Source organism: Ochotona curzoniae, unplaced genomic scaffold, assembly GCF_017591425.1.
Source record: "Ochotona curzoniae isolate NIBS_2020 unplaced genomic scaffold, NIBS_Ocur_1.0 scaffold_4701, whole genome shotgun sequence".
Classification (NCBI taxonomy): domain Eukaryota; kingdom Metazoa; phylum Chordata; class Mammalia; order Lagomorpha; family Ochotonidae; genus Ochotona; species Ochotona curzoniae.
This window is the reverse complement of record NW_024467122.1, coordinates 10619080-10691168: the sequence shown is the minus strand read 5'-3', so window position 1 is coordinate 10691168 and position 72089 is coordinate 10619080. Positions and strand designations below refer to the sequence as shown.

The 72089-nt window shown below is 36.7% G+C and overlaps 2 protein-coding genes, 1 long non-coding RNA gene and 1 other non-coding gene across 5 annotated transcripts; all 4 read right to left on the bottom strand.

Moving 5' to 3' along the window:
- Positions 1 to 12898: 12898 nt before the first annotated feature.
- On the bottom strand, positions 12899 to 19187 carry LOC121149087. The gene is made up of 3 exons (XR_005882614.1): positions 19071 to 19187; positions 16095 to 16141; positions 12899 to 13079 (listed from the first exon to the last, which is right to left on the bottom strand). It is a non-coding gene; the product is annotated as an uncharacterized LOC121149087 (long non-coding RNA).
- A 16973-nt stretch (positions 19188 to 36160) lies between these two features.
- Positions 36161 to 36235, bottom strand: LOC121149698. The gene has a single exon (XR_005882832.1). It is a non-coding gene; the product is annotated as a small nucleolar RNA SNORD107 (small nucleolar RNA).
- A 4769-nt stretch (positions 36236 to 41004) lies between these two features.
- On the bottom strand, positions 41005 to 49256 carry SNRPN (small nuclear ribonucleoprotein polypeptide N). Its single transcript, XM_040969465.1, has 8 exons — positions 49238 to 49256; positions 45301 to 45356; positions 44312 to 44463; positions 43113 to 43224; positions 42521 to 42673; positions 41986 to 42124; positions 41285 to 41410; positions 41005 to 41174 (listed from the first exon to the last, which is right to left on the bottom strand). Exons 2-8 carry the CDS (start codon positions 45301 to 45303, stop codon positions 41137 to 41139), a joined length of 723 nt encoding a protein of 240 aa, XP_040825399.1. The 5' UTR covers positions 45304 to 45356; positions 49238 to 49256; the 3' UTR covers positions 41005 to 41136.
- Positions 48585 to 57474, bottom strand: SNURF (SNRPN upstream open reading frame). 2 transcript variants are annotated; one of them, XM_040969466.1, is made up of 4 exons: positions 57342 to 57474; positions 52917 to 53012; positions 49238 to 49389; positions 48585 to 48623 (listed from the first exon to the last, which is right to left on the bottom strand). In XM_040969466.1, exons 1-3 carry the CDS (start codon positions 57353 to 57355, stop codon positions 49284 to 49286), a joined length of 216 nt encoding a protein of 71 aa, XP_040825400.1. In that variant the 5' UTR covers positions 57356 to 57474; the 3' UTR covers positions 48585 to 48623; positions 49238 to 49283. The 2 variants fall into 2 exon arrangements, with proteins under 2 accessions (XP_040825400.1, XP_040825401.1); XM_040969467.1 differs by lacking the exon at positions 48585 to 48623 and having other exon boundaries at positions 48821 to 49389; positions 57342 to 57470.
- Between the last annotated feature and the right edge of the window lie 14615 nt (positions 57475 to 72089).

Sequence of the window (72089 nt, the reverse complement as noted above, 5' to 3'; positions counted from 1 at the left end):
AGAAGAAGTTGGTACCTGTCAGCTATGACGAGACTGGAAAAAAACAACAAACACTATTCAACCCAAGCAGACATAATTGCAAGATTGATTTCAATTTCCCCAAATTATAATGTATGAATAACGTAAGATGCAACTTATTTCAGAATTTCAACAGTTTAAGTCTTGGCTACTCTTCTTCCAATCCAACTTTCTGCTAATGCATCCGGGAAGGCAGAGAACAATGGCCTGAATGCCTGAGTCCCTGCTGCCAGTGTGAGACATCGTAGTCTTTGTCTTGCTTCGTCATGGACCAGACCTTGCTGTATCTGTGTTAGTCTGTGTGTGGGTATGTGCGTGTGTGTATCTGTGTGTTTGGAAGAATAGATGACAATTAAACAGCATAACATAAAATTCTCTAGTTAATAGTTCTTCACAGTTATTCTTTGTTTAATCTATTCAATCCTGCGTGTCAGCCAAAATATATGCTAAAATTACTAACTACACTAATTACTCAAAGAGGTAAATGACTACATTCTATCATTACCCTTTGTAAGTCACATAGACATAGCTTCACTTCAAATATTCAGGACATTATTCGTCTTCGGGAAAGATCAAAGCAGAGCAGAGTTTAAATCACCATCGTGGGACTGGCGTAGTAGCCTAGTGCCTAGAATCCCATATGGGCACCTGTTCTAATCTTTGAGGCCCACCTCCCTACCAGCTCCCTACTTGTGGACTGGGAGGGCAGTTGTGCATGGCACAAAGCCTTGGGACCCTGAAGGAAGGGCCTGATTCCTGATTCGCATGTGTGCATCTCCGGCAACTGGGGTGCTTGGCAAGGGAATTAACAGACAGAAGATCTTCCTCTCTTTCTCTCTTCCTCTCAGTGTATCTGAGCTTTCAATAAAAACAAATATTTAAAAAAATCATAACACACTGGGTACAAGGTGAAAAATCACCTTCCTACAATTTCTGGACTGCAAGGAAACAACTCCAATTATTGAAGTGAAAGTATTTCCCTATCATAACTGAACATTCTCTACTAAGGAATTCGAGTATACTAGAAAAAAAACATCCCATCAGTATAAATACTAAAATTAGACAAAGAGATAATGAGCATGGGAATAACAGTTTTCATAAATTAACTTTCTAATGTTTCTAACAATATTGCGAAGACAAATTTGAACATACTATAGAGTGAATTCTACACCTATTTGAGAAAAATCATACAAATTTATATCAAGGCTATTCTTAGATAAATACAAAATTCTTAGTAGGGAAAACAAAAGCAGGCAAAGCTTGCAGAAACATAATTTCCTTAAAAATGACATTTCACATCTCTTTATGCATAAATTTATCTGAAAGCAAAAATTTTGTGGGAAAAAGTTTCAATTAGATACACAATTCAATTTTGGAATATGTGAGTATTTTAGATTGTATAAAATCAGTGAAACCAGCTGGCGAATCATTGTTTTAAAAACAGTTATTTTCCCAGTTAATTTGAGACTGCTTAGTAACAATGGAGAAGTACCTACTACCTACTGAAGTCCTCAAGCAAATATCAAGCACAATCTATGGATGTAATACCAAAATAGCTACTTAAAAACATTAGAAAATACCCAAAAGCAATTACTGGAGGCGACTCCATGTATACTAGGCAGAAAGGAACTTCCCCTGATGAAGTTTCCATTTTCATGGAATTTGCTGAACAGCCTCAAAGCTCAAGAATAGCAAATCTCACTAAGTACAATGCCAGAAAAGGGGGATCTGAGATTCTGGCTAAATCTTTGACCTCTTAGTGGCCCAATAACACAGGTTACAAATTACACAACTAAAGCAAGAAGATCTGGACAGAGGATTCTGTTGCATCCTGCCAAAAAAGGACATGATACAAAAGCTTAAAACCAGCTACTGTTTTTAACTTAAAAATAGTTCACAACAAGAAAAATATATTGTAGATGTATGAATGCACACCATACACTAGCGGATATAAAGTCCTCATCTTGAACATGCTGGGATCCCATATGGGCGCTGGTTCGAATCCCAGCAGCTCCACTTCTCATCCAGTTCCCTGCTTGTTCCCTGGGAAAGCAGTTGAGAATGCCTCAAAGTCTTGGGACCCTGCACCCATCTGAGAGACCCAGAAGAAGCTCCAGGTTCCTGACTTCAGATCAGCTCAGCTCTGGCTGTTGGGGCAACCTGGGGAGTGAGTCAGCAGAAGGGAGATATTTCTGTCTCTCCTCCTCTCTGTATATCTGACTTTCAACAAAACAACACCCTAGATGAGAAAGAGACATTTGGAATGACTTGATTTTTTTTTTCTTTTTTTGGCTAGTAGTATGTAGCACAAATTCCAACACAGTTACAATGCTGGCATTCAACGCCAATAGGCACGGAGTGATAGGCAGTACTCTACTGAATACTGCCGAGTCTACTGACTGTCTGACTAATCGTCAGACATACTTCACACACACACACACACAAACACACACACACACACACACACAGCAACAGTCCAAACTACTTGAAAAAGCATTATGTAAATTTGCCAAAAGGTATTAAAAATGTTGACATAGCTGTAAAATCCACACTTTAGAGAAAAGCAAAATAGCAATACAAACATTAACAGCAGAGATGTTACAAATTTAAAAATTTATCCTAATTATGAAGAACAAATGATTATAGTAATTAAACAGAAAATATCTGGGCCTGGTGGCGTGGCCTAGTGGCTAAAAGTCCTTGCCTTGAACGTGCTGGGATCCCATATGTCCACCAGTTCTAATCTCAGCAGCTCCACTTCCCATCCAGCTCCTTGCTTGTGGCCTGGGAAAGCAGTCAAGGACAGCCCAAATCCTTGGGACCCTGCACCCGCGTGTGGGATACCTGGAAGAAGTTCCTGGATCCTGGCTTCAGATCGGTATAGCATCGGCCATTGCGCTCACTTGGGGAGTGACTCATCAGACGGAAGATCTTCCTCTCTGTCTCTCCTCTCTGTATATCTGACTTTCCAATAAATAAAAATAAACCTTTAAAAAATAGAAAATATCATCAGATAAGGAATATCTAGAAAAGATCCAAGAAAATGACAGAACTAAAAATTCACGGCATACTGCAAGCAGAGAAAGGAGCAGGGAACTAGATACCTAGAGAAAGAAAAACAAAAATTATGCAAGTCATTTTCAAACATGAGATTTGGTCAGACATACAACTAAAGCTTCAAGAGACATATAAAACATGCCATATGACAAGAAGAATCCACACTAAGTCAAATATGATTAAACAAAAAGATGATGCAATTCCAAATCTGAGAAAAATGACATACTTACTTAGAACAGCAATTCAAGTATTTACTGACATCTCATAGAAATCACTTGAAGCCAAATAATCACTTTAGAGTGTTAGAAAAAAAGGCAAACAATATTTCTAGGATTCAGTAGCAATTTCTTTAAATAGATGACATAGATCACTATCATACTGAAGCAAATATATTAATACAGAAACTATAAACATGTCCTTCAGTTAGATGGATAGTGCTACTGGTATAAAACATGAATCTTAAGGCAAGAATGAAGGATTTGGGGAATGCTTAATATTTGGATGAGTAATTTGTAAATACAATGTTATGAATTAAAGTAAAAGTTTAATCAAGAAGCCAAGACTAAAATGTCAGTCTCCAAATTTTTTAAGGAGTTATTCAAGAAAAAGAGTGCCAGCCAATGCATCAATTAAGGTTTTTTATTTCCATAAGTTGCAAAATATTTCCTAGTGCACTGGACCTTATTTACCTTTCATTGCTACCCCACCGCCCCACCCCACCCCTCCAAAAAAACACAGAAAGATCCTAAGTGTTGTGAGGTAGCATTCTTCATTCCCTTCCTGTACTGGTTTACAAGGATTAGCCAACCCACAGAATCACCAGGACGAGACACAGGAGAAAACCTATCTCTAAGAACAAGATATATTCTAACTGCCCAATTCAAATACTCGTAAGCTACTTTTTACTAAAGTTTAAACAAACGACTTTATTCACAGAGTTAATGTCTCTCAGAAACAAAAATATTAGTAAACTTTGTTTTTTCAACATTGTCAAACACAATTCTCAAATTATTCAGTGTATATCTATCAGAATAGCATTCTCTCTCATATTGCTAACTTCTCTTTATTTTTTTCTCATGCTTTCAGTGAAAAAGTTGTGTTTTCAACAAATTTTAATGCAATTCACACTTTTGACATTGCAGCATAAGACAATAGAAAGAAAAAAATGTCCCTGTCAAATAGGAGCTCATTATATATATATATATATATATATATATGGAAAGAAAAGACTAGTCAGTAAGTAAATTATAACCTTAGAGTTATATAACAAGAATCTGTAAGATTTTGAAGTGGGAAAAATAAAGCAATCAAACTTGCGTGCATATATTTACATTAAGGCATATTGATCAATCTTATGACACGTCATGTCTAACTGCAGTTCAACAATGATTGCATGCAAATTTACCATGTTAGCTCAAATGTATTTCCAATGTCTCTTGCAATCATCACTTCAACAAGATTCAAGGGAGCTAAAGTGGAAATCCCATATATTATTTTCAATTAAGAAAATCTTCAGTCAGTAGCAAAATTCAACAGACTTTAGTGAATAGGATACCATTGTAACTTTTTCCAAAGGTAATAAAGTAAGATGAAAGCTTAAACTTACTCAGAGTAACAGATATCAGAAATAAGACACCATCTTTTTTGTAGCAATCAACACGGACAAGTTGCTTAGGTCTCTGTCAACAGGGCACTTTTCGAAACAAGCTAAACTCATCTTAATCTCTGCAAGGCTGAATATTCCCTCTTCTGGATCTACAAATACAAGAGTAACTGGAAAACTCACAGGAAATTTCTTCTTACTTTGCTGTTGTCTCTAGGGGAATCTGTTTTGAAACACACGTATACTTCCTTTGTCTTTAGCACACCTTTATTTCCTGAGCTAAAAAGCTAACTGGGCTATCAAATATCAGCGAAGATACACATTTTCCTTAGCATACTATGATATATAAAAAAGGAATTAACTTGAACAGTTATTACCTTTAAAAGCAGTAATTCAATGCAATACTAAAGTCCTCACCTTGAATGTATACACTAGGATCTCATGTGAGCGCCAGTTTATATCCCAGTTACTACACTTCCCTTTCATCTCCTGCTTGTGGCCTTGGAAAGCAGTCGAGGATGGCCCAATGCCTTGGTTCCCTGCACCCATGTGGGAGACCTGAAAGAAGCTCCTGGCTCCTGGCTTTGGATCAGGTCAGCTCTGGCCATTGTGGCCACGTGAGGAGTGAACCAGCAGACCAAAGATCTGTCCGTCTCTCCTTCTCTGCAAATCTGATTTTCCAATAAAAATAAATAAATCCTTAAAAAAAATATTGAGTTTCACTGAATTTAGACTACATCATATCACTTGCTCTCATGATAGAGTGGCATTAGTCAGTTACGACATGCCACAATGCAATTTCACTGAAACATAGTCTCTCTCCAAAAATAATCTTTGAGTTAAAAGACTAAAATATAAAGTGAGGACTATAAAATAAGAAAAAAATATGTAACTTTTCTCGGGGCTGTTTTTTTCAGATTAAAGTTCTACTGTGAAACAGCTTCATCTTTTTTTTTTTTTTCTTAAAAACATAGAAGGTTGAAAAGGAGGATATCAATCTCACATGCCATAAGAGATCAAAGAAAACAGCTTGAGGCCAGTGCTGTGGCCTAGCAAGTAAAGCCACCATCAGCATCTCTTAAGGGTGCCTGTTGCTTCACTCCTGATCCACTCCTGTGAAAGCAACAATGGATCAAGTATAGGGGCCCCTGTACCTACCCAAGAGACCACGAAGAAGCTGCTAGCTCTTCAGACCAACCTTACCCTGTGGCTACTTGGGGATTGATCCAGGATACAGAAGACATGTCTATCCCCAGTTATAAATCTTTCAGATAATTAAATAATTATTTTAAAAGGTTGAATTATATTATTTCACAATTATGAATGATGATTTAATCCACTCCCTAATTTACATTATAACATCTTATTTAAGAACCTCTATACTACCATCTACATTTGGAAAATCTAACTGAACAGTCCACAGGATCTATTGCCATAATACTCTCCAGAAGCATTTTCAAACACCTACCACATAATGGTTCATCATAAATTCTTATTTTCCATATCCTTTATGTGATTAGGACTCATTCAGCAGAATCTCACTCATTCATAGTCTATACAGGTTGTTTCACCAACATAGTTCTCAAAAAATGTGTTACATGCTAGGCTCTGTACAGTAATAAAAAGTTAAATATGAAAATATCCCTGTCAATTGAGCTCATTATTTCTAGTCTGTTAAACAGATATGAAAGGAAGAACGAACTTGGTAGCTGAAATGTTAGAGGCAGTAAAGTGCATTACAGATTAATTAAACGATGACAGCTGAAACAGTTTGGGAAAACAATCTCTACCAACTCTAAGACATCAAATAGCAAATGAAAAGTTGCAATACATTATTGGAGGTATGTTCAACACTTTCACTCTCTCACTGTTAGGTTATTACATTTTCAAGCATTTTGTCCCTTACTCTTTCTCAACAATACTTGCTAAAAATAAATTAATTCATAAATAAATAAATAGAAACTCACAAAAGTCAGATCTCTGTATACTTCAGCAAGCATGTCCTAATGAATTATGATAAATTTGCTCTAAGAGAACTTAAGAGTGTTAAGTAATGAAGGCATACATTAATGTGGAACACTGAAGAAGATATGAAACCAACCAAGTCGGATACCTCACCTTATTATGTTCACAAACTACTTCATGTTAACTAGATTTTCAACAACATTCTTTCTGGTTAATGTTAGTCATGTCACAGGACCAATGGATAACTAGTGGTGTCCTTGATTTAGCCCTCCCAATATTAAAATTACCTTAAATACCTGTCACAGTGTTTACTCTCTAAAAATCATTCATTTCCAAAGTCAACTGAGTATTTTACAGTCTATGCAAAACTGTTCTATTGCATTCAATTTTAACCTGATTATTCACTTTTCCTTAGGTACACCAAGATTACTAGGTTTTCACATAGTAACTCCAGTCACATCTCATAATCTCCAATAATGGGTCTTACTTATTAATATCTAAGTGGAAGTGAATTCAGGGACAATCAGAGAAATGCCTTTCTAGTCTTCATGCACTTTGTCTGTAGAGCTCATCTTTCCCCATGGCCATAAGAAGTCATGCATTATTAGTCCTACATAGATTCATCTCTAGCTCTGTGCTCTTACAACTTCTAGGATCCTATTTCTGCCTTATAATCAAACTGGCAAAATGAATCTCATTTCAGGAAGACTCTCTGAGGAACACTGCTTGTGAATTGTAGTCTCCATCTACTCAGCTATGGAGATCTTACAATGATCATTTTTGATGTCTCTCAACACTATCTCATATAAGACTGGTAATACTTTAATATATACCCCAAATCCTAATATTTCCCAAGACTTTCACATAGCCAAGTTTGTGCTAACTACAAGCTTGCCTTTCTCTCTCCCACTTTTAAACAAGTATTTATAGCTAGACATTATTGGATGATACCTAACTTGTTGAATATATAAAAATATAGAAAACTATAGAGGAGGTGGTTTCTTTAAGAAAACTACACATTATATCTCCATTAATTGTTGAAATGCAGTAAGCACAGCTTTCCTCTAAAGGAAAATCTGTATAAATATTGAGAAATGGGGGGGTCTTGTGTCACAGAGGTTTGAACCACAGCTTGTGACATCAGCATCCTCTTAAAAAAGGCCCTGCTGCTACACTTTCAATCCATCCTGACAAAATGGCAGCATATGATCTGAATACATGGGTTCCTGCCACCCATGTAGGAAACCAAGATAGGCTACAGATTTTGGCCTTGCCTGGGTCTAACCATTGAAGCCTTTTGGGTAGCAAACCAAAGGATGAAAGATATTTTTCCCACCTCTCAAAAGTTAGAAATTTTCCAAATCCAAAGCCATTCATATGCTAATAAATTAGCTACAGTTATTTATTCAGGCATTTAAAGTCATTTAAGAGAGACAATTTGTAGGAAAAATAAATCAGAAATTATGGAAAAAATAATTTTAGGATCTATCATTGCTGTGGCTGGCATTGAATTATTGTAACAGTGGCATCCCATACCAGAATGCCACTTCTGATCTGGGTTCCCATTAATGCACCACAGAAAATAGCAGGAGTCCCATATACATGGGCTTCTGCCGACCATGCAGATAAGCATGCTTTTCCTAGTTCCTAAGTATGCATTATTCCAGCACTGTCTTTTCTAAAGGTTTAAAGGACTAGGACCCAGCATGGTGGTCTAGCAGCTAAAGTCCTTGCTTTAAATGCACCAGGATCTCATATGGGTGCTGGTTCTAATCCCGGCAATCAAGGACAGCCCAAAGCCTTGGGACCCTGCACCCATGTGGGAGACCTGGAGGAAGTTCCTGGATCCTGGCTTCAGATTGGTGCAGCACTGGCCATTGCAGTTTCTTGGGGAATGAATCATCAGAGGAAAGATCTTTCTCTCTGTCTCTCCTCTTCTCTGCATATCTGATTTTGCAATAAAAATAAATAAACTAAAAAAAAAAGATTTGGAGGACTGAAATGGGATGAAAACTCTCACAATCACTTTCAAGTAAATCGGTAAATATATATTTTTAAAAGAATATATAATTTTAAGGTAAATAAAATAAAGATTGAGAGCTTATATTATGGAAATAAAATAAAAACAACATCATTCTTATATAACCATTTGATAGGCTAAGTAGAATAAAATAGGAGAGAATATTTCACACCATTGAATAAATACAGTCATATTTTAACCAAATGTATACTTTGGGCTTGAAATTATCTTATTTTTTCATCCTCCTCAGATAAACTGGCTTAAGAGCCACAAGCCTGGTAGCTTTGCAAAGAATTTATCATACAACAGTGAAGTTCAAAGGATATTAGAAATTCCATTGCAATATTCCCTTGAAGCTTTCCTTTCCCACTTTTTCCAGAAAAAGCTGTAGGGTACATTCATGCCTCTGTAAATTTACTGTGTCAGTTTAGTTTCTAAACTAATAGGACACTTCTATTAGTATCAAGTGTCCCTATCCCGCAGAACCAATATTTGGGGCTTAATATTTATATTTATACGATTAAGTATTTCCCTAATTTCAATGTAAAATGTCTATTCTTAAAAACTTAACGATATCCTAATTATAGAAAATAAAGGACTGTTTTGGGGATACAGAGATTTTTAACTAATGTAGCAACAGTCTATGGTATCTATACATGTGTCACTATGGGGAGTGAGAAGGAGAGTATAACGCCAACACACGAAACAATGCTCACAGAACTGAACAGTTAGCATCTGCTAACACACAAACATAACTTCACAAAACATTCTGGGAATTAGAATGGGGTAAATAATTATAAAGCAATTTTGACATATTTGTCTCCAGTTTCACTCCATGATGGTCTGAGAAAATGTGTGAAATAATTATGATATTTTACAATTTGCTGAGGATTGTTTTGTGGCCTATAACATGGTCAATCCTGGAGAAGGTCCCATTACTGATGAAAATAAAAGTGTATTCTCTGTAAAATGAAAGGTTCAGTGAGACTGCAGACCAATAAGTCAAAATACCCCAGAAGATATGCAAATACCAGGAGACTGAATAATATGCTACTAAATGAGCAATGGGTTAGAGAGGAAATCTAAAAGGAAATAAAACATACTGCTTGGAACAAATGAAGCCATCAACACAACGTATTAAAGCTTAAGAGGTTTGATCAAGGCAGTGTTAAGAAAGTTCATCTCAATCAATGTTTATGATAAAAAATCAGAAAATAACCAAGTAAATGAGCTAACCATACATTTGAAGGAGCTAGAAATACAACAGGAAAACAATCCCAAGATTAGCAGGACAAAAGAAATCAAAGGAAGGTTATAAACTAGAGACCAAAAGAACAATTCATAGGATCAATGAACCAAAGAGCTGGGTCTATGAGAAAAGCAACAAAATAGATTCTCCACTAGCCCAGATAATAATAAAAAAATTATACATACACACATAACACACACACACATATATATATATGGAGAAAATACAGATCAATAGGATCAGAGTCATTGAAACCATCTGGAGAGTGAACTGTTATATGGGAAACCTCTCTCTCCTCTCTCTCTCCCCTTAGATATGTTCATATTCTACTCAATTCTTAAGACCCCAAATCACTGTCCTATTCAGGCACCTGTGCCTGCTTTCTACTACAAATTATTATTTTTCATTCAATACTTTCACTTCAAAGCTTGGTTGAATTGTTTGACAAGCATGGATACATAAATTCCTCATGATGGTCAAGAACAACTGTCAAATTTTAATACTGGGAACAGTTTGAACAAATAAATGGGCATCACACATGTACAAATTGTACTTCAGAAATTTAACAATATACTGAGCAAGGAGACATGGAGGCTACAAATATTTATGAAATGTCGATTACTTTAAAGTTGTTGTTAAAAGTAATTGCTAGGGCCAGCATTATGGTCTGTAACACAGAAATCCCATATAATTACCAGTTTAATTTCTAGTTGCTCCACTTCAAAACAGCTTCCTGCCAGTGCACTGGGCAGGTAAGGTGCTTGGGATACTCCCACGGAGGCAGTAAACACAAATGGAGTTGCCAGGCTTTGTTCTAGACCAATTCCAATCGCTGCAGATATATGGGGAATGAACCAACAAGCAAATGAAAAACACTTTTTTTTTCCTCTCTGCCTCACCCTCTTTTTATTCTTAAATTTACATTTCAAATAAATAAAAAATGACACCTCAATAAACTTTTCTTCCAAATAAGAAATTACCATAAACTTCTAAAGTTATTAGAATTATCTTTACTGCTAAAACTTTTCTAGAGAGGTATCATTATCTGATGCTACCTTGTATAAACCTATCTAGAGTTTAGCAAGGAAGTTAAAATATAGGATTGATGCACAAATTTGTTATTCCATAAGTAGAAAATTAAAACTTCAATTAAACAGTATTTAAAAATAAACACACTTAGGTTAAGCAGTAAACAACAAAAAAAATCAAAGTAATGCTAATAAAGAAAAAACGTTTTTGTCATTGATTTCTTCACTTCAACCTTAAAAAGGCATGAATACAACTGAAACCAAGAACAAGATCCTGTTCTACAAGATAGCATCATCACGGTAAGCAAATATCTATATTTATTGTCTGGCTCCAAGTCTTAGGTTTCAAAACTGGCATAGGTGAGCTAAAGAGGAGAACCACTGAGTTAAAAAGAAAAAGGGGTGTGTGGCCCACACCCCCCATATACTCCACCCCCAGATATGGTTCTGGCAAGAAGCACGAAGGAAACAGCCCGGAAAAAGTGCACCACTGGCATACATTTGGCATGGGTTGGGGCAGACCAGGCTGAGTCAGTTTGCGTCGCCCACTGGCAAATCCAAACGCCAGAGAAGAGTGTGGGTGGAGCCAGGTTCAGTCACAACAAAAGCAGGATACAACACAAAATACCGAGGTGAGGCTACCTGTGCCAGATGAGACCGCAGCACCTAAGCAACACACGTGAGAATCAGGAAGGGGGAGCAGAGCCAGCAGGGGAATAAGGCGTGGTTCTCGTGCTGGATAGCTATTACCACTGGAGAGCATGAGCTGGGACCAGACTAGGTAGGGCTGCAGAATCTGTGAGCCTCATATGGACCAGATCAGGGAAGAGCCAGTACGGGCGGACTATTGCTACTAGTGTTAACAAAAAGGGAGGCGGTGAGAGCTGTTGGGGCTTAGCCATAGCAGAAGCTGGCACTAGGGGCCATTACTGTCAAGTCCAACCACAGGGCCACCTGGAGAGAGAACAATCAAGAGTGAGAGTGACCTGGGAGGTAAATAGTGGGCTTCCCCCTCTTGGGTCAACACTCTCATGAGAGGGCACAATATCAACTAGGACAGGGGCTGGGTTGGCTAGACAGAGAGGCACTCAACAATATCCTTGAGGGCTGGACAATTGAGCTAGTTGGATGGAACTAGGCTCCAATACCCTTTGGCATCTACGAGAGCCCAATGGGATATGGGGCAGACTGAACTACGCTGCTACACATGGTGGCAAATCAGGGCAGGGGCGGGCCACATGGGGGTTATTGGGGATGGCTCCCACTAGGCTGCAGCTCCCAGTGGTTGGTGTGATGGCCAAGCACGTGACGAGCAGAACCAGGACAGACTACAACACCCATTGAATCCAGTAGAAGTTGAGACTCAAGACGGAACCAACCCAGCAACTGCAACCACCAGCTGAATGAGGACCAGAGAAGGTCTCGCCAAGAAGCCATTGAACTTATCTGGACAATAAAATGCTGGACTCTATGCTTGGTATATGCTTACAATGAAGGAATCTCAACTGAACTTGAACTGTGGCTATGCAACAAGGTGGAGGAATCCACCATGGGGGAAGGGTTAGGGAGGGGTGAGGGGAATCCCAGTACCTATAAAACTGTGTCACATAATACAATGTAATTAATAATAATAAAAATGCAAAAAAAGAGGATTAACTACAGAAGTTTCAATTGGTATCCACCCTAAAAATTACAGATTTCTTATCCAAGTGAGGAAAAAATAGTTCAAAAACAAAAATTCTGCATGGCAAGCACTCAGCTTGTTACAAATCCTGGCTACTATCTGGGACATAAGTAAGTTTTCTACAGAATTCATTATTTACATTCACTGCGTTCACAGCTCACTTTAACTGGCAAGATAAAATATGCATTAAGAAACGCATTGTGCTAAAACACAACAGTATGAACAAGCACAGGACAACTGAGCAAAGGAAAGTAGTACCCCTTTAGGTAATTACTTGCCAAAGAGCAGTTCACTTTAATTTGTACGCATATTTCTATAAAAGTACAGATACAGAAACAGAGTAAAATTCCAAATATGAGAAATAATGTTAGCATGCAGGTGATCCTATGCATGAAATCACTGAAGATGTACATTTTCCTCTTGTCCACAGAATCATCACCTGGGAGAGTACAGAGCTGCAAATGGAAATAGATAGCAGTTATCCTTCAATAAAGTCAATAGCAAATTAGGTCCTTTCTGATACTCAATGCAGAACTACCTCAATCGTAAACATCATCAACTTGCAAAAACAATTAAGCTACATTGTGCATTCAGTACTTACCTCCTCGTCTCTATTGTTGCAACATTCAACTACCTATAAAATTTATAAAACTATTTCTAGTGCAATTTCTAATTGTCAATTCATAAACCACTTCAGCAGATAAAAATGATTAGGTTACAAACAAGCACTGAGGCACACTCTATTCCATAACATTCATGGGAATCCTGTGTTTCTAGAAACACAACCCATATTCACAAAAATTCATACATTTTTTATCCATAGTTTCATGGATGCTTCTTGTGTTTTCAAAGATAACAAAATATTTTGCATTTTTAACTCATGACTTAAGCGTTGTCTGACAAGAACCACAAAACTGTCAATAGCTTCAGAATAACCTGAACAGGTCATACAGGTTTTATGAGAAAAAATTTAAGACAATTAAAACAAACTAATCGTTAGCATCGCCAAAACAGTACAACCTAATCCTATTACCCGTAGGAAAGATTTTTTTGTTCCTCACTGTGAAAGACAAAATGGAATGCCTGAAAATATTTGAAGAATTTTCAGTCATCAAATTAAAGGTCTTTAAGGAAATATGTTTATCACTCCGGGAATGGAATATCCTTTAGCTCCTGTGTGCTCGTGCAAAAGTCACTGCTCTTCTTGTTAATTTCCTAAATCACGCACCTAGATCTTAGATAAGCCGTATGCTGTCACTGCCAAGTATATTAAATGCAGAAAATTCATTCCTCTAGAGTTTGAATTGTCATATCACATTTTCCTGACTTCTGCGTTCTTTCTAATTCTTTCTAATGCATTTGTTTTACAATCTTTACACCAATTAAAAAAAGAAACAAACACTATTTGATGAAGTAGAATATCAAAGTCTATAACTCACAGTATCAACAATGTATCAAATTCTAGGATTTTCTTTATCTATTCTACATTTAAATTTTCTGAAATTTTTATATATAGGAATTTAACACAAGTTGAATCCACCTCAAACTGGCAAAAATTTAAACAACTACTACTCCAGAGTGACTGCTGCTTACCAGCACCTTTGAAGAATGAAGTCCCAAAAATAATAAAACAGTGATTCGAATTGATACCCAAGTGCAGTTTAAAGTATCTAATATTCTCATTTTTCAAATTCGAACCACCTCAGCTAAAATTGTGGAAAATTTTGGGAAATCATGACATATTATAAACAGCTTATCCACAGGTGTGGTTGGTTCACTTACCAACTTCTAATAAGTCTCCAATCATTAAAATAAAACTACCTTTTATACTGTAATCACTATGAATGGCTTTTGCTTTTGCTTAACTGATAGTCACAACATTTTACAAACATGAACAAAAAAATTTCATTCTAAAAAAAATAAGAATTCACTTCATCTATAGCATTCCACACTTGCTTCAATTATATGTACAACTTATTCTACCTGTATATTTTAATATCAATCAAAGTTCTATACAACTGCATAAAAATGTATAACTTGGAGAAATTAGGAGTTGAATAATTATTTTAATTGTTCCAAATGGGAAAGGTTTAAAATGCACTAGATAAGAAAAAAAGAAATACAGAATTTGTGTCCATAGAGGTGTCCTACAGTACACATCAGTAATGTCCAGTATATTCTTTAAATTTGACTTGCTTCCTTACTTTATGCTATTGCATATTTGGGCTATAAGGAATTATGACAAGTTATATAATGTGGCATAATTCAAGTTAAGATTCATTTGATTTTATGGTGATGTATTTTAAATCAGTTACAAAAATATTTTACAAGTTTTTTTTATCATTTATGTTCATAAGCACAGGATAAATACATTTGCGAAATACCTATTGCAGATATCCATGTAATCTATTTTATCAGTGTTCTATCATGCATAGGATAATTTTATATTATCTCTCCCATTCTCATAATGAATTATCACTGTCCTTGTCTTCCAGCCTCTCATGAACACAGGCTCCCTAATAACTGCTGATGGAAAACTGCTACGTGAGAAATACTTGTGATTTTAAATATCTGAAATTTTCCAGCTATGCCAATTTCTTTAACTAACATACATATAAAATCAATCCTCCTGCATTCATTTGTCATTCTCAATGCTCCCTATCCAAGGAAATGCTTTTCTCCAAGCTGTTTTGCATTTACAGTTCAATGATGTTTCTTAGCCCCACCCAAGAAGCAATCAACTTGTGCATCACCTGTTCTCATTCTATCAGTCTTCCTCAATTTACTCTCACCTGTAAATTTAACATTCTATTTTATTTGGCCAATCATTCTAGCACTGACTAAATCATACAAAGATTGTTCTCCCAGAGCATTCCAAAATACTTTTAAAGGAGGTGGAGTGAAGCAGTGGTTAAAAAGATGCTTCAGCAATTATTTCCACACACAAATAACAATTTGAACACCCTCACAAGAGCTCAGGAAGCCTCGGAAAAAAACAAAGTGATCATCAGAGAGATGCACATTAAAAGTGTGAGAAAGCCATGATATCCAGTAAAAATGGATATTATATGGAAGAAAAAAGGTAAGTGCTAGTGAGAACTTAAGGAACACAAGTTAGACCCATTAGGTTGGAAAGTACATTACCACAGCCATTGTGCAAAATAATATGGATACTCAAAGGCACATCTACAGCTGCTGTATAAAAAATCAATGTAAGTATTCAGTATGTACTGAAGAAACATTAACTAGTCTGCCAAAGAGGCATCTTCACTCCCATGTTTATACAACTTTATACATGAGAAGGGAAATGTAAAGAACCTAAATGCTGTTCAGCTGATAAAAATGTAAAAAATCACATACATACAGGAGGTAAAATCTATCATTTCTAACACATAGAAGTCATAACGTTAAACAAAATAACAAAAGCCAAGCATGCTATGACTCATCTGTGGAATTTAAAATTAACTGACCTTATAAAATTTCAAGGAGGAATGGCAGCTACTGAAGACTGCAGAAGCTAGAGGAGAGAAAGTCAAATAATTAGCACCACTTACAATTGTAATAAAAAGTTGTTTTCTATTGAACAGGAGGGTGACTATAGATTAATGAGTTTGTGCACTTAAAAGCTGAGACTTTTCTTTTCTTTTTTTTTTTTTCTTTTTTCAGTAAAACTCGATGTAAAATGTCAACCAAGTTCCTCCTTGGTAGGGAGTTAGAATCGGGAGCCAGAGTCAGCTATCTAATGTGGCACTCTGCTGTGAAATTCTGGCATGCTGGGAGCCAAACTGCTATGTCAGCTATCACACCTTCTCCCACAAATGTATTTTAATTCATTTATCCACAGTTATTTTCTTTCTTGTTATTAATTTAATCAACTCATGTGAGAAGCTAATAACTGGTGTTCCACAGCACTCTTCTGGGTTATATATCATCCCATGAGCACACTTTCCAGTCCTGTATACCCGCAAATGCTAGATAAATAAATTTAAGATTATATGTGCTTTTTCACAATGTTTTGGGGGATGGATAAATCACATTCACACATGTTCAGCCAGTTATCAGTGGGGGGTTTACAAGCGTCTAGCACCTGACCTTGCTTTCTAAATGCCACAATCCAGGACAAATAAATGGTTCCATAATTGCAGTATGAGAAAAAAAAAGGAACTTAAGTGCTGCTCAATGTTCAAAAAACATAAGATTATAACAAAGTTTTAATAAGAAAGATTTAGTAAGATTAAAAGGACACAGAGGTCATTTTTTTCTGAAAGGCTGAATAGCCGCAACCGTTACAGTTAGCAAAAACGATGAGAATGAAGCATTGAATTTGACAGCTAGAATCTACATACTGCACATCAGAGTACCTGGGCTAGATTATTGGTTTCTAGCTCCAGCTTCCTCCTAATGCAAAACCTGTTTCTGGATACCTCATTTTGCTCGTATCAGAAAGATGTTGGGGGAGTGAACCAGAAAAAATAAGCCTCAAATAAAAATCTTAAAATAATAAAAGGTAGAAATATTTTGGCACAGACAACACTGAAGTCAGCTTTTGGATATCTACATCCTCAGTGGGAATTGCCAAGGTTGAACATTGACTCTGTACCTTATTCTAGCTTCTTAGTAATTTGAACCCTGGAGGAAACTGGTGATGGTTCAGGTAAGTTCCTATAACTTACATGAAAAATACATATTGATTGCCCAACTTAGCTTCAAACACTTTTAGTTTTTTGAGAAGTGAAATAGTGTATGGGATCTCTCCATTTCAAATAAATTTGTTTTAGAAAGAAAACCAAAATGCAAAATGATACTGAGGACCTTAATCCATGGGGAAAAATATACATTAGTTAAAATATAAATACTTGGCAAGAAAAATTACATGTTTCCCTTATGCTACCTAATTCCAAAATATACAATTAAAATATTTAAAATGACAATCTAACACCACAGAATAATTACAGACTTCATGTATGCTAAAATAAAATGAATATGACAAACATTTGCAGTACCAATTATTACACATAAAAATCAAAATTAAAAAAAACACAAAATAATTTCTAATATATCTTTTCCATAAAAACTGGTAAACTCAATTTCATTAACTAAAGACTAACATTCAGGTATGTTATAGAAACTATGAAAGTGTAAGAATTATTAAGCTATGGGACCTATGGGAATGTCCAATAGGAGACCCATGACAATTGCATCCAAACTTTGATACAATATCAAATCTTTGACCAATGAAAAATTACATTAAAACTGTATATATGAACATAGTGTGTGGATTTGCAAACACTAGCATTTCAGCATTATTTCCTTATTTAGGTAATTAAATAAATGTGAATATTAAGTAAAGCTGGGGACTAATGCAAAAGTGACCTAAACTGCCTTGAAGTATATGAAAGATATTCCCTTCCGATTTGCAGCATTTGGAGGCTTTCCCCCTGTGAGGTACAAAGACTTTACACCTCCTGCAGTTTTTACTTTTTCTGTCAACTTTTTAAACTACTTGCTTATTACTTAGTGATATATTAGCCTGTGATTATAAAGTAAATTGAACTATTACTATAAAAATTTAAGGAAGAAATGAATGGAAGGAAATTGGCTTGGATAAGGAAACCAGTCAGGGAAGAATGTTTGGTTTTTCATAAACTTGCAGCTTTCAAATACATTATCATTTTGCTAATAAGACACTTAAAAATAAAAACTAAAGCAACTTTGAACATTCCAAAACACAAAATTTTCTGTTATTCTAGTATTTCAGACAGTGCTGAGATTGCAATGATTTACCAACAAGTAAAACCACTTAAAACTGTATCATAAATAAGTATCAGTTATTTAACTAAGGAGTATCACATCACAAAAACGACAGAGGCCTTTGGGATGCTAGGTGTGGCTTCCCCTCAGCTCCTCCCTTCTCCCAGATACAGGAAAGGAAAAAAAAAGATAATGTGGAAATGGCAATTTCACCCACCTTGCTTTATCCCTTGACCCTTATTACCCTAATTAACTATGTATTAACTACGTAAAAATGATCAAAATAAATAATTCTAAAAAATTACAGAATATACTAACATTTGCACTGTTTTATCATGAAATACACATTCTATTTTAGAAAAAGAATAATTCAGCTTGAATTAAAAATGCTAAATAAATCTAAATCTACCATTAAATTTAGTGAACATTCAAAAAGCTTCCTAAAATACTACCTCAAATTAATTTATTGTTAAGATTTAAAGGATAAAGGGCACCATGTTATGGTATATTCTGAGTACTTAACCAGTGTATTTCATCTAGATAATAAATCAGATAATTATGAAATAAAACATCAATAACAATAATTTAATGCACTTACTGGTATCAATTTCTAAATTAACACATCTATTAAGTACTTTGGAATCAAAACACTATACAATAATGCAAAATCATATTTTAATTAAGAATACACATACCTTGCAGTTGTACAGGAAGGTTTAATTTTAAAGACATCTATTCTCTCCTAATTAATCTATTATATTTGGTGCAAATGAAATTGAAACTTCATTTTTCCAACTTTCAGTATAACTGTAGTCAACACAAGCATATACAGAGAATATTCTGCAAAAGAAGAGAAATGAAATAGCAGTCAGCAGACTAGTTATCACAGTGTAAATCATCAATTATTCAAGTATCAACAGAATGAAAAGCAAATACAAGAAATTCAATCACATACATGTACAGATACTAACTATGAAGGTTAATGTGAATAAAAATAAAAATGAATATTTAATTCCATACTGGTACAGTAATATGCTGTCAAAGAAATTAATTCAAGACGACTAGAGGAAAATGCTTGTATTTTCAACACTTAAATGCTGTATAAACGAAAAAAATAAAACACCACTTCACAATAAAAAAGGAAAAGATGGTACTTCATTTGCAATGAAAGACTACAAAAAAATGCATTCTCACAAATACAACCAAGAGACTACAGCTAAATAAAGGCAATATCATGTAACATTTATATATAATCAGAAAACAATATTACAATGCATTATCATTATCAAAATATTGATATATATGTACACACACAATTTTAGGAAATGAGGAACTACAATTCAAATTCTACAAGTACTTTCTCCAATCAGTAGAACATGCACTTAAAAATAACCATTACATATATTTAACAATGGTAATTCAAGCAGATAGAAATTAAGGATGCCTACTACACAGTAACCCTGTAATTAACATATAATTATATGATAAACAAATTACTATCATTAGTAGGATACTCACAAAACTACTTCAAAAGTAGATATCACTGGGGAGTAACTGATAATTATAAATACATATACTTCATACTTAAGGAAGCACTGAGATGAAACCCTGGTAATTCCACCGCACAGAGATTCTTTGTGGAATGAAGTCCAGATATTCCAGATCCTTTGATTTAGTCCAATAAGAACAATGAAAGCAATCAACATGTCTAGCGAATATTCTCTCCAATGACAGCTATTACGTTACTTTTCAAAATGACATAAATCCAGTTTCTGATCTGCGGGGATTTTCCTCTTTATACTATTAAGGAAGGATTCCCACTTTGCAGCATGAAGATCATCATGTTTCTGCTGAAGCTGATGAAACAAAGACAGAACTTCCTTTGCTGTCTTCACCTAATAAGTCAGACGAAATTGGAAAAAAACTTAGAAGCAAACTTGTTCATCAGCAAGAGGTTAGCAAAAATAACTTGCAAAAAACGACATTAATAGCAAAACAGCTAATATCTAATAGCAGATACCATTAGATATGAGCCCCCCATCATTGATCTTTTTACTATTAAAACATTTCTAAAACATTTTACTCATTTTGTCCATGGGTCTGGTTGCTTGCCCATCTAGGTCAGAATTAATAGTGAATGATTACATGCAATAAAAAAAAAAGAAAATGATGCCTAAACAATCAAATGAAGTCTTCCTATGAACATTCAATCGTCTTCATGAAAAAAAAATTCATAGATAAAACAGAAAATTCCTATGCATCCTAAGAGTGAGAAATCCAGACATAATTGTTGTTATTTATGCCACTATTGCAGGACAATTTCGTAACAACACACCAACACCAACTAGCTTCATTACCAAAAAGGCATCAAGCTTAGAAAAGTAGTATAGCTGAACTCCCAGCCAATTCTATTACTTACTTCGTTTACAATCATACTGCCAGATGGTATTCCCGAAAAAAATGGGAAAGAACAGTTGGAAGAGAATATCCAAAAGATATGCAAAAAAATCAGATGTATTCCTCAGCTTAAAAATATAATCCATGGCACAGAAAAAGAAGAAAATCTTCTAAGAAAAGGACATACTACTCTCCTAGTTCCTCTGCACTGTTCTGGCAGCAATGAGCAGATGTTCATCTGGAACATTTCTAGTCATTACTAGCAAAAACAATTTCTCCATAAGCGAACCTAGAGCTGAGTCAATTCAGCATCTAGCTTGTATCTTTATACCATTGCATAAGTTTTCATTAAGTTTAACACATCCCCAAATTATTTGATACTGTGGATTGTATCATTTCTAATCATTAAGGATTTAATAATTTATTTTCTTGCATTAATAAATGTTTTATGTATGGTAATAACTCAAGTGATGCGCAGGATCATGCATCCCACAACAATATCAATTTGTACTCTATTATCTTGAAAAATATGATTGATTCCCATATTACTCAATATGCATGAAAATTCCAAAATTCCAAAAATTTTTGATACTAGACAAAATCACATAGAAATGCACCAGAACCCTCTCATTATCAAAGAAGAACCACAAATTAAAGGTACTCATCACAAAACTGTTGTTTCTGATTATTTCGGATGTTGTCAGAAAATCTGCAAATATGTCTTTCTGTAAACATTTCTCATACAAATATCAAGGTTTAATATGGCCAATGACATTCAAATGAAACTCCACACTATATAAATTAGAATTATCAGGCTGGTGATACATCAGCTAAGTTGAAAAACAAAAAACACTATTACCCACTAGGATAATCTAAATCACTCCTAGAGTACAAATACTACAGATTCAGAAATTGCACCTTGCTAAAATTTAGTGAAGTTAAAAACAAAGTCTTAGGCCTGCGGTGGTGGTGTAGTAGCAAAATCCTCACCTTTAACACACTGGGATCCCAGATGGGTGCTGGTTCTAACCCTGGCAGCTCTACTTTCCATCCAGCTCCCTGCTTGTTGCCTGGGAAAGCAGTCCAGGATGGCCCAAAACCTTGGGACTCTGCACTTGCGTGGGAGACCTAGAGGAAGTTCCTGGCTCCTGGCTTTGGGCCGGGGCAACACAAATTGCATTCGCTTAGGGGGTGAATCAACCAACTGAAGCTCCTCTCTGTATATCTCATTTTGTAATAAAAATAAATAAATCTTTAAAAAAAAACCAAAACTCTTGCAACCCATTGAAATCATTCTGACCTAATAAAACAACAACAAAAAGGGCAAAACTCCATTCTCTCTGTGCCCTCAGACTAATTTGTAATGAATCCAAACTGTGATGACTTCTGCAGCATGTTGATGTTGTCAGAACACTAAATTTTGGATGGTGAATATTAAAATGTTATCATTTTTATATAGTTACCATGTGCTTGACACCTACCTCAATTTTGGTCTTCTCCCTTCATGGGCATTCCAACTGTTTCAATTTTAATTATTTGCTTCACTACTGTCTAAATATCAGGCTCTTCTTGGAATCATTAAAAAGTCATCCATAATGACACATAATAGCAATTAAAGTGTTGAATACAATAGCACAACATTCACATGACATTTACAAATGCAGGCATAAACAGTCCTCTAAAATGTCCTTTGTTGCTCATTGAAAAGTATCTACTCATTGTTATTTCAATACAGGTATTAAAATTTTTCCATGAACTGCTTAACAAATTAATATTCATACAAATAACATTCACTCTATATTTATTCACAATCAAGACACAATTTGTAGACATGCCTATTTACTTGTTATTTTTACACAGAGCTCTAATATACTATTAGATATATCAAAAATGTCAAAATATTATTTCCCTGAAAAACAACATAGATTTTTGTAAATAGTCATTAACATTTTTACTTAGAAAAAAATAGAAGCTTAGATGTATTCTTTGTAAATACACAATTACTGGAAAAATAATCTCATGCTAATTATCAGTATGAAAAGCAATGAAATGCTTTCATATTTATATTTGGGGTGTTTGATTTACATTCAAGTAGAATAAGCTATAATCATAAAATTAGCATAATTTTTCAAGTGAAAATTTCAAGGGAAATTTTTCTTCAAGGGATATGTCTGAGACAGAATGAAATGTTAGTTGTAAATTATAACAATTTGATTCTCACTTTCAAAGAGCCATTCATAAAATACTGATGTATACTTTAATCAAAACAAGTTATGCTTATCAGAACTATTGCTATTGTGTATTGGAAATAATATTTGACATTTTTCATTATCCAACAACATACAAGCAACAGAAATATACAAGATCATTTTATAAATGCAAAAATAATCATCAGCTGTTTTGTTCTTACATAAATGAATAAAAATGGAAACAGATTAGAAACAAAATGGTTATGGGCCTTATTTAATCTGTTATCCTAGCAATGAGACCTCAAACATGTGTGTTCTTACAACAAAATATTTGTTCCTAACTTAAAAATGCTAAAACACAAATCAATAAACTAAATACTGAGAACTTGGATCCTTGAAAGAATATCTCAAGTGGTATTCATTTACAAATAAATATTTACATGATTAAAAGTTTTATGCAGTAAATGCAGATGTGGTCTAGACAATAGTAATATTCACGCTATCAAATTTTAAAGGACAATCGATATCTTTTCTTCCAAAAAATGTATATGGAATAATATTATACATTCTAAGATCAAGAGTTCTTTTCTTGTGAAAGAAACCCTAACACTCCAAAGAACTACAAAGTGGTTGAATGCTTTCTCCAAATACACCAAACATTACGAAGTTTTAGAGCTCATTATTAATTATCAGTCACAGTGACAAAACATCTTCAATGATGTAATTGTAAACTTATACTTTGATGATATTCCATGCTTTTAAAAAATATATTTTTAAACACTATACATTATATATGCTATACCCCAAATTCTTAAACTATGTCATTTAGTCCAAGTAAACACAAAATTCTGGTAAAGAGGTAGAGTAAAATTTTCTATGTACTCTTTCCAATCCATGGTTATAAAAAGGTATTTATATAATGCCCTAAGACAAATAGTTATAAATTTATTATTTGCATATTAAAATATAAAACACACCATAATCCATGGTTAGAATATGCTGTTTTTGAGGAGAATCTAAAACCTACATCCCTCTAACTTTTTCCTTCATCTAATTATATAAATATGTACCAAAATATGCAATCAATCTACCAATTCCGCCAATTTCATTAAAAATCATTTTCAAAATACAATAACACCGTGAAATTTGTTAATCACTTATATACAACGTATGCCTTGTGAGACTCTATACATCTAGAAAGACTAGATGTTAATATTACAAATTGTGCAGAGGTGCATTCTTTATAAAATTGTCTTAAATACTGTTATGCAATCACCAGAACACATACAGGATTTTGTACAGTTCTCAGAGGTAGCATATGATGTTTTTTTATGAAGTAATTTAAAATTTGGATATTGGCAGCAAAAATTAGGATATTGTTGCCCTTAGAATTTACAAAATGGATTTATAAATAACTTTGAATTGTAATTAATACTTGATTCAATAGCAAACTATTCTTCCACAAGTATGGAGGAAACAAAGTGCATTGTCATTTTTTTTCTTTAAAACAAAAAGAGACATTTTGTATAGCTCCATGATTTTGATTACCAATGATCTATTTCATCACAATGTTAATTGTGAGAGATGATAGTGCTAATAAATTTAGAATATCATAAAATTATACCTTGTGAGACTCTGAATGCATCTAGGAACACCAGATGCTTAATATTAAATATCCACAAGATTGTATTGGTTATTGTGATGCAATAACAAAACACAGAACCATAATACACGTTCTAAAACATATTGGGATAAATGAACTACTGTCACGAACCTCAGCATAGATAGGAAAACAAAATATATCCAAAAATACATTAACAGATTCAAATTTTAAGCATAATGCATATGATACAGTTATTACAATCTAAGTTTGCTTCCAGGCAAAAATGCATAAACACTTTTGTGCTATACTTAATATCATATACGTAAATAGGATGTATGCTCATGTTAATGACTATATGCCAGGAATATCTTTTAACAACCCCAATTACTACAATAAAACTTTCACAAAGATGTAAAAATGTACTTAACAAAATATATTCATTGTTTATGCTTCCATTGCTTCCATTTAAAAACTTAATAGTTTATAAATAAATATTATATATCTGTTTTGGGGTTGACATTGTGGTGTGTGGCAAGTTAATCTTCTGCCTTGAAGTCATCCTCTGCGGGTGCCAGTTCATTCCAATCCTGCTCCCTGATAACCTGAGGGCAGTGGAGGACAGCCCAAGTGCTTGCGCTCCTGCACCCACGTGGGGACAAATGAGGAAGCTCCTGGCTTCAGAACTGCCCAGATGCAGCCACTGCGGCCATTTGAGGAGTGAACCACCAGCAGATTTGGGATCTTTCTCTCAATCCCTCCTTCTCTGTGGCTCTGCCTTTCAAATAAAAAAACAAATAGATCTTTAAAATGATATCTGTTTAAAGGTAATTCTCATTTTCTTATACTAATTTTATTCCTTAAGGAATTTTCTATGCATTAACCAGCCTTCCTCTACCCTCCATTACTTATATATTTTATAAGACTAACAAGATTACAAGAGATTTATGCTACTAACCAGAGTAACAAAATGGCAATGTTAATCTGATCTGAAAAGTACACATTGCATATAGGTACACTGATATAAGATACTATGTGCAGTTACTATATGCATTGTTATTGCGACTTTATAATTTTAATATTTAAATACAAAAAATATTTTAAAAGAGAGTCACCCAAATCCAGCTCTTTTTTTTTTTTTTTATTGGAAAGGCGGATATTCAGAGAGGAGAGACAGAGAGGAAGATCTTCCGTCCGATGATTCACTCCCCAAGTGAGTGCAATGGTCGATGCTATGCCGATCCGAAGCCAGGAGCCTCTTCTGGGTCTCCCACATGGGTGCAGGGTCCCAAAGCTTTGGGCCATCCTCGACTGCTTTCCCAGGTCACAAGCAGGGAGCTGGATGGGAAGAGGGGCCGACGGGATTAGAACCGGCACCCATATGGGATCCCAAATCCAGCTCTTAAAAAAAGAATTTTATAGGGCCTGGTGCAGTGGCCTAGTGACTAAAGTCCCTGCCCTGCACAGCCGGGACCCATATAAACGCCAGTTCTAATCCCAGCAACCCCACTTCCCATCCAGCTCACTGCCTGTGACCTAGGAAAGCAGTCAAGGACAGCCCAAGGTGTTGGGACCTGCACCCACATGGGAGATCCAAAAGAGATCCTGGCTCCTGGCTTTGGATTGGAGTAGCATCGGCCATTGTGGTCACTTTGGGAGTGAATCACTGGATGGAAGATCTTTTTCTCTGTCTCTCCTCCTCTCTATATATATCTCACTTTACAATTAAAATAAATAAATCTTAAAAAAATCATTTTATAAATCTAAACATTTCAACTTGCTGAGGTAATTTAGCAGCATAATACAATAAAAAAATTAGCTAATTGTACATTTACATGAGAACACAAAATGTTTAACAGCCTTTCCAACATTTCTAAAATATGCAGAATTTATGTCATATTAAAATGTTGTTTTTTCAAAATGTGTATGAAGTGTGTATACTCATATTTGTACGTTTATAGACATAAGTTTTCAACAGCTAAACTATGTTCATAACACTCAAAAACTGCCAATTAATTCAGAGGCACAGGGTTTGATCTACACTATTATTTTAACAAGCCAAACACCCTATAAAAAAAACAAAAAATGCAGTCACAGAATTTTCTTTGCTTCTATAAAGTAGGACCCATGCACACACATACAGTTAGCAGCACAATAAACCTTCCACTCTCAATGTAAATATGTAATGGTTAACATTTCTGTAAATACAAGATCTTCTCCCCATCATCTTTCTGTCTTATCTACCACCCATTATTGAAACACACAAGCAGAGGCAAGCTAAAAGTGAAACAGAATAAGAAAAATATTTACAAATTTAAAAATTCAAAATGAAAAATACCAAAATTTAATTAATAAAGATACCCCTTGATTCTACTATCTACATCACCAGGGATATTTATCCATACATCTGACACTATGTATCCTGACATTTATATAATACCATGTCATTACACTGTCCCTACCAAACCAAATAAAATCTAAACACAGTCTAGCAATTCAATTATAGTATCTGGAGATCAGCAACTGAAGACTGACCTACTGACCATGTATCTAGCAGCCTGCATGTTTCTACATAATCCTGTAGCGAATGAATAGACTTTCTATTTTATTAAATTTCATATGCAGAAGTGCCTGTAGATATAACACTCTGTACAAACACACACATGAGCAATTCCAATGAATAATAGAAAGTTCAAGAAAAATAATTGTAGGCTATGCATATTTTGTCTATTTCTGACAAAGATGCTCAACTGATTACATACATGTTCAGAGAAGTATTGGGGGAAAATCACTAAATAAGTAGTTTCATAATATAATTGCTGCCTATTATTTATACAATACCATTCCAGGAAACAGCCCATAGCCTATAAATATTGGATATACTGTAATACTACTATCTTACCTCTCCAAAAAAAAACCCACATAAATGGTTCTTATTACAAGCATTTTAATCTTAAGTAAAATGTAATTTAGTATTGTTAAATAAAGTCAAATTCCATTAGCAAATGCAGACTTTTCACAACTGTGGTGGATTTTTTTGAGACTAAAGAACTCTGTGTATTTTAATAGAATCACATCTGAACCCATAAAGAAAATCAGACCAAAATTTACAATGTCATTTTCACAAGGTCTGTTAAAAAACACACCGAATTACATTATGGAAAGATATGTATGTCCTATAGTATGAGATATCACAAGTATATTTACTGTATTTACCACAACCACAATTTTGAGTTCAATGATGCAATGAACGCAAGTACGTAGATGCAACACAAATTCTTGCAAACAAAAACCACTTTAACATATACAGATTTCGTAGAAATTCATAATGGTGTTCCTAAACTTTCATTCAGAAAATCGAACAACCCAGGAATTCCACTGAGTGACCAAGAATATCTCAGTCCAACTATTTGACTCTATTTCCAAACATCAAATTGCAAGCTTAGGAACAAAATCTTCCTGTTATATATGGGGTAATGAAAACTATTCCTCAATCTAAATATAAATATCTAGATAAAAGATTGTGTATTAAAATTCCATCACCAAAAAGCATTTACAATGTATTAATGTTAAAATAAAGAAGACCAACATCTACATGCCAAATTCCATCCTTACAAAATTCCTTACAAAAAAAAAAAAAGTTTTACACTTAAATGTCTCCTGGGGGAAAATTTATGGCCATAATCCCATAAAAGAATTTTACATACCATAAAAAGATATTCTAAGATTACTTTTCCATAACCCTATATTATTTACAGCTTTCAGAAAACTTGAGTATAAATCTAATCACCAAATTTTACTATTGTGCTTCATGTAATAGTCAAATGCCATAAACAACGCCTTATCTTTCTGTTTTCCTTCATCCTTCAGCAAAAAAAAAAAAACAAAAAAAACAAAAAGCAAAGCATAACTGTATAAACATTTGACTGAAAATGTCTTGCTAAATTTTATTTGAAAAGAAAAGTTTAGGGACCAGCATGAAGGTTCAATTGACTAACCCTTCACCATGTAAGTGCTGAGATGCCATATGGGCACTGGTTCATGTACCAGCTGCTCCACATCCCATTTATCTGTGTTCTTACGGCCTGGGAAAGCAGCAAAACATGGCCCTAAGGCTTGGAAACCTGCACTTGGGTGGGAGACTGGAAGAGACTGAGCTCTACCCACTACAGCCATTTCAGGAGTAAACCAGTAGATGAGAGATCTTTCTGCCTCTCCTATTTAAATCTGCCTTTCAAATAAAAATAAATCTTTAAAAGCCAAAAACAAAAATTACCAATGAATGTTCAATAAATAATGTAAAAGTATCCTTTTGAAAAATCCAATTAATTCTGCTACCTTAAGTCGATTTCGAAAGAAAAAGCCAATAAGTAATACATTAATCGGTAAAAGTTGAATTCTCTGCCTCTTGTATAATTTACTTTGTACATATCCATCATCACATGATTGCCATATTTATTTCCAGACCCCTATCCAGTTTTCCCAAGAATTTGAGCAACATGCATGAGCTAAATATGTCCAGAATTAACTATTAGTATAATTTGAAGAGTGGCAAGTATTTCATAATTTTATGAACAAGAAGCCATGTTTGCTTCAGGACCAGTCTTAACAAATGTGGCACATGCAGGATTTTTCTGGCAACATTTGAAAACAGTGAATATCCCTTTACAACAAAAACAGCCTTATTATCTTTAAGACCAAAGAATTTACAATAAAAGTATCTGAATGTCAAGATTAAACACAGTATAGTAACAAATGCTGTAATAGGTTTTGTAGCTTGTGAAGATTCCAGCCAAAATCAAAAGTAATATATTTCCCTTTCTATCCATGTACTCCTGTAGATTTTGGTTTTTGCTTTGAATTATTTTTATAAAGTCATTTACTACACTAACACTAACAAGTAAATTCTGCAACAGCAGTGTTCTCTCGATATCTAAAATTTACACAAAGAGCAAAATCAACTGAACAGATGCCTTCAAAAAACCAACCAAAAAAGCCTAGTACTTATTCTCCAGTGAGGTAGCTTGAGGCAGCCAGAGACCTTCAATAAAAAGACAATTTCGGGCCCTGCGCGATAACGCAGTGGTTAAGGTCCTCGCCTTGCACGCCTGGGATCCCATATGGGCGCCAGTTCTAATCTCAGCAGCCCCGCTTCCCATCCAGATCCCTGCCTGTGGCCCAGGAAAGCAGTCAAGGACAGCCCAAAGCTTTGGGACCCTGCACCCGCGTGGGAGACCTGGAAGAGGCTCCTGGCTTTGGATCAGCATAACATCAGCCGTTGCGCTCACCTGGGGAGTGAATCATCGGGCGGAAGATCTTCCTCTCTGTCTCTCCTCTCTATATATCCGCCTTTCCAATAAAAATAAAATAAATCTTTTTTTTAAAAAAAAAAGACAATTTCGGGCCCGGCGCGGTGGCGCAAGTGGTTAAAGGTCCTCACCTTGCACGCCCAGGAACCCATATGGGCGCCGGTTCTAATCCCTGCAGCCCCGCTTCCCTTCCAGCTCCCTGCCTGTGGCCTGGGAAAGCAGCAGAGGACGGCCCAAAGCTTTGGGACCCTGCACCCATGTGGGAGACCCGGAAGAGGCTCCTGGCTTTGGATCGGCATAGTATGGACCCGTTGCGCTCACTTGGGGAGTGAATCATCGGACGGAAGATCTTCCTCTCTGTCTCTCCTCTCTGTATATCCGCCTTTCCAATAAAAAATTAATAAAAATAAATCTTTAAAAAAAAAAAAAAAGACAATTTCAAATTTCCCCTTCCATTTCCACAAACTCAAGAGATCCACAGGCATCATGCAAATGTCTCACATACTGATGAAAAAATGAACTATAGTTAGCAAAAGAAAATTATCCAAATTTGCAATTCTTATTTACCTATAAACCCTAACAAAGGATAGGAAAGTTTCAGAGAAAAAATGAAAACCAAACTTTACTTCCTTTCTTCTTGTGGGTAAATTTCTTATAATATTGTTCAGTCATGTATTTACTTTAACAATTAGTTTGATACTATAAAAAGAACAAAAGTTGAGTATTCATCAAATACACTAAATGCCAATTTCTTTGTGAAGTCTTGGAAAACAAGACAACAAAATGGCAACGACATTAAGCGACCATTAGGTCTCAGAAAGCCACTTGATAGCATCTTGGGGCCACGTTCTCAATCTGTCATTTATCATAAATAAATGAAATGTGTTTTTTCGGTCAAGACTTTTGGGAAAATACTACCATGATTTCAGTAGTTTCTCAAGGCCATATTTGGTTGCTAGTATTGTTGCCTTAACCTGACTTATGACTATAATATACCCAGGAGTTAAAACTAAGCGATGTAAAATCTGAAGCCTTAGCTTCACTCAAGATTCCAGATTCTTCAGCATTTCCAGCTACAAACAAATCGCCTACCTTTAGAAAATTACTATATAAAAAGTCTATAGTAACAGTATTCCCATAGATTACTGCTATAAGAAAACAGTACTTCACAAAACAAATGACCATTTTTAGCCATATTACGCTACTGAAAAGTTTCTATAGGACATGGAAGCAATACAGGGAAATTGGCAGATCTTGGGTCACAGAAAATAATCTAGAACTAAAAACTTAAAAATCAGTTAGTGTCCAGCACAGTAGCTAGTGGTCAAAATCCTCAGCTCAAAAGCGCCAGGATCCCTTATGAGTGCTGGATTGATTCCCAGCTGCTCCAATTCCCATCCAGCTCTCTGCATCTGGCATGGGAAAGAAGCACAGAACAACCCAAGGCCTTGGGACTCTGCAGCCCAGTGGGAGACCCACAAGAAGCTCCTGGCTTCAGCCTGGCCCCACTCAGGCCTTTGCATCCATTTGGGGAATAAACCAGCAATGGAAGATCTTTGTGTCTTTCCTTCTCTCTGTAATTTGACTTTCTAATAGAAATAGAGCTTAAAAAAAAAAAAAAAAAAAAAAAAAGAAAGAAACCAAACAAAAATTCTATGCTTCCTTGTATAAATGTTACTACTTGTTCAGTTTTTAGGATTAAACTACGTTATACTTTGCTTAAAATGACAAACATTGTTGCAAACTGTCATGAGTTAGGACCGAGTGTCAGATCTGAGCAGAATATTCTATTATAACTTGACATGTAAGTATGTTCTTCATACACTAGCATTTTAAGAAATTGAAAGTTGCATCCTGAATATACCATTATCCACTGTATGTTGTACTGCTGAGTAGCACTTGGGAACTTGTAAAAAAAAATATATATATATATATAAAATATATACACAAAATAGCATTTCACATATATATTTTTATATTATATATATATATATAATAATGCACATTTTAAATGTAACTGAGCCAAAAATTCTTAATGTTAGACTTATGATATGTGCCTTAATATAACTCCAGGAGAGGTTTGAGAATGACTGATTTAACCAAAGCTTCTTAGAAATACATGATCCTTTATTCTAATAACTTTACACATTTGATAAATATTTCTTACTAATCACAATAATCTCAATGTAAGAAATTATCCTAACTATAAAATCAGCTAAAGGCCTTGGAAGTGATTAAAAAATACAAAGCTGAGACTATAAACCTATTACTGATAATTCTTACTTCAACCTATCTCTACCTTTTTCTGAAATTCAAGTGTCTTGCCAAAAAAGTAAAATACAAACACTGTTCACAAATCCTCTACTTTGCTTCCTAAAACTGAAGCTCTAAAAACATTAAAATTTACTTCTTTACTCTTTCCACTCACTGCTTCCATTAATTTCTCCTCAAGTTACTTCAATCACACACGCTCAGGTTAGCTAGGAAAAGATTCCCTTTAAAAGGGAATTATCATCAGCTTGAAGAAAGTCTCATCATAAAGCCAAACTTCCACATACTTGCCCACAAAAATGAATTCTATTCACTTCCACATATTTTACTTACATAAAGTTAAAATGTACTCAATTGTGCATGATATGTATTATATAAAGATTCTAACATGAACTTAAATCACAACTCAACCTACACAAAAAGTACCATAGCCAAAGAATGCTGTCAATCACACTAAATATAGACTGTCAATCGCAGATTTTTAAAAAGAAAGATTCATGTCTAGGTTGAACCAATTTCCATACATCTTCCTGTTAGTGGCCAAGGAAAAGCACCAGCAGGTGGCCCAAGTATTTGAGTCCCTGATCCCCACATGGTACACCTGAGGAAGCTCCTGGATGTCTCCTGGCCTTGAACTGGGCATTGTCGCCATTTGAAGAATGAAAGAATCTCACTCTCTCTCTCTCTCTCTCTCTCTCTCTCTCTCTCTCTCTCTCTGTCTCTCTGTCTCTGTCTCTGTCTCTCTCTTGAACTCAGACTTTAACACTCATAATAACAAAAATAAATATTGAATAAAGGGATGCAAGTTTTCAGAATCAAATACTTCAGAATGCTAATTACAAGTCTCCAAATGAATCACAAAAGGTCAAAACTCATCGATATATTGCCAAGACAGATAAAGTGATTGTTTATTAAACAGAGGTTAATTTTCAGACTAGAGGGGAGAACAGTGGGGTGGGGAGGAAAAGTGGCAGATCCCAGTGCCTATTAAATGGTGGCATAAAACAATAAAAAATTTTAAAATAATTTTACTAATCGCTCTGAATGTACATTTACTATTCTGCTAAAATTATTTTTTAAAGGCTGTACCTTAAGAGCAAAATAATGTCTCAGTAACAAATCTGAAGATTCCCATATCTGGAAAAAAGAACAAATGACTTCCAGGTAAATGATGACAAATTCATGAATTTGCTCACACAGGTTAGAGTTGGGTGCTGTGGGGCCTTCAAAGCGGCATACTAGCTAATCCTCCACATGGCATCCTTTTGGGTGCCAGGGCACGTCCTAGGTGCTCCACTTCTGATTCTGATCCTCGATTATGGTTCAGGAAAGCAGCAAATCATGGAACAAGTGTTTGGTCCCCAGAACCGATGTGGGAGGCCCAGAAGTTCCTAGCACTTAGCTTTAGGTTGGCTCTGTCTCCAGCCAATATGGACAACTGGGAAGTGAATCAGCAAATTAAAAAAAAAAACAAACAAACAAAAAAAAAAAAACAACTCTAGGTCTCATTTGTCCATATAAGTGGGTGTTATAAATAACATGGAGAAAAGCACAATTTCCACGCTGTTACTCTTAAATTTGTCATTCAAATGTGAAATGTAGAAAACAGAATTAGGCTATATTAATGCCCTGAGCATATTAGATTCTCAACAAAAAATTTATCAGTAGATATGGACCAATTTCTTTCTATTAATACAATATTGATGGAAAATATTCAGAAAGCTTCTATGCCGAGTGCGGCTTTCAGAATAATCATATACAGGGAGCCTCCCTTCAATATGCTCAGTAAATGAGCACATCGTTAGATCCAGCCTACTTCTACTCCAAGATCTTATAAATCTAATGTGTAAAGTTTGTAAAAACATGAATAGGTATCAGACAGTGTATTCTGTCCCATATTCATCTGCCCATGTGACAGAAATATGGCGAAAATAGGGAGACATAAAACCATGTACATATTCACAACTTGGCAATTTGTCAAAATCATATTAATATCCTAAAATTAAATGAACACCCTGTAACAAATTCCCACAAATAAACAACTATAACTCAGGATAACAAATCCTTCCAACAGTTATGACACTTGATTTATCTACCCTTCCAGTTTTAACTACCCAGAGGCAGAATCACCAAGGTTGGAAAGCCCAGAAAACCTATCTCAGCTCCACCCGACCTCAAGACCTTTACTAGGGTATGCTATGCAAACTCCGCAGCACCGCCACGCCCAACAAAGTCTTGCTCACTGCCTGTACATGCCAGCAGTTAGTCATCATTTCATGAATGTTTTTATCTGGAATAGTGTCTGTCAGTGAAAAACTGGAGATTCATTTGCTTAAGATATGGAGGGCCTGGCAGTAACGTCTTCACATTGCACTCACCAGAATCTCATATGGACACCGATTCTAATCCTGAGAGCCCCACTTCCCATCCTGCTTCCTGATTGTGGGCTGGGGAAGCAGTCAAGGATGGTCCAAAGCCTTCGGAACCTGCACCCGTGTGGGAAACCCGGAGGTGTCTCTAGCCACCTGGCTTTGGTTCGGTTCAGCTCTGGCCATGCAGCCACTTGGGGAGTGGATCATAAGACAGAAAATCTTTCTCTGTCTCTCCTCCTCTCTGTGTACCCGACTTTCCAATAAATAAATAAATAAATAAATAAATAAATAAATAAATAAATAAAATTTAAAAAAGGTTTACGGGCCCGGCGCGGTGGCATAGTGGTTAAGATCCTCGCATTGCATGCCCGGGATCCCATATGGGCGCCGGTTCTATCCCGGCAGCCCCGCTTCCCTTCCAGATCCCTGCCTGTGGCCCGTGAAAGCAGTGGAGGAGGGCCCAAAGCTTTGGGACCCTGCACCCACGTGGGAGACCTGAAGAGACTCCTGGCTTTGGATCGGCATAGTATGGACCCGTTGCGCTCACTTGGGGAGTGAATCATTGGACGGAAGATCTTCCTCTCTGTCTCTCCTCTCTGTTTATTCGCCTTTCCAATAAAAAATAAATAAAATAATAATAAAAATAAAATCTTAAAAAAAAGATATGCAGAGAAATATCTAGAACATGATCCCACATTATTTCCTGCTTTGTGAACATCTTTGTGATTAATCTTAATATTGCTCTTAAATGATGTAGCTTGCATGCCAATAATGACTTTTCATTTCTGTTTAGCTTCTTTACACCTTTTTAAATTAAAATCGAGTCAACTACCTGCCAAAATATATTGCAAATTGCTGGGTACTAACTCTGGTAAATAGAAATGATTCAACCATCCTCTCAGGTATGGCTAACCAACTTCAGTGCTTGTAGCTTCCCCTTTTTCTCTCCCTTTCCCCAGAGACAAGCGTTGGAGAATTAGAGGGGGTGTGGCTTCCCCCTTTGTCTCTCCCCTCTTCCCAGAGACAAGAAATGGAGAATTAGGAAACAATGATTTCACCCACTTTTCCCTCATCATTGATCCTTTCCACCCTGGTCAACCCTGTAATCACCATCATATAAATAACAGAAATTTAGACCAGCTGTTAATCAGATATTACAGAACACATAAGTAATGTATTCAAAATCATTCTTTAAAAATTAGTATTTTTGCTTTCACTTACTTTGCATTTATTAAATGCTGCATTTAAATTTAACTACAGAAAACTAAAAAAATTAATTGTCATAGAAGACCAAATGTTCACATAAAGGAATCATACTCACTGTGCTTCAAAATATATGCTTCAAAAATATTACTCTCCCTCCTTCCTGGACATAAACAGGAACCCTTGTGAGCTCGCGTTTTGTGGAAGAGACATGTCCATGTTTCTGTCTCAGCAGATAACTGTGTTCTCTGATCAAAGGCGAAGTTCCTATTCACTTTCAATATACAGAGTGTAGAAAAAAGAAAAAAAAATGCTCAGAAAAATCCATGTACAAATATGGGGGTGCTGGCAAAGGGTAGCATTACACCTGTCATGCTCGTATATTCAATGTTTATTCATGTTAGGTAAAATTTTCCTAAAGTTTGAGATGAGGCACATTGACCAGATTTCAGAATGTCATTTTAAGCTCAAATTTTGAAATCATTAATTTTCAGACAAGGTCCTGTGTCATCATGAACCTAGTCAAAGCCTCTGCAATAGAAATGGTTTTTTCTTATAAGGTCACTTTACCTGGAACATTGTATGTTTCAGTCCTAAATGCAGCTAGTATGATTTGCAGCCTTGTTGAAATACTACTGGCTAGGTTCCATGTGATGCCACATCATTAATTTCAGCAGATTCTCTTTCCTTCAGATTCAACAACTCAGGTGAAAATGTTGCAACACAAACATCCATTTTAGGCACATTTTACTTCACTATTCAAAAAAAGGAAAAGAAAAAAAACTAGCAGTATGTGTGCTTTGCTTTATTTCATAAAATTCATATACTGAGAATTAGATTTCTGAACAGGACTAAAGAAGAGAAATGCAATGATAAGGAACAAAGAGTCTTAGCATAAATATCATTCATTTGGAAATTCCACACCATATAAGATAGGTCATAACTATTTGTGAAGTTAACAAAGGTAATATTGAGTGAACATACCATGTTCTTTTCTAATCTTTTCAACCAAAGTACGAAAATAATATGAAAGCAATACTATTTCACGGTGTTATGACCACCAGCTAAAATTTAGCTTCTTTATTTCAAGAAACAAAACACTACTGTACAAATTCTAATATTTGGCATGATAGCCTAATAAAGAGCAAATGAATGCATAAAACTCTCCTTTTACAATAAATTTTAGTACCTAGTGCAGTTCATAGTAATGCACCAAATATATTGCAACTTACTTTTAGTTTAAATATGAAATCCATAAATTCTATCTGAAACATTCTCTAAACCATAGTGAAGATAAGTATTAAATACGATACACAGCATCAATGTAATTGTGCAGTTAAATGATACACAATAAAATGTGTATTAGAAACCAGAAAATGAGTCCCTCAGATTGTGGAAGAGTGAGTAATCTACCTACTACTTGCAACACAGAGATTGCCGTTTCTAATCTCTACTGCTCTGCTTCAGATTGCAACTGACTGCCCATGTACGTTGAAAGGCAGTAGAAGATGTCCTGTATGATCCCTGTAGGAGAAAAAGATACAATTTCTGGTGCCCGACTTCAAGTAGAACCAGTTGTGACCATTTGCAAAGTGAAATTGCAAAGCTTGCTGTCTCAGTCGGTCTGACTGTCTGTCTGTCTCTCTCTCTCTCTATCTCTTTGACTTTATGTTGTAGATATATAAAACAATTAAGGGAATATATACTGATGGAGTAACAGAGACTACCATGTCCAGACATGCGGATGCAATGCATCATGCATCCTTCCCTACTTCCAATGAAACAGTTGGACGTGTCTAAACAATGGGATGCTGGAATGTGTGACATTGTCTGTACCAGCAATGTTGGGGCACACTTAAGAGACTTAGGCAATTATAACCGCTTATGAAAGACTATACCACTGTAACAATATGGGGAAAGCCAGTCAGGGGTTGGAAATTGTGGGTGGGGTAAGGTGAGGTATGCCAGACTCTACAGAAATGTTCCATAAAATTCAAAATTAAAAATAAATAATTTCGGGCCCAGCTCAGTGGCGCAAGTGGTTAAGATCCTCGCCTTGCACGCCCAGGATCCCATATGGGCGCCAGTTCTAATCCCAGCAGTCCCGCTTCCCATCCAGATCCCTGCCTGTGGCCCGGGAAAGCAGTTGAGGACAGCCCAAAGCTTTGGGACCCTGCACCCACGTGGGAGACCTGAAGAGACTCCTGGCTTCGGATTGGCATAGCATCGGTCGTTGCGCTCACTTGGGGAGTGAATCATGGGGTGGAAGATCTTCCTCTCTGTCTCTCCTCTCTGTATATCCGCCTTTCCAATGAAAATAAAAGAAATCTTTACAAATGAATGAATGAATTAATTAATTAAAAATAAATAAATAAAACAAGAGAAATTAAATTAAGCCATGTATATCAAAATTAAGCCATGTATATCAAACACATTAAGCCATGAATTCTACAAGGCTGGCAGGTTAATCTATATCCCCAATAGAACCCAGCAGAAGCTTAGATCAGCCAAGTCACAACAAAAATTCATGTCATATATCTATCTGACTCCATATTTTGTCACACTTGAAAATGTGTGCTGGCTTGACTTCTAGTCAGTAACCTGCATGATTCTGAAAATGCCCAGGATTCTGAGATGAAAGATACAATTATATTGTATGCAAGCAATGTAGTAAGACAAACTATCTTGCAGAATCTACAATTCTTCTAATTCACTTTAATGTTGCAAAAATACAACATAGTTGATCAATAAAATAAGTATGCTGCATTATCACTCATGCCAGAATTTAAGAGTCATCCATGTGAGCATATTTCAATAAGGAATTATTTTCCTTCCAAATACAAATTCCAGATTAATAGTTTTAAATACTACGCACATATTGCTTCTAAAGAAAAACTAATGGATTAATTTATGCTAACTGATTGGCCTTAGTTCCCAAATTCAGAGAAAGTGCTTTCTTTGACACATCATCAAGCAGTATATTTTAACATCACAAACTTTAAAAACTATAATCCTATCTATAATATCTCTGAAACAAAACAAAGCATGGGCTACCTTTGTGTTCCATACCTCATACTGGCCATCATTTTTAGAAAATACTCTAGCATAGAATATAAATAATGCTCTTGAGTATTGTCACTTCAATGGTTACTTCTTTAAATGTCTTACAAGGATGACTTAAAGATGGGAAAAAATATACAAGCATTGCTAATAAAGTAAAAGAAAAAAAATAAAAGAAGCACTTTCTCAATCATGGACAGCTTGCACAGCTCATAATAGTCAAAATGTGACATCAAGCAAGGTATGTATCATCATATTAATGGATAAAATAAAGGTGTATATGCCTGATGGAATATGATTCAGCCATAAAAAATAAAATCCTGTCTTTTTTAGTAAACTATATGGAACTCAAGAATGTACTAGTTAGTGAAATAAGCCAGTCACATTCAAATACTGCATGCTATCCTTCACAGGTTGGGAGCTTAAAATGCAGTAACTAAATTCTGGAAGTCTAGCAGGGAAAGGGGGAATTTTAATAAAAAGTTAGGCAAAGTCGGGTCTAGTTTATTATTGTGACACATCAATAAAATTTTAATAAGCAAAGATGGGCATGGGTATTTGTGGGCATTCTTTATCAAACTTCATAATTTGTTCTGAAAATGTAAATTCATTCTGAATAAAATATGTAACTCCAATGACCCTTAAAAGCTTAAATGTATTACATAACTGATACTCTACAACCGTAGTTCTTGACAAGCTAACTCATGTCAATCAATAATTCATAAACATCAGAGGCAAAACGTAAAAATATTCCCACTTTTAAAAATGAATTACTGGGGCCCAGCTCAGTGGCACAAGTGGTTAAGGTCCTCGCCTTGTACGCCCGGGATCCCATATGGGCGCTGGTTCTATTGGCAGCCCAGCTTCCCTTCCAGCTACCTGCCTGTGGCCCGGGAGAGCAGTGGAGGACAGCCCAAAGCTTTGGGACCCTGCACCCACGTGGGAGACCCGGAAGAGGCTCCTGGCTTCAGATCGGCATAGCATTGGCCATTGCGCTCACTTGGGGAGTGAATCATCGGACGGAAGATCTTCCTCTCTCTCTCTCCTCTCTGTATATCCACTTTTCCAATGAAAATAATAATAATAATAAATAAGTATTTTAAAAAAATGAATTACCAGTGCTGGAATGTAACCAAGCAGATATAGAGACCACTAGCAATGCTGACATCCCATACATATAGCCGTTCAATTGCTGGCTCCCTGCTCTGTGATCCACCACTCTGTTAATGGACTTGAGGGGGGGATAGAAGATGACAAAATTTCTTGGGCCCCTGTATTCATCTAGAATTTAGGGTCCTGGCTTTGCTGAAGCCATTTAAGGACTGAATGGCAGCCTGAGGATGTATGTATGTATGTATGTGTGTGTGTGTGTGCATGCGTGTGTGTGTGTGTCTGTCTGTTTCTTACCATACTCTACCTTCCAAATAAAATAAATCATAACAAATATTCCTTTCCATGACCAATTCAAAGTGTATCTATATAATAGGAAATTCCTTTAGCTCTAACTCCAAAAATACTCTACTCCAAAATTTCTATTACATCAAAGTGGTGCAATTAAAAATATAATGTCTAAAGTTATTTTGGTACAAATTATTTTAATTATAAATTAATTTTATTGTAAGCCACACAGCTTTCTTATCCTATGGAATTTATCTCAGTTATCTCAAATACACAGTCCTCTGGCTCCCATGAGCCAGGATCTGAAATGCTTTGAGTAAAGTGTAAATGAATACTTACTGATAGGGAATGGTTATTTCAGAAGTCAGTCTTCTGTTCTCATCACTGTAGAAAAGCGGATCAACTAGGCAGTTTTCCCAGGAATAAGACTGACATCTAGTACACTTTTTTCTTAAATTACATCATGCCATAGTTAGTATCATTATTCCTTCAATTCACAGGTGGTCTTTTATGCCTTTGCTCCCATCTGCATTTCCTTTCACATATGTGGCATACTAAAATAATGAGCAGTTGGCCTGCCGTGGACAATGGCACAATTTGCATATATCCTTATTATGAAATATTTACCAACACCAACCAACACACTAACATCAAAGCTTAAAAACAGAAACAAGCATCATAAACATTTGCTCCAAGAATTAAATAAGTGATCTGAATAAATTGCTTAATATAATTCATTTCATTCACAATTTCAAAATTGGAAAAATCTGTTTTACCCTGAAAAAAAAAAAAACAGTAGACAACAAAAAATGTACAACACTTCCTCACAGTTTAATTGATATGTGCATTTATTATTAGTTATTATTAACGCAGAAAGTGGGGACAAAAAGCTCACAAACATTGTGCACAATTTCACGAGATGCATTGCAGGGGAAAAAGTGACAGTGACAGAGCAACATATTCTAGGGTCTTGGTGGACGCATTCCTGGGGGAGGTGGGCCTGGAAAGTAAAAATAAATAAATAAATGAATGAATAAGATAGGACAGATAAATGTCATAGAATTCTCCAAAGGCCTGGCTGTCATCCATAAGCTGTGTGCTTCCCTTTACCTCTAATTCCTGGTGGAGGTGGTCTCATTCCTGGAGGAGGCATACCTATCGGTGTCCCTCGAGCAGGAGGAAGCCCAATTGGTGGGCCCATTGGTGGCCTCATACCAGGCGGAGGTGCCATAATTCCTACAAAGAAAAATATGAATGTGTTATTTGGTGCTGTGGCATAGTGAATTAAGCAGCCCCACAGTGTCAGCATCCCATAATCACTGCCTGCTGTGTCCCATTTGTTCCACCAAAATCCAGCTCCTTGCTAATGTGCCTGGGAAAGTAGCAGAGTACAACTCTAGTGCCTAGGTGTCTGCAACCACGTGGGAACTTCAACAAAAGCTCCTGGCTTTAGTTTGGTCAAGCCTCAGCTATTGCAACCATCTGCAGAGTAAACCAGAGGATGAAGGACCTCTCCTTTTGTCTCTCACCTCTCAATGTAATTCTGCATTTCAAATAAATACATTTGAAAAAAAAATAGTAATTAAGGCTTCCTAAGATGGCTAAGGTAAGTAATTGGAAGGTAATGGTGAATAAATGGTCCCTAACACAAGCAATTTTAAGTCTTAACTTATTGACAATTATTCCTGTATGTCATTCCCAACTTCAAAATCCCATCACCTTTTTCGCAATTATCCTGGGAATGCAGGCAATACAGAGATCCCACATATTCTCATCAAAAATTCAAATTCTTCTTCTTCACCAACTCTTACCTGGAGGTGGGGTTGCTCTACCCACAGGTGGGGGTGGAGTCCCTCGTCCTGGCGGATACTGTGTTGGGGCTCCAGCAATGCTGGCAGTAGCAGCAACAGCAGCAGCTGCTACAGTGCCTCTTCCCTGCGGAGTCATTACCTGTGAAAACATGAAAAGAAAGTAAAGATGACATACCCCTCAATTTTCCATCCAAAAAAAAAAATAAAAGGTGGTTATAATTTACAGAACACTACGCACAATAATTCCACTCCTATCATTAGTCCCATTTTTTAAATCATGACATATCAATATCTAATAAGCTTTGTTTTCCCAAATGCAATTTATCATCTATATTTTTCCTTATTCACTAATAGTGGTGAATTACTATGTTAATGTAGTTAGCTTTATCAACATTCCTGAAGTAATTATCCATTAATTCATTCTATAGCATCTGCTTTTCACACCATAAGATGTACATCAAATTTTTAAATCCCAACTGCATCATGCTCTAGTCACACTCTTTCCATAACCTAAAACTCTCTCCTAGTGTCCCACCTGCTGTGATGGCCCCCCAACTCCTCGGACAGGGCCTGCTAATCCAGCAGGGGCCTGGGGAATTGGGACCCCAGCTGGTACGCCTCTGCCAGCAGCCCTACCAACTCCAGGGCCTCCTGCAGCTCCAGCAAGTGGTACCCGAGCAATGCCAGTCTAAAACAAGAAAATTGTTAGCTTAAAAGGATAATAATTTCTCAAGTTTTAGTAGTCTTATTCACAGGTCACTCCTTATTATTTTCCCATGCTATCTCATTATTAGTTCTGATTCCAAAAGAATAAATCAGTAAGGTACCCTGGTATAACCCACCAAGTAAATCAGCTCACTCCTATCCCTATCTAGGTAGTACCCAGCATGTAGAACAACATGTCAAAAATCCCTACATTCCTAAATAAATGGCGACCAGGAATGTCAGTATATGATGGCTCTTTTGGTAGATATATTCTACCAAACTCACTGTACCATGACTTCACATGGCAGAAATAATCTAATGTCCTTTCACATCAAAATTCTTTGTGAATCAGGTTAAAAAAAAAAAAAACATTGTTTTTTTATTTATTGAAAAAAGTCTGTCCTGTCCCACATCTTCCTTACATCTTTGGGAGGTGGTCCCTCAACAGTCATCGATACCAAGTTTTCCCCACGCAGCAAGACCAGACCCAAAACCCGCTTTTCTTCCCGTTCTGGTTGCTTTGCATTCTTTGGCCTGTAAATTACAATGAAATTTTAGTTTTAAGATAAAATGTAGTGATTTGTAGATCACTCAAAAATTTGCAAAATATTATGAATCAATTAATAATTAATGACAAGATACTCATAAATAGCTACTCAATTGTTTACACGCAACAACAAAAAAAAACCTAAACTCAGTTAATAAATAACAAATACAATTTTAGCTTTTCAGACTATTTCACTTAATGTTACACTATAGTAAACAAATCACTTCTCTACAGATACAAATGACATAACAAAGTAAGACAGGAAAAATTAAAATCCCAGTTACCAATTTAAGAGGAGAAATAAATGCCTTTATTTTATTGACCTAAGAGGGAGATAAACAAATAGCTACAACCTCTTGGTTAAGTCCTCCAATGTCATCAATGGTCATCAAAGACCCAAATGGGGCAAAGTTGCCACCTGAGAAATTAATCCATACCTTCCACATGGGTGGGAGGGGCCAAAACACTGGGAAATCCAAATGCATTAGGAGGAAGCTGGAGTCAGGAATTGGAACAGGGTATTAATCCAGGGCAGGGCACTCATCTTAACCTCTAATATGAACTCTTATACATAATATCTTTTATTTCAATCAAGAGTTCTTCAATTTGGAAAGAAAAAAAGCGTGCAGCAGACTCTGAATAAGATTTTTTTTCTTCTTTTTTACACTAGCTTTTAAAAAAAATTTTTTTATTGCATTTAATTTTACAACATTTCATAGGCTCTGATGTTCCCTCTTCCCCTCCTCTTGCCCTCCCCCCATGATGGATTGCTCCACCTTATTGCAGTATTACAGATCAATTAATTTTTTAAAATAAATGGAACTAGATCTTCTGGCAATACTGAAAAATTTTAATTTATTAGTGATAAATCAAAAACTGCTTTTACAAAATCAAACCAGTTGTTACTTGGGTGCAATGCTGTGGTTTTGAGACAAGGTCAATAGCTTATATAGATAGGCACTGCACTGTCATGGTTTTTCTTTCGCCAGCCTTTGTAAACCCTACTTCAGCTTGTCCTGGTTTCTCCTGGCCTCTGACTCCAACTTCCTTTACCCAAACCCAAACCACCCGTACTTTATCTTCCTGAACTCATCACAATCACAGAGGATCAAATTCATATGCTTGTCAAAAGCCTTAAAGGTGCCAATGAAGATTCGGCCATCTTGCAGGATACATCTCATTCTATAGTCAATGTGTTGAAGCATCTTGCTGCTCTTGCCCACAGTCTAGAAACAGGAAAATGAGGAGTCAATGACCAACTGCATCTAACCTTTCTGCCATCATGACTAATCATATTAAATTTGTTCCCCATAACATATCTCCCTAACTTTGTTTTCTTCAACATTTAATTTATGGGACTAAACTTGAGTTTGGAACAACTAAACATTTCTACAATAACTCCACTAACCCTTAAAGGCCTAGAGAGCACTGCCATCATCATAACTAAAACTGCTCCCAGAGATCCATGAGACAACCACCCTTGTACATCTGAAATGTTGATCTTATTCTCTGCGCCACCGCTAAAGCATGCTGCTATCATAGTATGTGACACTGTTGATAATTCCCTTTATCCTGGACAAATTCCTGCTTCAATTAAACATTGCAACTCCTACAAGGTACCAAAACATTTTGTAACTCTGATGTCTCAACAATTTTCACCCCTTTGTGAATGGTACCATTCCCTTTGATAACACGTGCTCTAGACTGTGAGATCCATATAACCTTTTGGAAGCTCAATTGTCGAAGTAGTCTTTACATTTACTATAATCTAAGACTATGAAAAAGTCTCCCAAGATCTCAAAATATGACTAGAATTTCACCCATATTCTCTCACATCTTATGTATCTTTCAAGATGATTTCCAACCCACTTTGAGATCATTAACAGGAAAACAAACATTTCTAATCCATATTTGTTTCTCAATGCAATTAGAGTGCATGTCTAAACATTTATCCTGTTATAACATTCAGAACCCAAAGGCACCCACATGTAACTGCAAACTGTTACTACTCAATGTCCTTATTTCAGCTTACCACCATCCACCTTAACATCCATACATCTTACCATGTTTGCGGTTCCACCAATCCAATGTCCAAAGTAGAATTTCAGGACCCTTAGACCTAAGGGAAGGCTACAGATAAAGGTATGATGGAAGGTTCTCCTAGAAACAATGCAAGCTGTGCAGAAGCTTCGCTAACAGTAGATGGAGCCTGCAGAGGAAAGCATGTTATAGCTGCACTACAATCAAGTAGGCAGAAAATTTTGCACAAAAAATACATTAAAAAAACTATCTCATGTTTCTATCCACTATCTTTTCATATTTATTTAAAATTCACATTTGATGTACCTGTGACTGATGAAGCTGTTATAATTTCATTTTACCAAGAATATCTTTCCATTTACCTGGCTCAAAACTTACTATTCTTCCTTTCCACCTTTCATCTCCAAGACATGTATAATACCAATTACTCCCGGGTTATTTCAAGCTGCTTCTTTTACTCCTTCAACTGTAGTATTCTCTTTCTTAAAGAACTGAATGAATTGCAAACTTAAGGCTTCTTACGTCATAATACATAACAGAAATAGACACACACTGATGGCTTTCTTCATAATAAAAGCAACAAGTTACCTTTACCATTACTTCTCAAAAATGTGATATTAATATGACAATGGAATCTAAGGAACGCTCTTAGTGTCTCACACTGCTGATCTTACAAAGTGAGACACATTTTTCATGAAAACTTGGAATTAAACATTTAAAACTGATGTAAATGTAAATAACATCACAATGAAATTATGTGTAAAAACTACATTTGGGGCTTAGATATATAAAATCTTAAGAATGATTTTGTATTGCAATTGGCACACATAATAAAAGGAAATCCTAACCCATTAAGATATTGTTGATCCCTCAATAAATGACCAAAACAAAATAACAGACAATGGACCACATAAGAGTGATTACAGCAAATGAAACTATATGTAGTATTTTAATTTCAACAGAAAATAACTAAGCTATTATTTCTTATGTAAGAATAAATGCTACAGATATCATCTAAATGTATCTAAAGTTTTTGGCTTGTAAGTTTAAACAACTAAAAGAGATCAGTGTTTGTGTTCAAGTGATAACAGATTTCTGCAGATTTCTTATCCAGTCTGTCTTAAATCTTCTATCCAATTAAGCATTCAGGGGAAGATATGCATTACTTCTGATTAATACATTTTTAATGCGGGATATAAACAAAATTTTCCTTAATTTAGAACCATGTGGGTTCTCCATAATTACTCCTTACACGAAGAATGCAAAAAAAAAGTTTAACAGTAAAGAAACAGGAGTATATAACTAAACTGAAGATACTACTTGACACAGCTCTACCAATTTATTATCAAAAAATACCTTCATCATTGGATTGCTTATTCAAAAACCGACAGTTGTAATGAGAAACACATCATTTGTAAGTTTTTATTGATTATTTAGACAGGCAGAGGGCTCCCAAGAATTAGAAACCATGTCTCCTATGTGGGTGGCAGCAATCTGGTTATCCATTTCATCAAGGCTGTCACCTGGGTATGCATTGGTAATAAGCTGGCGTCGGGAGTCAGAGCTGACAATCCAACTCGGGCACTCCAATGCAGGACATCAATGTCCACACGCCCACCTCAAATCTGGTAAGGCTTTATGGCAATCAAAATTTCCTGTGGAGGAAAAAACTTCCCATTGCACATTTAAAACTCATTCCATAGAAGGACTCTGGCATAGTAGTTCATACTCATTGGGATAACTGCAATCTATGATGGCATCTCGGCTCCACTCCAGATTCCAGCATTTTCCAACCTTGTAGTCTGGCAGCCAGTGGTATCCCTGCAAGCCATAGACATAGTTTGAACTCTTGACTGGTGATTTTTGCCTGACACAGCCTTGCTGCCTTCAACTATTTAGGAATTAATTCAGTAGATCAGAAATTTTATATTTAAAACACATAAATATTTTTAGATATTATGTCCACATTTGGGAAATTTATCCTTAAACTTTTTGTGCTAAAAAACAGAACTAGAGGTTCAGTATCTTTTATAAAATGCTTGGGACAAGTAACTTGCATTTCAAATTATTTTATTTTTGAGTATTTTCATACACATCATTATTTTTGCATATGTGTTTCATATACAACATATACACATTGTACACAGTAATTTTATGTGAGAGATTTAGTAATCTCGTGCAAGAAAAAAGACAGCATATTGAATTTTGCACCTAAGGTGTCATGTCAGTGCTCAAATTGAAGCATCTTCAATTTCAGGGCTGAGGAATAAGGACAGTCTGTCTATAACATTGATAAAATTACTTTCTAAAATTTCCTGGCTATCATAATTCACATGCTTATAATTAAAATGGAAATTTTAAAAGTAGCCTTCAAAACTACCTACCCATTTGTATAAAAGTAGGATTCTTAGACCATTCCTTTAATAAAGAAATTCACACAGTACTCTAATTATCATTTATACTTCATTTACAATCTTCCAATAACCCCTTTTTCTTTAGCATTTTGTTATTTCCACTGGTGCCCCCTTGCTATTTTCATCCAATGTATGTCTTTAAAACAATGATCAGTCAATATTTTTGGCCTAAAGGGACAAAGATATTAAATATTTTAGGATATGATTATCATCTGATCTGTAACAGCTGCTCTATATCCAAAATAGCCATGAGCTATACTCAGACATGTCCATGTTCCAATAAAATATACATGTATATATAATGGGCCAGATATTAAACCTTGGTCTAGTGAAATCCTAATAGATAGTAGTATTTATGTAGAACAACCACATGGACACAGAATAAAACAAGATACAATTAAGTAAGAGAAAATGAAATGGTACTACTTTCAGATACTGACATTATTTAAATACCATATCTAGATGTTTTCAACTGAGATGCCAAAAAATTTATTGGCTTTATGAGTTAGAACACTAATTCACTGAGAAATGCCCTGATTGAAAATTTTCAGATTCCACACTTGATTTGTAACCAGGGTCATTTAATTAATCGGGCATGTTTAATGTAAAGGTTTCAATAATGGAATAGTTCCCAGAAAAGTCTTGTCTTGTTAGATTTAAACTCAAAATACTAGATATAAACAGGCCTATTAATTCATGTTGAGGAATAATATTACAAAAATATTAATGAAAGCCCTGCTAAGTCACTCAAGCACCTAATTCCATTTTCTAACATGTATTTAGTATTCAGAAATAATGGTATTCTAATTAAAAATAGAAAAAATATGAATGAAAACCAAGGTATTGATGTGGAAAATGTAAAGAATCAACATAAACAGACAAAATAAATCTACATCACATTCATAATTTATGGACAATCTTTATTGCATTGTCTGTCAATTCCAACGGGAAATACACATTGATGAAAACAGAAAAGTGAGAAAAAGACAAAACAATGAGAGAAATAATTAGTCAAATAAAAACAAGGAACTGAGCAGATACTCTAACAATCTTATTAATGATTATGGTGAATATTTACAATTTAGTATGTATAAATTATACTACAATTAGAATTAAGACTGATAATTACTTTAAATATCACACTACTGTCTTATGGAAATGAAAACTAATTCAACACAATACAAATGCTTGCAAAAAATAAAATGGAATCATCCACAAGCAGCCATTAACATTTTTTTTTTCTGTAAGGGAAAGCAGAACATACAAAATTGTAGAAGACTCCAAAAAGCACACACCACAAAGACAGGAAGCAATACATCACTAATCATCCTGTCAGGGACAGGGAGATTTTCACTTTTAAAAAATAAACAAGCTTTGTGCTATGTGTTTTTTGTATGAATATTTTTATTTAGATAAATAATTTAGATAAATTAAGTAAAATAAATATATTCATTTTAAAAAGCTTTTTTCAAATGCCCTAGATTACACAAATCCCAATCCCTGTTTCAATAATTCATTTTCTCATCATTACTTTATCAGCTCTAACCTGGTTTTTGCTTGGGAATCGGCTACCTTGAAAATCCAATCCTGCTTTAACCACCTCTTGGTGTCTCGGCTAAGAAAGCCTGTCTCAGCTCCGCCTGGAAATCCAGCACAGGCACTTGCTGCTGCTGAGAACGTCTCGGGTACAACTGACACCTATGATAAGAACACAGTATGCATGAATGAGAAAAATGCTTGCAGATTCAGTTGACACCATAGAAAACACATATTCTTGCATTTACGGTGATCTTTTATGCTCAGAGTATGCACATTTATGAGGAAACAACAAAATTAAACAGAAGTCTCTGAACCCAGGAAATGGTGGATACTTAGCCAGTCTAGGGTTATTTCCAAAAACTTAAAAAAATAGTTGCAAGATTGTCAGAAACATGACCACTGACTTCACATTACTATCATGCTAGATGGAAACATTCTTTTCTGCACTAGGTTGCATGAAGAATTTGCTAAGGCAAGGCCTTAAGACAATCACCATTACAGATCCTCCAAGATGTCATCTCCAAGAACCAGCCTGTTGACGGGATCTGAAAGTGTAAATCATCTATGAATAAGCATAACATTCTGCAGAAAAGATCTCAACATATCCCTATTTACCAGTAACCTGGATGTAAATCTGATCATGAAAAAAAGAGAGATGTAGATAATTATTTTGTTATGCAATAAAATATGCCTAGAGCACAGAACAAGAAATCACTAACAACTTCGCCTTGTTTGTAAAAGAAAAAAAAAAAAAAAGATAAGGGGGAGGAAGGGAGAAAGAAGGGCTTAGAGCGAGGAGAAAGACTTGAGATTGATTACTTGACTTTCGATCCACTAGCTTGCTTCCCAAATGGCGACAACAGCCACATCTGGGCTGGCTGAAAACAGAAGCTAGACACTCTATCCTGGTACCCACAGGAGTTGCAGGGCAGCAAACAGTTGAGTTTGCTGCCTTCCCAGGCAGATGTAATAATGAAGTTAGGTAGGAAACAGAGAAAGCAAGACTCTGACTCAGGATGCCCACTATGTTCAAGCAGATGTTTAATGTGCTGCCACAAAGCAAACTCACCATAAAAATCTTTTCAACTCATTTCCCAACAAACTTTCTGAAGCTTCATGAGTAAATAAAAATATCTGATAGCACTGGAATTACAAAATGGGGCAGTGGTAATAAGATTTTCTGCTTCAGATTTTGAACATTTGAATCATGTGTTAGATGAACAGTTAAGATCATCTAAATCTTTGTAATTTACCCAAAAAGGTATAAGGGTTTTTTGTTGCTATTGTTTATTTTGGGTTCCTCAGATCACACCTGAATTGATGTTACTGAGATGTCTTCAAGAAAATGATGATATTAGTGTAGACACGATGGTATTACCCACTTTCCTGTAGCCCTTGGCCCTTTGTATCCTAATCAACTAAGTAAGGTTATTAAAAAAAAAAAAAAAGATTGTGGTCAGCCATACCAGACACTAAACACGATGGGAGGTAAGAGGTTTTGACTACGATTTCTTAGGAAAGAGACTGGAAATAAAGACTGAAGTCAATCACAAGGTAAATCAAGGATATGATCAAGGCTGTCTATAAAATGAAAAGTACAATGAAGTTATTAATAACTAAAGTTTTCCTGAGCTTCCTAGTTGGTACAAATTGCCAACAGCGATGCTTTATCTGGGACCCTCCTTGGCCTTGCCGCATTAGCATGCTTATTTGAATCCTTTATGATAAAAATCTTTAGTTCTTTGAGTCATTTTTACAACTACAAATGCCTATAAAGGCAGCAAAATTATTGCCAAATGGTCAGAAATGTGTGTATTCTGAGAATTGTAGAGCTTGCAACTGGTGTGAATTCAAAGAAATCTTAAAACATATACTTTATCTACAAAGTCTGCATTAAATTTGGGTTAGTAACTAAGTAAGCTAGTATCTTGTTAATTGCATATTGTTTTGTATATTCTTACTCTAATCACTAGAAAATGAAATCTTAACTTTGGCATTCTCCATTCTGATTTCTGCCACCAAATGGCAATTAAGTCTCTCACCTAACCAAATCCTAAATTGTGTCTTATCAAAAAAATAAATAAAACAAATAAAAACAAACAAATAAAACAAACAAAAAACTTAGCTTCTTAAACATTTAAAAGAAATTCCCAACAAGGATATGATTGAGAAAATAAGGCATTATCCAATCCCAAAGAACAAGAACAATTTGGTGGTAAAATTAGTGAGGGCAGAATAACGGTAATTCCCTAAGTGAGAAAAAAGGAAAAAAAAAAAAAAAGAGTCAGCAAAAATTAAAATTATTTCTGCTTTAAATTAAAAACACCAAAAGGTTTCCTGTACAAATAAAATACCAAATGTCCTCATCCCAAAAGATAAAATGATGTTTTGCTGAACAGCAGTGAAGCCATAATGAATGCAGTATCTAATAAAACACTAATAATGGCCTCCAAAGACACTCTAACCACCATCTCTGCTTCCTATTGCATTCTCTAAATTACCACTGTAAACTGTTAGTGATCTCAAGCTGCAATGATTTTCTGAACAGTGAATAAGGATGTTACATAGTATAATGTAAAATCACATCATCTATTTTAAATGACAAACTATTACAGAAGACACAAACAAGCTTTTTAAAACACACAAGTACAATGTAAATATTAAAACATACTCCCTTCAGATTAATTTTCCTAAAATGTAATTTCTATCTTGGTTCTGGGTATTATTTAAACTAAAGTGAGAAATGAAGTGTTCATTCTCTCTAGGAATTTAAAATATGCAAATATTTTACAACTGCCATATACAAAATGAGCAGATAAAAATAAGTCACACAAAATATTACCTACATTTTGTAATTAAAGTTACATAATATAAATAAAAATTATTCATAATACACTGATTTTCTGAGCTATCGCTTTCATTGCTAATAGTCAAAAAATTAAAACTAAATAATGCATTGGTAGGTTGATGATTTAAATAATACAATAGGTACACGTATTAACATGGAAGACTCCTAAGCCATATTTCAATGCAACACATTGAATATACACATTGCTCGCCTATTTCTTTCTACTCTTCAATCTACCTTTTCCCTACGAACAACCACACAAGAGCAATAATGCACAGATCTAAGATACAGAGAATAAAATACTTACAAGTTATCTCTGCAGTGGGAAGGGAGACAAATTCATGGTGGCTTTAAGACTTTACTCATGTTTTACGTAAAAATGTCAAAACTTAGGGGCAATGACAAATGCTAAAAATTCAATGTAAACTCAGCATGTCTCATGTCATTGAAATGCTTACATCATTTTAATTAAACCTATCTTTCAGAAACTGTGTGTTAAGCTTTAAATATGTATAAATAAATATATATATGTTCTGAGAAAAATATGTACACATTAACACAAAAGTATGATTTCTAATTGAAAGTAAATGTGCAACACATAAACATTTGTATGCTTGTAAACATCTTTTTTTAAAAGATTTATCTTATTTTTATTGTAAAGTCAGATAGACAGAGAGGAAAGGCATTCAAGGTGAGGATTTTAGCTGTTAGACCAATGTTCCAGGCCTGCTTGTAAACATCTTACAAGCATACCAAAAGGGTTCTAAAATTTAAAGATGTATCCTGATGAAAGACAAATCCATAAGAAAAACCTGCTTCTCACCCCAATAGTACTTACTCCTGATTGCTCAGTGAAGCTGTCCTCCTACGTTTGACTTGAACTTCCACTTCAGGCACGTGCTGTTCGGTAGTCCGTCTCAGGTGCAAGCGATCCCTGAAACAGGAGAATTTATATCATCAACTTCACAAAGTCCTAGAATACCTATTTATGTAAAGACAAATTTACAGTCATATAGATTTACAGCCATATAGTAAATACGATGAAATTTTAAGGAAAATGTACCCCAATACTAATAATCACAAGACATTAAGTATCAGATCTTTCCCCTTCAGGCAGCCAGAATCAATACTGTTAACTACCTTTGCCTTGTACCAACCCATTATGTCAGAAAACTAGGTTGAAGAAAAAAAAAATCAGGAAACAAGCAAAATAAATATTCTATCCATCTGTTCATAAAAACTTACACATTTATAAAATACTTTAAAAAATTTGTGGAAAATGGAAGCTATATTATTGTAGTGCACAAAAATAGATTTATGCAGTTTTTCATAATATGCATGCTTCATTAACTTTACTAATATAAAACAATGATGCTAAAACTAGTTAAAAATATATTCTTTGCTGGACTTGAATGGTGAACACAAAGCTTAAATCACTACATGTGTAAAGAAAAACCTCTAAGAAAATACTGCTTTGTTAGGGTTTGAAAAACACCAAAAAAAATTTAAGTAAGCAGTTAAATAATTATAATGGGGGAGTGTATGTGTGGTTAATATTAATTTTTGCTCCCAAAGCATTTTCACTAAAAGGCATTCCTCTAGAAATAAACTGTAAAGTCAAAGAACAATGACATCCTCTGATATCCTTCCTAAACTTTCCAATTTTCTACAGAATTTTTAATGTGCTTAACATGAAAATGAATAAATATTCAACTGAAATCTTCATTTCACAAACAGAATAAATATCAATACCTCCAATAAAAAAGCCCAAGTTGCCAAAAAAAAATTCTGAGTCAGCTGGCATTCAACAGCTGGAAAGAAAGAAATTAACATCCATTCTCTACCTTTTTAAGTAAAAGAGGCAATCTTAGCCAGGAGTAACTGTCACTCAGGCTTAACTCTGAGTCACACATGAGAGACATGGTCCTTTGAAACCAGTCTTAATCCACATCAAAGAAATTAGATTTTTAAATCAACTCTTCTTTGATACGTTAAAAGACATGTCATAACTTGCTTACTTGGAGATCTCCTTCCTAAAATACCTAAGAAACAGTGAGATGACTTGGCAATCGATCCATCTAAAATGGGAGTGAAATCAATTAGAAATTATTTTAAAATACAAAGGGAGAAATGACAATACAAATTAATCAAATGGGAACAATGCTTATGAAACTCATATTTAAAACTCCATGAATAAATCCAAATCATGCCATTCTTTAAAAATGATGCCATGAAACTCCTTGTACAAGCTACTTTATTCCAAATTACAAGATGAGCTCACACTCGCTCATTTTCCTAAAAAAAACCTTATTACACTAGTTAAGAGACTCAATTTCTGAGCCCTTCGAAGGAGGCCTGCCATATTGTGACCCTGGGGCTGACAACTATAAAATGGCAGGCCAGAAGAACACTTGAACAGGTCAAATAAGTAACTGTTTAAACCAAACTGTATTTGTATTTTACACAAGCAGGAAAAAACCTGGCAAATGGTTAACACACTCAAAATCCCAAACCTATGTTATTTTCAAACTACCCAAAAAGAAACAACTATAAAATGAGGTTTCCTAAGCCTCCCTGATTTACTTTTTATTAATTACAACTCAGACACACTTTTGTTGATGAGATATAAAAACAGCATGAAAATACTGAAATGGAAAACAAAATTCAGAAACACATTTTTAAAACAAAGTGGAAAAGCTGTTAATCTTGGTTCAGGGTTCTTTCTCAAACCTTCATAGTAGCTACAACTTCAAAATGGATCAAAATCATTTATTAAAATGTCTGCAGACAAGTAAATGACCCCACATTTTGCTAGCCCAATAGGATTTGTACCATTTTTCTGATTTTTTCTCTGAGCAACAAAATTTACAGATTTAACAAGCCCTCACCTTGATTGGGACCACACTCCAACCCCTCATTTTTCCATTTAAGGAACACCCAGAGAAGAATAAATCACTGATAGCAATGGTGATGGTGACGTAACCGTTAAATTATCAATCTGCAAAGTAAAAATCAAAGGACAGGGATACGATCTGGAAAAGTTTACTGTGTCTATTTTGTTAAAGGAAAATTATGTACGACATAATCAAAGGAAATTGACAAAATTGAAAAATTAAGTTTTCCCAGCAAGTCAAAATAAAATCTAGAAATGATGGTGGCAGCCTACAGCACAACAGGTCCTGAAATGGGTGTGTCACTGGGGTGCTGCAGACCCGTCGCAGTCCAGCCTAGTCCAAAACAGAATTGCAGCTGTATACTGCAGCTACCATCCCACACAGGCAAAGACCACTTTTTTATTCTTCCGGTTCTCCACACTATGGGGAGGGGTACCATAATGCTTGCCGGCTGGAACCAGCACTGCCCATTGTGGCTCCTACACTGTAATGCATCAGGCAGGGGGAAGGGACAGGAAAAGGGACAGTGCTGGAACAAACAAATGGTGGATATGGTTGCCATCCTACTCAAGCAGACTGCACCACCCCCTCCCCACAGCCCGCCCCAATTTAGCAGAAGCAGCTGCCACGCCCATGGCGCCTGCGCCACTCTCCCCACTGCAGTACTTTGGGGAGTGGGCAGCACGTCACCCAAATCCGCCTTGATTTCTCCCCATTGCACATTGCAGGTTTTCTGGATGTAATTCTAAAACAACCAAAGCTGAGCTGACGTTCGCTAACCCCCTCCCTTGCCTGCCGCAATGTGGGGAGGGGGCATCCACCCCTCACCTGACAGCCCCCCACCCTGCCGCGCCTGCGCAGACCCGCACCTCTGCAGCAGCCGCCATCTTTGCAGAACTGCACAATGGCGTTGATAAGCGCAGGACCACCTTGCGACCCCCGCATTCAAGCATAAACAGGGAACAGAAAGGAAGCCCCTGAGATGCCATTTTGCACATATCAGACATATAAAAGCAAGCTGTGTCTGTCCTTTACCTATCTCACACCATTTGGCCACAAGTGTGACAGATCATAAGGCAGTAAAATACAAGGACCAAATGTTGTGGTTCATAGTAGGCGTGGACCAATTGTAAAAAGCAACATGAAAACCACAGTATACAAACTGGACTACAGAAAGAAGCCACAGAAAACCTTACGTTCCATGTTGTTCTAACTAAAGGTTCCCTCGCCGCCAGTTTCCTCTCACGTATAGCTCTGCGGCATGTCAGCAATCCACCTGTGGCTCCCACCCTTGGTTCCCATTTGGAACGCAAGAATCATCCCAAGACCAGAGCTATGCTCACCACTACATGGCCCCTCGCGGCCCACTAACAGCCTCAGTCCCCCCACCCCGCTCCCTGTCCTCCCCACCACTCCCTCCGACCGGTCAATTATCCCTAAGATGCAGCTACCACCAGGCAGCGGCCGCACCCGAACCCCAGCACGACCACACCAAGCACACTTGTGTGGCATCAAAAAGCACGCCAGCACGGCCGCACAAAGCACCCAGGTGCGGATGCACCAAGCACTCCCGCGCGGCTGCAAAAAGCACCCCAACGTGGCCGCACCAAGCACTCCCGCGAGGCCGCAAAAAGCACCCCTGCGCGGCCGCACCAAGTACCCCTGCGCGGCCGCACCAAGTACCCCTGCGCGGCCGCAAAAAGCACCCCTCCGCGGCCGCACCAAGCACCCCGGCGCGGCAGCAAAAAGCACCCCGGCACGGCCGCACCAAGCATCCCTGCGTGGCCGCAACCAGCATCCGGCGCGGCCGCAATAAGCACCCCAGAGTGGCGGCACCCAGCGCCCCAGCGTGACCTCACCCAGCACTCAAGCGCGGCCGCACCCCGCACCCCGGAATGGCCGCACCCCGCACCCCGGCGCACACCGCTTCAGCAGTCCACTCCCGACCCCCAAGCACTTTCCCTGAGGTGATCCTGGCCGCTCCCTCCCACTACCACAGTCCCTGGCCACGGTCACCTCAGCATATCCTGACCGAAGCCACAATGTCCTCTCCCTAACGGACCCTCGGCAAACCATTCCCTGGGTGTGCCCCATTCCCACCGACCATCCACAAATCCACAATCCGCACCAGGAACTGCCTGAGAATGGAAGGAAAGAAATGCAGCCGCAAACAAGCCTACGGCGATGCAGGGTGTTAGAACAGACAGGAGGGCATGGCAGCGCACCGGGCAGAGCCCCAGCCTCCAAAGGTGTCCGATCTAGCTCTCCAGAACAAAGGCATTGTAGCACCCCTGTTTCCAAGGCATAGGGTATTCCAAGTGCTGGCCACTTGGAGTCTTTGATGAGGAAACACGGACATTCCCGCTGACCTTGCTCGCTCCATCGCGTCGCTGACAGCTCCTCAGGCCGAGGTGTCAGGCATCTCCGGCAGCCGAGGAGCTCTGCACAGCAATCGCTGCCGCAACGCAGAACTCTGGCCCGCCCCGCCCGCGCCTGCGCAGCACAGCCCTGGCGGCCGCGCATGCCAGCCCGCCTGCCGCAGTGCGGGGGTCCCTGCGCCCGGCCTGTCCCCTGAGCCCTGGGCAGAGGGCTTGCGCGCCCAGCACCCTCAAGAAGGGGATCACTGGACACTCGGCAAAGTGGAACCAATGGACATACCCACGTATTTTTGAAATATATACCAGATGTTCAGGAAATATTTTCTAGTCAACCAAGAAAAATTCCCGGTCATGTTTAAAAGCACCCTAAGGTTTTCTTATAGGCAGTAGAAGAAAACTGGTTTGAGAGGTTAAATGGGTGAGAACTATAGTCTTTGCAAAAACGCCAGGTACTCTGCAAAAATCTCGTCAAGATTATATCTAACTGTAAAATAGATGCTACATTGCTCAAATTCAGTGTAATTTGTTTTCCCTTTTTAAAATTTCAACATTTTTAAAATCATGAAAATTATTTTCTCTAATCATACTGTAGTGAAACTCTCCAGTATGGTTAAATTGATTATCCAATTGGGAAAAGCAAATATTGTTCTGTTAAACACAAAATTACTTAGGTTTCTGCCTACAATCTTGAAAGAGGGGAAGAAAACCTTTCTTTACCTATTGTATTTGGAGTATTTTAAAAAAATAATCAGTGTAATTCAGAGTGCTAGAACACATTCCTACAGTTTTAATTAACATGAAAATATGCATTTGACTAAGCAATATCCCGTCTACAGATGAAACAAACAGTTTGAAAACCCCCAAATCCTGACATTCTACACAGCTTGTGAGAAGTTAATGCCACGGAAATCATTCTAAAGCTCTATTTGCATCGTATTTTGCATATCTTTGCCCTTTATCAACTGCCCATATCAAAGAACCAGGGAAGGTCATGCTTTAACCAGGAACAAACAGGAAAAATTCTCCCCGAAATTCCCTAAGCTGCTATTCACTTACCAATGACTCTGTATTAAAACAACCAGGCAGAGAGCTACCCATGCCTTTTCTTCACAATGAAATCTTAGAAACTGTGTAATATGTCTCACTTTACGATAATTTTAAACAATAAAATATCCCTGATACAAGCAACATTAGAATGAATTATATAGTTATCAATATCCAATGATTTATCTACAAAATTTAATTTCTAACCGTTCATTTTCAGATTTTCAGTTTAAAGGCACATGGGACATTTAATTGAGTAATAGTAATAACAGTATCATAAAATAAAAATAATGTGAAACTAACTATAAAATGTGTAAACATATTTTCATAGTGAAAAGTAAAGAATATTATCACAGCTTAGTGATTAAAGGCATAGGCTTGGACCCAGACTCTGTGAATTTAAATTCTAGCTTTTGTGCTTGACAGAAATGTTACCTCAACCAAGGTACTTAACATTCTGTACTTTCTTCCCAATCTATAAAATTGGGGATATGTATTTTAAAAAATGATTTGACAATTAAAATACATATTAAGAACTATGCAATATAGACTTACAGTTTTCCCATTGTTATTAAAATCTATGTTGTCTTCATATTTCATTTTCTCCTCTTATGCCCTTTTGCCATTGCAGTATTCTACACAGGACATGGCACACATTACAGTCCTCTCTCTTGAATGTAACAATTATCTTTTTCACCTTTTTAGTTCTTTTATGGTATTTTTCATCTTTTTGAAATGATCATGAATTACTTTGTGCAACAAATATTAAATTAAAAATCAGAATACTTAATTATCTCTTTCCTGAGATGAATCTTCTACAGGTTCTTGTCTATTCTCTTTTAAAACTCTGAATGACCTTCTCATAATGTCTGTTAATTCAACTGAATGAGAAAGTAGACTGGGGAGTGGGCCTATGTGGTGCAATGACTTAAGCAGCCACTTGGGACACCCGCTTCCTATATTTGAGTGCTGGTTTTTGTTCTGCTGATAATAGCCCCACATGCGTCCCTGACACACACAGGAGACTGGATGGAGCTGTGGGCTACTGGTTTTGGCCTGATCCAGTACGTGCTATTGCAAATTTGGGGGAAGAAAGGATGAACCCAACAATTTCTTTATCTGTTGGCTAATTCAAATAGATGACATCATAAATGACCAAAATAAAATGGACTTCACAATCACAGGCAAATTTTAGCTTCAATCACATTATTAACAGTGAAATGTCAAGGGAAGAAATGGCCATGTCTGCACTTGATAGAGCTATTAAGTTTGTAGCATCCAGAATATGTAGATAAACTTTTGAACTAAACAACTAAAAAAAAATAAAATTGAAATGGGCAAAGAATTTAAAGACAGAGTTCTCAAGAAAAAAAAGTCATGCAGGTGGAAATCAACATATGAACAGATCTTCCCATGAGTCATTAGGAAAATACAAATGAAAAGCATCTTGAAAAGCCACTTAGGGCTGTAATTAGAAAGACAAAAGCAAGAGGAGGTAGAGCAAGTGGCACTCTCACATTTTGCTGTTGGGAAGGGAAAGGTGTGAACTCACTCAGGAAAGAGTTTGGCAATACCTAAAAATGTTAACTCTAAAGTTGCCAAATGAGTACGACCTGTGATTCTATTCCTAAGTATATAACGAAAAGAAATGAAAATATATCTGTTCAGAAATATGTGAGTTTTTGCAGAGACCATATTCACAATGGTCAAGATATTTAAAAGATTCAAATGTCTGTCAACTGATAGATAGCAAAATATAGTATTGCATGGAATAGCCATGCAATGAATTATTCATCCATAAAGATGTGATCTCAATTTATGGTGCTACATGTTTGAACCACAAAATACTGCATCAAAGCATCACAGAAATCAGCTGAAACAGAACTACAAAAATACCAAGGGGCTACCTTTGGCACAAGGAAGATCTCGCAGCAGATGGAGGGCTAACATGGAGCAGAGAGTTAAGCTATCAACTATGATGCCACCAGTTTAAGTCCATGCTGCTTTCTTTCTTATCCAGATCTTTGACAGTGACCTGAAAAAAACAGAAGATGGCCCAAGTGCTTGGGCCCCACTACCCATATGGGGGACCTGGATGAAGATCCTGGTTCCTGGGTTCAGGACAGTCCTGGCCATGCCATTCCATTCCAAGAACTGTAAGAACTCTCCGTCTCTCCCTCTGTAACTCGGTCTTTCATATAAATAAATCTTTTAAAACAACATTGCTTGGGATGACTATATCCCATATTGGAATCCCTGAGATTGAATGCTGCTCTACTAGTGGCTGAATCTAGCTTCCTGCTCATGTAGAGCTTGGGAGGCAACACTGATGGCTTGGATCCTTACTACCCAGGTTGAAGAATTAGACCAAATCTCAGTCTCCTGTCCTCTCCCTGGTCCCACCTGGCTCTTGCTGACATTTGAGGAGGGATCAGTGGATAATACATCTCTCTCTCTCTCTTTTTGTTCTCTTTCTTTCTCCTCCTTTTTCTCTTTCTCTTGTTATTGTTCTCTCTCATGCTCACTGACTCTCCACAATCCCTCTTAAAAGAAAAAAAAAATCAAACAATAAATTAAAAATAAAATTGTGTCTATAATCAGGTACCAAACTTTTTTTTTTAAGTACAAGCATGAGCAGGGAATATGAAATATGTGCTCTTCTTGATCTTCCTACCTTGAATTTACTGTAGTTCTCTAATGTCAAAAGTAACATCAAAGTAATCCTTCCTACTTTGGGGAATTGCTTCACTCAGTCTTTACAGCCTGTACGAACCTTCAGGTGCTCTGGCTAAAGGACTGAGTTCACCAACACTGGAAATTCCAGCATGCAACCAGGAAAGTACAAGGCAGGCAGGCAGGCAGACAGTAAACACTGAAAAACAACCAGAAGACAACGGCTGGAGTCCAACCTCAAAAAAAGTCTTTAGGCTTTAAGTAGATATTATGCCCTGAGAAATTCTGCTACCTGGACTCTATTTACATAATTTCTACTGCATTGTTTTCACTATTTGATTGCTGCTTGCAACAATGATAATGAGGAACCTAAGTATTGAAGAACCTAGGCGTTTTCTGCCTTTTGTGATTCTGCCTTAATGGCTTGGCTGGGGGCTGTGTGAACCTCAGGCCTGATAGTCTACGTGACACCCGGCAGGACACCTGGCAGGTCACGTAGGCAGACCACTTCTCAGGAAGGAGGTACCCGGTATTTGATAAGATTCACAGCCCAATAGCTCATCGATTTGTACTTTTTGAAAATTGCTTGTTTCAAACCCACCAATAGAAGCCTGCTAAGTCATGACTGTATAATTAATAGCCTGAAATGTATAAGAACTGGGGGGCTTGGGCTCGGGGCCCTTCCCTTGGCTCTTCTGGCTCTTTTGTCCTCCTTGTGGATCCTTGCAGCCTCTGCTGCAGCTGCCCCTCCCCCGCCCAGCCATGCTGGGCTGGGGGAGGTGGCTGGGAGACCTAGACTAACCTGAATAAACCACCTTTTTGCCTCAGCACCGACTTCAGACTTGGTGATTATCTGGGGGTTTCAAAAACCGGCACAACAGTATCAAAATCCCAACCATTTGTCAGTGGCTCATAGATACTAAAAAACTGTGTGAACTTGCAGACCAAACAACCTATGTGACCTTTAGCACCAATGGGCTCCAATTCTCACAAATCAAGGCCCACATCTAGCTATCTGACATGTGGCTCCAGGTAATTAACTGTTTACCTTAATTGCCGGACCAAAGAAGAGCCAGGCATGGGCTGTCTAGCTGAGATAGGCAGGGAATGTGTGGTATTTCCCCTCACCTGCAGGCTATTGTGAATTGCCCCTTTTCCAGCTGTAGTGGACTGCCCTTATAAAAACCCTGTGAATGTGCTGTTGCTGGCTATACTCCAGTAAGGGGTGTTGGTCCCAGCTGGCTGGCCAGATATGCCGAGCTTGAATAAACCGTACTTGTGCACTTACATTGACTTCGGACTCCTGTGATTTCTGCGGATCTCAAAATCTGAGTACAACGTTAATTTCACATACAAAGCCTTGAAGATTTCCTAGCTAAATATCCTAGAGGAGATGATTTAGGGGTGCAGGGAGCAAAGAAAAAAGTGTTCCATTTCCAAAGGGTTTTTTTTTTTGTATTTTTAAACACAGATGCAACAAGCAACATATAAAAATTTTACTATAAAGGCCCGGCGGCGTGGCCTAGCAGCTAAAGTCCTTGCCTTGAACATGCCAGGATCCCATAAGGGTGCCGGTTCTAATCCCGGCAGCTCCACTTACCATCCAGCTCCCTGCTTGTGGCCTGGGAAAGCACCCGAGGATGGAGCAAAGCTTTGGGATCCTGCACCCATGTGGGAGACCCGGAAGAAGTTCCTGGATCCTGGCTTTGGATCGGCATAACATCAGCCATTGTACTCACTTGGGGAGTGAATCATTGGACGGAAGATCTTCCTCTCTGTCTCTCCTCCTCTCTGTATATCTGACTTTCCAATAAATAAATAGTAAAAAAAAAAATTTTACTATAAAATGTAATGGTGGATTGACAGCTTTTGAATCATATAAATTGTCCTATATTTCCTTTTTCAGACTTTTTCTTCTTTTAAATTTATTGGAAAGGCAAGCTACAGAGAGAAGGGAGAAACAGAAATGTTCCATCTGCTGTTTCAGTTGCCAAATAGCCATTAGAGCCAGAGCCAGGCCAGAACAATGCCTGGAGCCAGGAGCTTCCTCTGGGTCTCCCAGGTAGGTTTAGGAGCCCACATCCTAGGCCGTTTGTCACTGCTTTCTCAGGTGTTTTAGCAGGACACTGAATGGGAAGTGGAACAGGACTTGAGCCTATGCCCATATGGGATATCAGGCCAATTCAGGCAGTGGCAAGCAGTGGCTAAAGCCTTTAAGCCACAACCTTGCCCAATTTTTTTTTTTTAATTTTTGGTTTATGGCAAGTATACAAAATCCAACCAAGAGATGAAAATAAGATGTATTACTACTCAGACAATAACCTTTCATAAAGAGCAAAACTATACTAGAAAACAAGTACAAACATAAGTAAACAAAATATACATTCAGTTTGTTTTAAATGTAGATGATTATAAACATTTGTTTGTGATCACAAAATAATCCCTGATTCTTCATCTTTTTCTCCTCTGGTAGTACTTTTCAAGCAAGTCTTTAAAAAAGAGTATTTACCTTAAATAACAAATCACTTCTACTAACATTAAAATGAAGCATTGGTTCTACTCACCAATAATACTTATAAAAGGTATATTCCAATGTATAAGAACCAACACAAACATAAGATATACAATTACAACATGCAAATAATTTAAAGCTCTTGTAAAATGATTTAAGACCTTAAAAATATGTCTGATGTGGATAATAGTTGAAATGACACTACGACTGTCATGTGAAATGTGAAATGACACAAATATTGAAATGACTACTCCAATGCACAGCCTTGAAGGCTGCTCAAATACTTAGGTCTGTGTCATGTAGCTGGCACTGAAATTGATTTCCAAGATGCTGGCTTCACCATGGGCTGGCCCAGCAATATTGTGGGCACGTTTGTCTGTCTCTTTCTTTATCTCTCTCTCTTCCCCCCTCTTTCTTTCTTTTCTCTCTGAAATAGAGACTTTTACAATTGTATTATATGTAAACAACTGTATTTTTTCTTTTTATACAAGTACATATCCTGCTTACTCTTCTCAACCACATATTTTTATGTGTACTTTAATAGTTGCCCACATGGTGACCAGCACAGTAGCACAGATTAAACCACTCCTGGAAATGCCAACATCCCATATAGTGCTAATTTGAACTCCAGATGCTCCACTTGTGATCTAGATACCTGCTAATGTCTGTAGGAAAGTAATGGAGGATGACCTAAATACTTGGAACTCTAACACCACATGGCAGAACCAGATGAAGCTCTGCCACCAGCTCAGCCAAGCCCAGAATGACCACCATGGCCATTTGAATATGAACCAGCTCATGGAAGATCTTTCTTTCCATGTCTCCTTCTCCCTAAATATGTCTCTCAAGTAAATGAACCTTAAAAAAAAAAAATAGTGGCAGACTCGGCACAGTACCTAGTTGCTAAAATCTTAACCTTGCTTGCACTGGGATCCCATATGCATACCAATTCATGTTCCGGAAGATCCACTTCTCATCTAGCTCCCTGCTTGTGGCCTGGGAAAGCAGCTGAGGATGGCCCAAAGCCTTGGGACCCTGCACCCAGATATGATACCCTGAAAAATTTCCTTGTTGCTGGATTCAGATTGGCTCAACTCTGGGCATGGTGGCCATTAGGATTGTGAATCAGTAGAAGGAAGACCATTCTCTCTATCTCTCCTTCTCTCTGCAAAACTGACTTTCCAGTAAAAATAACTACTCTTTAAAGAAACAATGACAGAAAACCTGACAGTTTTCTTATTGATGGACGTTGCAGTGGTCTCCTGTTCCTGTTGTCACAGTCATGTTTCAGTGAACATCCCTGCCCACGTACATTGGAGAGTTGTCACTAAGAATAAACTTACAGGGTGTGGTAGCCTAAAAAAAAAAACAATGACAGGTTGGCACAGTGACACAGCAAACTAATCCTCCGACCTGTTATGCCAACATCTCATCTGGGTGGCAGTTCATGTCACATCTACACCACTTCTGATGCAACTCTCTGCTTATGTTCTGGGAAAGCCATGGAGTGTGCCCCCAAAGCTTAGGGACTCTGTACCCATGAGGGAAACCCGGAAAAAGCTCCTGGTTCACAGATTCAGATTAACTCATCTATGAATACAGCCATTTGGAGGGTGAACCAGCGGATGGGTCCATCTATCCATCCTTTCTTTTTTTCTTCTTTGTGTAAAATGCCTTTCAAACAATGAAATAAATGTTTAAATGAATTAAAAATAGTGGTGCAGAGAAAAGCTATGTGAGCTAGCTTCCATCTCCATTCCTTTCAAATTAGGAAAGTGGCAGTAAAAGAATTGCCTTTAAAGTCACACAACCTCAAGTAATTGAGATTCAAGTTCATACACTGGTTACAAAGTACCAGCTTTTACCATTACCCTATTGAAGGAGTCTGGAATCTATTATTTCCAAATACAGCACTGTCAGATGCTAACCTTTTAAAATTTAAAATTTTTGAAATCAACAGTTATGGAAAGAGTCTCCTCTTCAATATTCATTTTTCTGCTTATAGTCTGGACATAGTGAGAGGAACAAAACATTCACTATCTCTGGTACCTTCCCTGAATTTTCATGAACTTATGATATTCTTGCAGGATGAAAGAATGTCAATAGACCAGAACAGATTTTTGTTGTACACTATTGACTGCTATTTTGGTTCATCGATATTCTAGAAATAATAATTTACAATTTTTCTATTCCGTTTGCCCAGTGGACTTCATCCTAGTTCATGTTTCTCCAAATCTATCTCACTAAAATCATCTTAGTTTCCCATTTTGACTCTTCAACACATAAGTTCCTAAACCATCTTGTCCTTGTAGACAAATAACCAAGTCTGCCTTGATGCATGCAATAAAAATGTATATCATTTTTCCTATTTAATCTTTGTCAATTCACTCCATTCAGACTTCAGGGGCAGAAAGTAAGTCTTTCATTTTCCCCCTACACATTGTTGCCTTTCTCTACTATAATTTTTATTCCCAAAATATTTTTTTATAAATTCAAGCATATGAATCTAAAGCCCAAGCAAAAATGTGGGTGAAGACACAAGTTAGGACACAATCACTCACTGAGCACAGCAACCTAGAAATTACCAGCCGGCCTCTTACAGAGGTCAAAAGGACAGAGGACAGGCTCCAGCCTTCTCCTTACATGCACAATCTGTCTTTGCTGTCAGCTCCTCCCTCAATGTGTGCAGCAGCTGGAAGGGTTTTTAATAGCAGCCTTCTTGGAAAGATACCAGGGAATGCTTGGGAAGAGAATGGTAGAAGAAAAGACCTCTTCTTGAGAATGCACACCCACAACATTTGCAAGATAAAAGTTCTCAATTTTCATGCCTGCGTTTTGGTCTAGGAAATCCTATAGCATCACTAAAATATGCTAAAACCCTACCTGCTACCTATACATTTTTTACATTATGGCCAGTAATCAAAAGAAGAATCAAAACCAGTAAAAATTACATGAAGTTCAAATTTGAGTATCTGTGAATGAAATGGTGTGGAACATAGCCTTGGATGTCTATCTACATGTCTATTGATACAACTGCAGTATTGAATATTTGCAACAGAATCCATATGGTCCACAAAACTAAAAACATCTGTTATTCGGGTGTGATGATAATTTTTGTGTGTTAATTTGGCTAAAGCATAATCCCCAGATATTTGCTCAAAGATCAATCTGGATATCACTATAATGATCTTAGGATAATATTTAAATAAGCTTATTAAATCAGTTCACCCTGTATATATCAGCAGTGGGCCTCAGGTCTCATCAAGTCAACAGAAAATCTTTTGAGAAAACAGAACAAAGATCCCCACGAAAATTAGAATTCTGATTTTGATCAAATTGCACATTTTTTTCTTCTCTGGGATTCTAGCCAGCTCTGTAGGCTTTAGATCTGCCAGTCTTCATAATGAATCAATTCCTTAAAACAAATGAAGAGAGAAAATGGGGCTGCATAAACATTCTATTCATTCTGTTTCCAGATTGACACACATTTTTGGTAACACAAGTAGCACTAGAGGAATCAATGGATTAATATCCTGAAATGGTTCTGGGGTTTCTGAAATCATTTCTTTAATATGACTAAAGGCACTAATGTCTTATTTCCAGTAGAAAAACAGAGTCCATGGTGGTGGTATGTGAAAGAAATATATGTAAATATCACCACTGGTTACTCCAAATTTGATCCTTACATGTCAAAAAGTTCTAGGTAAACATGTATAGGGGTATCTCAAAAATTCATGCAACACAAACTTAAGTTTATTCTGGAGCAAAGATTTTTGAAATTCATTCAAATAAAGGGTCTTCAAAATGCTCATGGAAAAAGTATATTATTAAAAACCACATTATTTTGAAATATTTTGTTTAAAACAAACTTGTTTGTTAATTCAATTTTCCATGAAATTTTTAAAGTATCCTTATGTATGTTACTCTCAAAATACTTATGGTACCTAGCAAGTATACTGAGATATGCTGATGGCCCCTAATTTCAGTGGATAAGCAGAGAATTAAAATGATAAGCTCAAGAATGAAAGCTCCCAGACCATTGCTACATATGAGAATTTTCTGGGGATGGTTCAAGAACATGACAAGGTTCTGCAAGAGATCCAGACTACTGTCTAAATTTATGGCTTATGGGCCATGTGATCCAGCAGATTTTATGTCTACAGTGTCAAACAGCAATGTTGTTTGGAGCGTTTTCAGGCCCATCCAGTTGAATCATAGCTCAGACACTTAGGGTATTGGAGCATCTTCAAAAAACAGCATTTGGTTTACTATTAACAGTTAGTAGAGTCCAAAAGCCTCAACACGGTACACCAAGCTATTATGCCAACAGATCCATCCACTGTCAACTGGGTGATATATGATCCACCAAGTCATAAAGCTAGGTATGTACAATACATTCCACTGTCAGATGAAAGTGAAAGAGGACCAAAAACAGGACTCTAAAAACAACTAAGCTGCATAAAAATGTGTCCCAAATGCCCACTGTTCCCATTCCTATTACATTGTCTTTTATATCCCTATTATACCTCTGGCCTCATGAGAAATTCCTTCAAATGAACAACAAAAATAAAAAAGTGATCTGGTTAATTCATGGCTATACTTGATTTTCAGGAAGCACCTGCAAGTGAGCAGACCTAACACCTTAGTCCCACTCTGGGACATGCCTGGAAAACACTGAAGAGAAATCCAGTGAGTGTATCACTATACCTGGCTGTTTCGCTGAGGAGAAACATTCAAACACGCAGTTATATATCAACTAACAAGTTTTGGCCAATAGTTTGGCTGAACAGGAAAACACTTGAACTCATAGAAAAATGACAATAAGGGAGTCTGAGGAATAGATACATGGTTTCACCTCTCTAAACTTGTCAAAAAGAAATGATGCTATTTTGTGCCAGGTGAATATCTGAAGGGTTATCCAAATAGGAGGAGGATTTCAAGATTCAATTAATAGGATGAGCCATTGTGTGAATAGTAAATAGCCTTTTCCCACAGTAGCCCCTGAGGCCGCTCAATAAACTCATGAGGAAGTGGTTATGGTGTCACAGATGAATCATCAATTTGGGCTTCTATTTCCCAAGACCTATTGGACTACAGCCCCTGAGTGTTCAACCATCAACAAAAGGAACTAATGTTGTAAGTAATGTATAGCACCATTCCCTGGACTAGTTCAGTGAGCATGCCAATGGATCACACCCATCACTTAGTTTTCGTTACAGATTTTCCTTCTTATAAAGTAATTCTCTACCAAAACTTTCCTGTGTTTCAACTTCCAGAATGCTTTATTAACGTTCATGGTAGTCCCAACAGTATTTCTTCTGATCAAATAACTACTTTGAACAGAAAAAGATTCATACTCCATATAGTTCACTGGTTTTATCTTGCTACCAAGTATCCATGAGCAGGTAAGATGACCCTTTGAAGATGCAGCAACAGCACTAGCTAAGCAGTAACATCTTTCAGGATTGGACAAGGTACCTAGGACACTGTAGAGCATTTACACACACACATTCATATAGAAAATTTTCAGAGAAAAGATTTTCTGACACTGCCCTAGAGAATACAACTTGAAGGGAAAAAAAAAAGATGGACAGTTTTTCTCATTGCATGTATTCCTACAAGTCTCGGTAGGAATGTTACAAATTGTAGCACCTACACTCACAATGGAACACCTCTCAGCCATGAAAAAGAACTAAATCCTGTCATTCACAACAAAATGTACATAATTAAAAACCTTTAGGTTTAATGAAATAAGCCAGTCCAGATCTTGGCATTCATCTGGCACAGCTCCAGTTGTTGCAACCATTTAGGGAGTGAACCAGTAGATGGAAGATCTCTCTCTTCCTTCTCTCTGCAATTCTGTGTGTCAAAAATAAATCTTTATTAAAGTTATGTATATGAATGAACCCATAATACATCAAATATCTAAACATGAAAGATTTTTACAATTTTCAGGGAAAAAAATCCTGCTAATATTGAATTGGGTAGTGATTTCTTTGATATCACATCAAAGGTTAAGCAAACAGAAAAAACACTAAAGCACTTCAAAACCTTCATTGAAGGCCTTGCCTGCTGGCTAAAGTCCTTGCCTTGCACATGCTTGGATCCCATATAGGCGCTCAGCTCTGGCTGTTGTGGCCACCTGGGGAGAGAATCAGCACATGGAAGATCTCTGTCTCTCCTCCTCTCAGTATATCTGACTTCCCAATAAAAAGCTCCATGGAAATGGTTATTATAAAAAAAAAAAAACTATCATGGATTTCCAATTTTCTGCACCCAAATTTCATTTCTATACTACATTTCCATGAATTAAAAAAAAAACTACCTGAACAGCAGAATAAGACACACAAACATGCAAAGAAATAGATCTTCACATTGTATCTTAGCCCAAATACAGAAAAGCAGTTAAGATAATTCTTCCGTCTGCTGTTTCATTCCCAATGCCAACAACAGCCACAGATGGGTCTGGCTGAGGCCAGGAATCCAGAATTCAATCCCAGCCTCAATGTGAGTGACAGAATTCCCATCATTTTAGTTTCCTTCTGCTGTCTTTCAGAATGCATGAGCAGGAAGCTAGATTATAGGCAGGGTAGCTGGGACTCAAATTGGTACGTTAATATGAAATGTGGCATCCCAAGGGGTGGTTTAACTGGTCAAACAGCAGCTGCCCCCGTGATGTTCCTGTGCATCTAAGAATTCAATCAATAATGGAAAATGTACAAAACATTAGAAAACATGTACAAATTATGTATCTAAAATATACCTTAAAATCATGTATACAAAATACATACAGAAATCGTACAACAAAATAAAAACATGCCAACCTATTCTGAGGGTATGCCTTAAGCATAGTGACTGAGTTACTCAAAATCCATCTCAGCATATCCAGACTGAATATCTGGGTGTAGCTCCTGATTTAGCTTCCAACTAAAGTAGATTCTGAGAGGCGATAGTGATGGCTTAAGTAACTGGATCCCTGTCAAGAATGTGGGCGATCTAAATTGAGTTTCTGGTTCCTGGCTTTGGCTCTGATCATAGAAAATATTTAGGGAGTAAATCAGCAGGTGGGAGTGCTCTTGTTCAGGATTGTTTGCTCTTACTCTCTTTCTCCTTCCTTCCCTCCATGTGTGTGTGTGTGTGTGCGCGCACACACACACTCTCTCCTTTTGCCCATCTCCAAAACTTTAAATAAAAAAAAAATCTAATTTTAAGACAACAGAAAATGACTTGAATAGAGCGTTAAAGCAGACAAGTAAACAAACAACTGTAAGTTTAACAGTGAGCTCTACCATCTGAGAAGACCTCAGCAAATGAGTTAGACAGAATAATCTGTTTCTTCTTCACAGTTAGCCACTACTAATGTTTCACATTGCCTACTTCTGGCATTGATATTTATATAACTACACATACCAAAATACAGTTTAACTCGCAATGCTTATATGCATTCTACAGGTACATAGATACAGAGATATAGATATAGGTTTGTAATATATATATGTTATATATATATATATATACACAGGTTTATATATTTCTTTTTCTGGTGAAAAAGAAATCTCAAAATTTATGTACAGATTATTCATAACACATTTCTATAAACTTTTAAAGACCCTTCATACACAGTGATGAAAATATGACATAGTCATATAAAAATGGCATCCATGTATATTAATGATATATTATGTGACAATAAAAATGAACAAATCAAATTTTCAAAAATAAAGGATTAATACTAAAAATACATTAAGTGGAAAACAGAAAATGAAACAATAAACCTTATAAGCTGTATTCCTGTAGCTTAAATATATAATTATACAAAAAATCCTTGATAATAAATAGCATGAAGTATAACGGGGTGTTGCCAAACAATTAGCAGGCTTGAAAAGTAAATTGAAGGTTAACTGAGTATTTAGAAATGGGCCCCTTCCTCCCCTCCACCCCAGGTTCTATATGCTCCATACTCCCTGACTTCGACAGCTTGAAAGCCCCAGACCTCAACCATGTAATGCAATAGGCTCCTGAAGCGTAGTGGAAGCTGCTGTTGCCAAGCTTGGCCAATAAAGACTCTTCTTTATCACCCTACACTCAGGTCCAGCAAGATCTCTCTCACTCTCCACAACATTTTGGAGATTGAAGTATTTGGTCAGAGGGCAGTGGACATTCTGTGCTCCACAACCTGGTTCAGTAGCCTGGGAAAACCACCATGAAGAGACTTCATGGCCCCAACAACTGATCAGACTTCAGGGCTCACGGGATTTGCATTAACCTTTAAGAGGAAGACTAGTCTGGAAGACAGGTCATAGGTGAGTTTAACTGTTAGCAGCTCTGATTTAAGAAGTTATCTCACCATTTATTTCAGTGTTGTGTACCCATCTGGGACTCTAAGGCACACCATCTTGAGTCAGGATCCAAATGAGACATTATTACGGCCCATCAGGTTTGGGTTTCCATCAGGTTTGAATTCCCATTAGTTTAATATTCTCATCAAGCTTCTTTATTGCATAAGTATG

Coding starts and splice junctions, on each gene's coding strand:
- SNURF (XM_040969466.1), bottom strand. Junction 49,390..52,916: donor GCTTCACTGAGCAATCAGGA/GTAAGTACTATT, acceptor TTCTTATCATAG/GTGTCAGTTGTACCCGAGAC.
- SNRPN (XM_040969465.1), bottom strand. Junction 43,225..44,311: donor GATGAGTTCAGGAAGATAAA/GTACGGGTGGTT, acceptor TGTAATTTACAG/GCCAAAGAATGCAAAGCAAC. Junction 41,175..41,284: donor ACCTCCACCAGGAATTAGAG/GTAAAGGGAAGC, acceptor TTTACTTTCCAG/GCCCACCTCCCCCAGGAATG.